This window comes from Panicum virgatum, chromosome 3K (genome assembly GCF_016808335.1).
Source record: "Panicum virgatum strain AP13 chromosome 3K, P.virgatum_v5, whole genome shotgun sequence".
Lineage (NCBI taxonomy): Eukaryota > Viridiplantae > Streptophyta > Magnoliopsida > Poales > Poaceae > Panicum > Panicum virgatum.
Genome location: NC_053138.1, coordinates 18,786,141 through 18,854,964, shown reverse-complemented (window position 1 = coordinate 18,854,964; position 68,824 = coordinate 18,786,141). Strand labels below are relative to the sequence as shown.

Genomic DNA, 68,824 nt, shown 5'->3' with positions numbered 1-68,824 from the left:
TGCATTCAATCTTGATGTTGATTTGTGCGACTAAACTCAGTAACCATTGAGCAACTGTATGTACTATGGTAATGTTGCTTGAGATTATAAATTGTTTGTAGGGGCTACATGCTCTCTTCTTCTTTTTCTTGTTTTTTTATAAGAGGTTACATGCTCTCTTGGGTACATGCTTGCATATGACCTATGCTTTATGATCATGACATTCCTATTCTTGCTGGACTCAAAAGGAGGCTTATGGTGAAGCACCGTCTGATTCTAGTGATGATGAAGAATGGTCTGGGAAAAGCACACCAACAAAAGACAATAAAGAGAGTGAAGCTGATTCTCCTGCAGGAAAAAGCTTGCATCCTGATTCTCTTCATGGTTCAGTTGATAAGAAACATGGAGATCTTAGATCTAATGGCAGCAACAGTGCGACTAGGAAAGGACATTTTGGTCCAGTAATCAATCAGGTACAGTGAAATTTGTTCACGATTCGCCAGGATCAGTTCAACAGAACTTACCATTTTACACAGCTTTACTTCATCGATTAAGTTGATGCTCATCATTTTGCTTGCAGAAGCTACATGAACATTTTAAGACAGATCCATACCCTAGTCGTTCTGTGAAAGAAAGCCTGGCAGAAGAACTAGGGCTAACATTCCAGCAGGTTATTTCCTCATCATCATAGTTTTCTGATTGTATGCTTGTCATGGATATCTTAGCATTGGGTTTAACCCTCACTGTGCATTCCGGTGACAGGTTAGCAAATGGTTTGAAAGTAGGCGTCATTTCACAAGGTTAGCTTCTTCCAGGAAAGGCATCTGTCCAGATAATCATAGACCTGAGAATACAAATAGCCCAGTGGCAGCTAGCACGCAACTTGACAAACCTGAGGGGACGGAGACGGAAAAACCTAATGTATGCAGAAACAAGGATGCTACCATCTCTGGAAAAGTGGGCTCTCCAAAAGTTGGATCAAGAAAGAATCGTGGCAAGAATGCCTCTGGAGGTGATGTTAGAGGGTCAAAAGTTGATTCTGCTGAGGATCAGGTTCCAGGGCTCGACCTTGCAGACAAGGCAAGGCAAAAGGCAATACAGCGGGAAATGACGAAGAAGAAAAATGGCAGATGAAATTTCTAGCCGAAGTCAACAGCCAGAATATGAACTCCCGAAATTTCAAGTCAGGTCGTGATTTTGCTGCAGCACTATGGGCCTTGGAACTTTGGCTTTCTACGGCTTTACATTGGTGGCCATCTTAAAAAACATAGACGATTGCCTGTCAGCTAGCTCTCACTAGATCATGCCAGTCAACTAACAACCACAGCATTCAGTTTTTTGGGGACAATTGGTTCCTGTTCTTCAGCCAATGAGAGCTTCCCTCTGATTTCTGGGGCTCTCGGTAGGGGTCCGTTATCCATCAGATTTATTTGTACTGATTTGTCATTGTAGTAAGGGTTCCGTTGCAAACCCCAAGGTTCCGGAGCTACAGCAGGGTGCTACTGTGATAGGATGGAGAAGATGTGCTGCTGTCATCGCTGTGCCGTGTTGTACCAAACCCTTTTTTTTATAGGATGTAGTATCAAACCTTGGTGTAATCACTGTGTTCGGCAGGCTGGAGCTGGAATGGTGTGATAGAAAAATACTGTTGGGCTGGCTGGAGGCTGGAGCTGGAGCTGGTGGCTGGAGTGGTGTGAGAGTAAAATACTGTTGGCCTGGAGCTGGAGCTGGGACTGTTTCGTTGTTGGTTTTGTACTTGTTTGGCTCCCCTGATAGAACAAGATCGTTGCGCTTTTCATGTAAAACAAATTTCCGGTAACGTCGATCCCGGTCCCGGTCCTTGTTGATGTAGTTTGTTCTCGAGTAGTAGGATGTTACACTTTCTTTGTCGTGCTTTTCCCCTTGCCCCTTTTATTTGCAATCGATTTTCACTTGCAGCGTAAGCTATGTTCGGCTGTTCGCTCCGACGTCTTCTTCCGTTGAACGATGAGCAATATACACTACTGCGCGGGGCATGAGGCAGCACGTGAACTTCGTGTAATAGTTGTAGGACCTGTTTAGATTGCAAGACCTGTAAATGCGACCCCCACCCACGCTGCTGGTATAACCGAGTGGTTTGATCGTGTAAAACCTGTTTCAGGTGATCGGTGCCTAGTAATAGTATTGAGCAGCTAGTAACTTAAACGTTCTCCCTCGGCGGGCTACTGTTGTTTCTTCAACGGACGGTGCCGAGTCCTATTCCACAAACCCCCACCAGTACAGTACCATCCCAAGGCCCGGTCAATTTTGCAACGGAAGAAACACCCCCAATCTCAACGAAAACCCGTCTCTTCTCGACACCGAATCGCTGCATCTCTTAACGCCGGTCGGGCAGCCCTTCACTTCACGCGTTCCGGCGTGCGCCCATCAATGCCCTCCCTGAAGTTCCTCCAAGCACCCGAGACGACGGACTCGCTGCGCAGTTACTACGGGCTGCCGTGCGGATCATCAGATCATCAGCCGACCTGTCGAGCAACGGGCACCGCGTGCAGGTGCAGCGCGTCGCTTTTACTGAGAGCAAGCGCATCGGATCCTTCCGCTGCGTGTCCGATTCGGCGACGAGATGCGGTGTCGCAGTGCGCCGGCGTCCCATGAGCGGCGGCGGTTGGGCGTTGCGAGATCGGGCTCGTAGGGTCGCGGCTAGGAGACGAGCCCGTAGCCATCACCGAGAGGTAGGGCTCCGTCGCGCGCGCATCGGAGGAGCATCGGACCGGTCCGGCGGTCCTCCTGCCTGCGCGTGGTCCGGCCCGGGAATGGGAACGAATCCAAGCGAGTCAGCAGATCCACGGCCGCCGAGCGTGACGTGCGGGCTGCATGGGAGGACCCGAGAAAGCGAAGGATCACAGCAGCAGGTACAGTCTGCAGACTGCGACGCGCCCCTTCTCTGAACTGGTTTGGATGCTACTTCGCTCAACGTTAGTGCTCCCGTCCGGCCGTCCCAAAGAACTGAACGGCCGTGGAAAAACTTTCAGCGACCGGAGAGGAGGAAATACTGGCCATCAGATGAGTCTAGCACTAGCTATGAGCACTGAGCACGAGCTGACGGGCTAGATGTGGGCTGGGGTTGGGAGCTAGCGCCAGCTACTGGGAGTTGAAGTCCGGCCAGGTAGGCTAACCGACACTGTGCAGCTGCTGTCAGAGCGAGGAGCGGGGAGTGAGGCAGTGAGCACACCATCATGGTCAGGGTTAGATGTGGGGATAGTTGGATTTGGTTCCACGATTTGCTTTCTTTCCGGTCTAAAAGATCCTGCTCATATTAGGTATTGCGTGCCTTCAATTTTACCACTACTTGTGTCTTCAAAAAATTTACCGCTACTTCTGGAAACTGCAGCTGCTTAGACAAATCGTAGCCGGCGGCTGGGTACCATTATAAATGTTTGCTCATCGTGAAATATCATTGAAAGATGCAAATGCTACCTAAAAGATCGGCTGCTCAGCACGGGGACGAGGAGCATCAACGGCAGCGGCGCCAAGAAGAGGAAGTGGTTGGAGGAGGTGGCGGCGACACAAGAGAGTGGCCAACTCTAGCCGACGGGGAGAGAAGGTTATTTTGGTCTAAGTTAACACAGCTACATGGAAGATCTAACGTATTGGTAGTTTCGAGCAACGTTTATATTTTTCGATGGTATTTCTCAAGTGCAAACATTTTTAATGATATTTTACGGAAGTCACGATCTTTCGACGCTACTGAACCAATTTTTCCTTCTGGTGAAAGAGCACCTAGGATGCTGTTTGATTTCGACCTCGAGACTGCCCGTGGCCGAAATACTAGCACTGTAGCAGTGCCCCGGCTGCCGGTAGGCCACCGGTGCTAGCAGCTCTAGCTAGCGCACGTCGAGACGAGGGAGGCCCGCGTAGTCGTGTCTTCGCCTGGACTGGAGAAGAAAACCTTGGCGGAACCGACCACGCGCCGTGACCACTCGCTGTGGCCACGAACGGGCGGCAGACAGGAGAGGCAGCGGCGACGCGGTGCGACGCAGCAGCGTTTGACCCGGCCGGTGACTCGTCGCGCCGCGGCAATGATTAACCCCCGCGAAAGCGAAAGCGAGCGCGAGGCCGGCCCCTCCGGTGTCCGGTGCCGGTGGCGACCGCACGCCGGAGCGGATGGAACACCCCGGGCCCCGCACCTGATTCGGCGATCTCTCCCGCCGCGGCCCCTCCCGCGCGAGCCGCTAGTAGGCTGGGCTGGGTGTGCACCGTGACGTGGCCGCACGAAGCCGACCGGCCCCGCCGGGGGCATTCGACCTGGCCGCCTGATTTCTTACGCTCGGGCACGCCGTGGCGGTCTCGACTTCGAGCGCGCAAGACCCGGCCGGCGGCGACGGAAGTCGGAAACCGCCGGCTCGGGGTTCCCGGCGAAACCACGCCGCGGGCATGGAGTGGAGCCCATGGAATTTTCGTGCGCGTGTACGAGAAGGGGAGAAGAGAGGGTTGACCGGCTCGATCTCTCCGAGATCGCGTAAGCGCAAGCGAGCACCGACCCCCCACCGGGGACGAGCGGCCGACACGACCGCACGCCGGACGCGCCTCTCAACCAGCTTACGCCGGTCGTAGTCGTGGCGAGCACCATCATTTCCGTGCCCCCTCTCTCCCTCCTCTCTTTCCTCCCTTCTTTCTGGCCGCCACGCGATTGGCGTGCGCCCCTTTTCTCATTCTGCGCGCAGGGTCCGCCCAGAGGCCGGGGCACGGTCCGCCCAGGTGCGTCGAACCGGCCGGCGGAGCAGGCGCGCCCGTTCCCGCCTGCGCGCTCTCGAGACCGCGGAGGCTTGGTGTGGAAGAACAGGATGCGGATGCCCCCCGCTTTCCGGGCGCGTCTTTCCATCGTGCGCCGGGGAATTCGTCCGAGCATAGCATCGCCGTTCCTTCCCGTTTCGTTCGCCCGGTCTCTCCCCCTTTCCCGTGCTGGTCGTGGATGCGTCAAGATTTGTTCAGTATTTTACACTGCTGCTGCTGCTAGAAGAAGATTCTGTGCGTCAACGATACCGTGCAGCTGGCCGCGAAACGTGGCAGGAGTTTACATACATACTACTGTACAAGCAAATGAAGCAAGTACTATTGTTACCTCTGAACTAGAGTACCTCCTCTTGCTGTGTCAAGATTCGCGTAGTTATCCGTAACTACGCCCTAAAAAATTAAACAGCCGGACCCTTGGAGTCCGACTCCATCTCAACCGACCAACGGTCTCGGACCTGCTTCCCGCTCGGGGACAGGTCCGGTGTCACCACGTGTCCCGAAGAAGAGAGCGCTGAGGCAAAACAGCCGAGGGCCCCGGACCTCCCACGGAGTCCCGGAGCCCCATATACTAACCGGACCCCTCAGCGGGGAGGGAACAGATACCCCGCCTATGGGGGTCCGGAGCTGCCACATGTCCGCAGGCGCAGGCACGTGCGCGGCCACCTAGCTTCCTCAGGAAGACTTGCCCACATACCGCACACAATGCGGGAGACGTTAAGTGCGCTTTGCCACAACAGAGCCCGAGGAGACTTTTGCCAGGCTGTACTGCTGATCGTGCGTTACCAAGGCGCACAGCACAGCTGCTGGCACCACCCACGCCACGCGCGTCAGTCTGCTACGCCAGTTAGACACGACACCTCGGCAACGGAGTATCATAATGCCTACGCGGTAGACCCAACAGTCTACGCCGCAACCTACACTGCCTCAATGGACGCCTCGCCGATGGGACAAGTGAAGACTCCCTTCGGTCAGAGAGTCTACAGTGCAATGAAATATATCCGGGAAGAGATTCTCAACCACTGTAGCACCATTAGTGTCTTTTTTATAGTAAAATATACATCTTTGTTGGGCCCACCTGTCGGGGTCCAACGCCTGTGTACGCGTCCTCCTTGCGCTATAAAAGGGGAACTCCCGCTAGAGAATAACTCAAAGTCTCAAAAGGGGGTTTAGAGGCAGATGATAGACTCATCCACGAACACTAGACCAACAGAACTCTCAGTGGGCGTAGGGTATTACGCTCCGGCGGCCTGAACCACTCTAAATCCTCTTGTGTTCTTGTGTTATTGCTTCATGAGTAGATCTGAGGAATAGATTGCACTTTCCCGAGTAACCACCCTCTGGGATTAGACGGGTGCACTACGCCACCCGACTGTGGCCCTCCTCTTAGAGCTGCGACATCTGGCGCCATCCGTGGGGAATGCCCAAGCGTTGGCCAGATCTTCGCTTACCTCCTGGCTTCTGAGGTTGAGCTCATCCTTTGCAACGACGACGAGAAGATGAAGAGTGGCACGACGTCACCTACGCCGCATGCCCTGGCACCGAGGCAGCAATGTCCTCGGTGCAGTGGCGCGCGGCAGCGGCGCCTGCTATGTGTCGCCACGGTGGCGCACAAGGGCGACGCCTGCTGCGCATCACCCTGCGGTGGCACGGCGTCGGCTCAAGGTTTCCTCTCAAAATGGAGCCTGGAGCCGACAGCTGTGGCTCGGAAAGGATGTCTGTCGCCTTCTCCCTCGCCTGGCTCAAACCTCCCTTGGAGCTGCTGCAGACAGGCGTCGACCTCCGCCACAAGGCACGGGGGCCCTGTGCCAGCACCAAAGCGAGGGGGCCATGCGCCAGCACCAAGGTGGAGCCGGCGAACGACCGCCCTTCTCCACGCTCCGTGCTCGTCCAAACGAGCACCCGCCCCTCCGCTGCGCCAGGGGGTCAAGCTGACTTCAGCTCACTATGAGCGGCCATCGGGCTGACTTCCGACGGCAACTGGCAACGGCAGGGCCACTCCCATTCAATGCCAAAGAAGTTGTTCTCATGCTATCTGAGCATGAAACAGTTCTTGTGCTGAAGAGGGCCCTGCAAGCACCCGAGCTGATGCTGGATGATGCTGTATAGGCACGTCCAAGGCGCCTTCGCCCCCAACGACTGAGAAAAACCTCCAATGTGGCAGTTCCACTCCGGCCAGGATCGTGCATGCCTTACGGGACGACGGCTGAAGGTTACCACCAGATAGGATTGAGTGTGTTTCTCTTTTGTAATGATGTGGTGCCTACGTGTGGTCCAGAGCGGTAAAGGTCCGCCCTTATAAACCCGACCTCTGGCTTCATCGCACAAACAGGCGACACCAGCAGTGGTCCAGAGCGGTAGAGGTCCACCCTCGTAATCCCAACCTCTGATGTACACCACGAATCAAGTAATGAAGGAGATTTGCTTTCTCAGTCCCACCTTTACATTAACTTAATAGAACTTGTCCGTTCAGCTTGCATGTTTTTTCTTCTCCCATGCAGAGTCTTCTCTCTTTTCGCTAACGATCCAAATTGAGTTGCTGGCTTGTGGTCAGGTCGGGACACCCCTTCTAGCTGAAGGCGGTCCAAACTTCTAGGGACCTGCTCCGGGGAAGTGGCGCTTGTATCCTGGGGTGGAAAAGTACTGTGTAGCCGCTTAGCCTGGTAATGTACCCTAAGCCTGCGCACTTCACCGCCCTGTTACGAGTGCTTTAATATCCGAGGCTGCCGTACCTAGGGTTCCAGACTCCTTTCTAGTATAAGGCATGGTTTCCTATGCGCTACCGCGAGGTCCGGTAACGTATCTCGTTGGATCAATGGCGATCACTCAAAGTCCACCCCGCTCCGGCGGAGACCGCTCGCCACGAGACAGGTCCGGGGAAGTGCCTACTCCCTGGACGGTTCGAAGTCCGAGCAGCCGCTTAGCTTGGTTCCGTACCCTAAGCCTGCACCTTCACCGTCCTACGGAGCGCTCTGGTACCTGAACCTGGCAACAAGTGCTACGGCCTTTAGGGGGTCCGGAGCACCCGCTCGCGACATGAGCACGTCAGCACGGCCAAGTTGTGCCAGAACACATCACGATAATGGCCCCACCTGCGGGTTCGTACCTTCCCCGAGGTGGGCCCGGGGGTCACTGTCGGTACCTCTGGACTAGAGTACCCCCTCTTGCTGTGTTAAAATTCGCGTAGTTATCTGTAACTACGCCCTAAAGAGCTGAACAGCCGGACCCCTGGGGTCCGACTCCATCTCAACCGGACCAACGGTCCTGGACGCGCTTCCCGCTCGGGGACGGGTCCGGTGTCACCACGTGTCCCGGAGAAGGGAGCGCTGAGCCAAAACAGCCGGGGGCCCCGGACCTCCCACGGGGTCCCGGACCCCATATACTAACCGGACCCCTCAGCGGGGAGGGAACGGATACCCCGCCTATGGGGGTCCGGAGCCGCCACATGTCCACATGCGCAGGCACGTGCGCGGCCACCTAGCTTCCTCGGGAAGACTCGCCCACCTACCGCATTCAATGCGGGAGACGTTAAGTGCGCTCTGCCACAGCAGAGCCCGAGGAGACTTTTGTCAGGCTGTACTGCTGATCGCGCGTTACCAAGGCGCACAGTACAGCCGCTGGCACCACCCACGCCACGCGCGTCAGTCTGCTATGTCAGTTAGACATGACAGCTCGGCAACGAAGTATCATAACGCCTACACGGTAGACCCAACAATCTACGCCGCAACCTACACTGCCTCAACGGGCGCCTCGCCGATGGGACAAGTGAAGACTCCCTTCGATCAGAGAGTCTACAGTGCAATGAAGCGTATCCGGGAAGAGATTCACAACACTGTAGCACCATTAGTGTCTTTTTTATAGTAAAATATACATCCTTGTTGAGTCCACCTGTCGGGGTCCCACGCCTGTGTACGCATCCTCCTTGCACTATAAAAGAGGTATGCCCGCTAGAGAATAACTCAAATCTCAAAATGGGGCTTAGAGGCACAGAATAGACTCATCCACGAACTCTAGACCAAAAGAACTCTCAGTGGACGTAGGATATTACGCTCCGGCGGCCTGAACCACTATAAATCTTCGTGTGTTCTTGTGTTCTTGCTTCATGAGTAGATCTGAGGAATAGGTTGCATTTTCCTGAGTAACCGCCCTTTGGGATTAGACGGGTGCACTACGCCACCCGGCTGTGGTCTTAGAGCTGCGACAACTACGAAAACATGGGGTGCAGATTCAGACTTCAGATCGAGCAGTGTCACTGTCGCAGCTCGAACGTTGTGGCATGGCAGATGGCACGAGCACACAGCACCCCGTTAGCGGACGTACTTGGTGTTTACGCTGCTGTTATTACGGAGCGCTGTACTACGGTACGGGGCTGTCCCTCCCTAGCCGCACTAATACGGAAATAAAAGACCGGGGCTTAATTCAGGGAGAGGGGTGTGTCCTGGGAAGGCCATCAATACGGCCGTTACCAGCTGCGGCATCGGACACGCTAGGTAGGGGGTAGGATTCTCCTTCCAGAGACGAGAGCGAGCGCCTGCCGTGGCTGCTTGCCACGGCCCACGGCGCAGAAAAAAACCTGCCGTGGATTCACATTCACCTGACGGTTCTCACCTGGATAAAAAAAATCCGGCACTATTCGAAATCTGAGGTTGCGATGCCGTGCGAAGCTGTGAATCCTCAAGGTTTTTTTAACCCCACCTGCCCTTTTCGCTTGAGATTACAGGCTAAAGTTAGTGTCACGAGCGATCATTTGGGTGGGGGGAGCGACAGGTCAAGGAGAAGGCGTGGTTCAAGTTTTTACCAACTAGTACTACTACTATCAACGACCCCGACCCGGCTCCGTTCCGTTCAAGCACAAGCTCGAAAGGCATTGACTCGGCGCCTGCCTTTCAGCTAAGTCCCGTGACGCCGCCGCGGAAAACCCCTCGCGCACCACCACGCCGGCAGGCCGGCCGCCTTTCTCACCGCTCCGTCCCCACTTTCTAACGCTCGTTCATGCACCTACGGGCTATTACGAGCGCTAGTGCCGCCAGTTTTCTTTTTCTTTTTTTTACTGCTCCTGCCTCCTGAGTCCTGGTACGGCGAAGGGCGACGAGTTGCCTCGGCGGCCTTCTCTCGCAGAGTGTCCGGCGCGGTCACGCGCCGCCCGGGGGATACGGCGGAGGCCACCCAGGGCAAGTACGAGGGGCTCCATTTGCACCTGTTTGGCACGGCTCCGGGTGGAAGTGGTGTTGGAGCCGCTCTTGAAGCCGTGCCAAACGGGGCCTAATAGATATGCTTGCGGATGCCAGATAGGAGTAGAGTAGAGGAGGGGTACCCTGTCAACTGAGAAACTGTACCTAGCGAGAGAGAAACTGCGAAACCACCATACCGCGCACCCAAAAAAAAACAGAGGAGACTGCACATAGAATAGTGCGGAAAAAAGGCACTTGGTCAAGAGAGAGAAACTGAAACTGAAAGCCAGCAAGAAAATAAATAAAATCTGTGGAGAGAGAGAGGAGGGAGACGACGAGGGCCTGCATCCTAGAGAGAGAAAAAGAGAGAAGAGAAGCACCCACCCAGGCCCACGCCAACTATACATCACCTCTAACCTCCCCTCCTCTTCTTATTCCCACTCCCTCTCGCCTCCGCACAGACCCGTCAGACACCCCGTCCCTCCCTCCTCGCCGTGGAACCAACGCCCAGCGCGCGCGCGCGCGAGCACGAGAACCCCCACCGCGTATGGAAGTTGCTGCGGCGAAGCAACTCCTCCCCATGGCGCGGGGCCCCAACTCCCCGTCCTCGTCCACCTCCTCCTCCTCCCCGTCCTCCGCCGCCTCCCCGTCGCCGCGCCAGCCGCAGTCCCAGCCCGTCCCGCCGTCGCCCAAGCCCGTGCCGCGCATCATCGACACCACGCCCTTCCCGACCACCTTCGTGCAGGCCGACACCACCAACTTCAAGCAGGTCGTGCAGAGGCTCACCGGCTCCGACACGCCGCCGTCGGCCCAGAACAAGCCCGCCAAGACCCACCACCACCACCACCACCACCACCACCACGGCGCCAGCGGCCTCGCCGGCGGGCCCAAGAAGCCGGCCTTCAAGCTCTACGAGCGCCGGATCGGCAAGAACAACCTCAAGATGATCGCGCCGCTGGCGATGGCCGCGGCCGCGGCCGCGGGGGCGTCGCCGCGGAAGCCGGGCCCCGAGGTGCTGTCGCCCAGCGTGCTCAACTTCCCGTCCCTGGCGCTCGGGAGCCCCGTCACGCCGCTGGTGTCGGACCCCTTCAACCGGTCGCCGGCGTCCGCGTCGCCGGGCGAGGAGGAGGCCGCCGAGCGCGCGGCCATCGCGCGCAAGGGCTTCTTCCTGCACCCGTCCCCGAGGGCCGCCGAGCCGCCGCGGCTGCTGCCGCTGTTCCCCGTCACGTCCCCCAGGATGGCGCCCTCCGCCGCCGCCGCCGCGGCGCCGTCGTCGCAGTGACCGGGCACCGCGCTGCCGGAGAATTCCTAGTATTTGCGTGAGAAACTTGCTGTTTAACTACTCCTTGCGTGATGTAATTTTTGCTCATACTAGTCCTGAACCGATCGCCAAGAAACGGAAAGAAGAATCACACTCTTGAGCTTCTCATCTTGGTGCCCCGCTGTTTCCACCTGTGCCTAATTTAATCTCTTCTTCCGCCATTGACGCTCTCCATTTCCTTCGGTTACTTGGGGAATGATCCTTCTTTTCCCCCCAGAGGAGAAGCGACGCACGCCTGATCTCGCCTCACTAGTTCGAGCACAGAGCACAAGGCCAATTCTGGGTGGAGTTCCATCGAATTATTGCGGTTTTTAGATGCATCCCTGATCTAGCTGTCTGACTCTGACAGGGACGAAGATTCTGAAATTGTTGCATCAAACAGAGCTGGAAAAGACAAGGGTTGTGTTTAGATGGAGGGAAAAGTAGATGCGAAAAGTCACATCGGACACTGTAGCATACTGTATCAATTTTTGTTTGTTTGTGGTAATTGTTGTCCTAACATGACCTAACTAGACTCAAAAGATTCGTCTCGTCGTGTACATCAAAACTATGCAATTAGTTTTTTTATTTATCTACATTTAATGCTCTATGTATGCATCATTTGTTATATTTAATGTTTCGATGTGATGTCGATGTGATGGAAAGTTGGAATTGGGGGGAGTTTTTTGGAAACTAAACACAGGCATGGAACAATCTGTAAAATCTGCGTTCATGTCTTCGGTTAACAATCTTTTCGTCATTAGAAAAAAAGAGAGAGTGAGAAGGAATTGGTCGGTCAACAAGGCATTAATCTGCGGCCGGAAATCGCATTTCCACCTAGCAGCAGCATCGGCCAACAGTGGTTGGACGGTCCGGTTGACCATCTCGCCTTGGGAGGTGTGGTGCGCCGGCGGCTCGCGACCCATGCCCCCGCCACTCCAACCACCTGGCACGCACGCTTTACTGGGCAGCGGTCGCCGGCGCGGTGTGTGTGGACTGCAGGCTGCAGCTTCACTCTCCCATTAGCCTCTCCGCACTCGTCACTCTCCAAATTCATTTTCTAAAAAAATATTTTATTTTGTTCATCGAGATTCTCTACTCTACATTTAGTTTCTCTGTGCTCGTTCACTCTATTTTTCTACTCCATACCAACTACCAAGACGTGGGGCCCATGTGTCATAATTTTTTTCTTTCCTACCCCCTCTCCCCCAGCCTCTCTCTCTATCTCCCTCTCTCCCTCTCTCCCTCCGCCACCGCGCCCCTCCTCCCCCGGCCACCGCCGCCGGCCACCCCCTCCTCCGCCGGTGCAGCGGAGCTAGGGATCCGTCCCCGGCGGTGGGCCTCGTGGCAGCTAGGCCGTGGCGGCGCGCGCCGCCGGGCCCGGGGGGGCTCCTCCCTGCTCCCGGCGGCGGCCCGCCCCACTGCACCGCCCTCCTCCCGGCCACCTACTCCCTCCTCGCGCCTCCTTCCAGCGTGGACGCGTCGCCGTCTTCCCTCCCCGCGTCGGCCCCTGCGCGCCGGCCTCCGGCCTCCTCCCCCTCCCTGGCATGCGCGCGGCGGTGGCCTCCTCCCCCTGCCCCGGTCCATGCGCGCCGGCCACAGCAGCGAAGCTCGAGCCCGCCTTGCCGGCCGCGGATCCCTCCTCTCGTGCGCGCCGGTCGCCGGCGGCGAGGGCGGACTCGGCCTCGAGCCTGGGCGGGTGGGCGGCGGAGGTGCAGGGGCCCGTCCTCGACGACGGAGGCGCGGATCCACGGCGGGGCCGCGCGGATCCGCGGCGGGGCGGCCACGGCGCGACCCCTGCTCGAGCTCCGCCCCCGCGGCGGGGAGCACGCGCGGCGGGGCTCTTCCTCTGCTCCCCTCCACGCAGCTAGTCGCGGCGTTGGCGCGGACTCGGCGACGGCGGCCTCGCCTCCCTCGCCGGCCGCGGCCCTCCTCCCCGGCCTCCTCCCCTGCTGGGCGCCGCCCCTCCCCTGTCCTCCTCCCTTCCTCCTCTGAGTGCGCGGAGGCCAGGCGCCTGGAGCTCGCCGGCGGCACCACCTCCCGGGGATCCATGGCGGGCCGGCGAGCCGTCCTACTCCCTCGGTGGCGCGCGGCGAGGCGGCAGCGGCAGCGCTCGGCGAGCCGTCCTCCCCCCTCGGCAGCGCGGGCGGACGCGGCGCTGCAGGGAGCTGCGGCGGGATGCGCGCGGGGTGGTTGGCCGCGGCCGACGTGGAGCATAGCGCATGTCCACAAGCTTCTCTGGGAATTGCGGATGAAAGGCCCTGCGGTACAATAGCGCAGCTCTTACAGAGCCCCGCTGCGGGCTTTTTTTTCTCTAAGCGGCTCTGTAAGCTGCGTTGCGTTTTTTTACAGAGGCCGCTGCGGGCAGCCTAAGTACAGTAGTGATAGTGTAGCTCTGAATTTCGTTTTTTTTCATTATCAATTCTCCTCCTTTTTCATTTTTATACTTTTTTTCTTGAGATGCAGAGCTCTGAATTTCTGATGCACCAGTAAAATGTTGTGCATGTTGCCGCACAATAATGCCAAAGGGAAGCGAGATGGAGAGCGCCACGAAAACACGGAGAGGGAGAGACGGCGACCGTTCCTCCGAGACGGACGGCCCCGGGGCCCACACGGTGGACCGTTCAGACAAGCTGTCCGGAGTAGAATGGACGCCACGGAGGAGAGGCAGGAACACGTCCATCCAGTCCACCACGCTTTCCCTCTCGCACCTCCTTTCTGGCTCCCCACACACCACACCCCCTCCTCTCCAGTCTCCACCCCCACGTCTCTTTCCAGCGACCCGTGACCGCGAGCGGAGCCGTCCCTCCCTCCTGCCATGGGGGCCCCGACCCGCGTGCAGTCTGCGATCTTCCCGGACGTGGACCTACGGCGAGCCGGCGGACCGGCCCCTGCCGCCGGCGTGCCTCATCGGTTTGGCTCCTTCACGGCCGGCCACCTAGACCGCCAGCGCCGCCGCCTCGCTCGTCTCGTCTCGTCTCGTCTCCCGGTTTCAGAGCTTCGGGCCATTATTCCTTCCTAATTGGGCGTCGTTTTCACAGGGAATAGACGAGAAACTTTCCCTTCCAACTTCACGTCCGTGCCGGTTTAATTAGTCAATGCGGTAAACTGCAAGCGGTGGAAGTTTCTGCGATAATCTTTTGGAGGGACGCTCGAGAGCTGCTCCGACCCGGTCCTGTTGACTTGCGTGTACACTGTACTGACACTCTAGGGAGCTCGCCTGAAGGGCTAGGTTGCCTTTACATTCATACGATGAATTGGTGGCGAAGAGGGAGTCGATCACGTTACCTGAGAGGGCTGTTGGAAACGTCCCAGCGCGACTGTTCCTTTCGTGAGCCGGTCATTCAGGAAGCTGCCACTAAGCTGAGGTTAAAGGCTAAGCTAGGTGGGATGTCTTGCCATCAACTCAATTCAAAACCAACGCTGATTTCGTAGGAGCAAAGAAAGCTGTATTACGCTGCTCGTCGCTCCCGTCCATCATCTGTCGTCCTGACTCCTTTTTTTGCATGACACCTGCCTGTGCAGTTGCTCCGTTCCGTGTACACTTCTGCGGCCTCACGGCCACGCCCTCTCCCTGTCATCAGCAGGAATTGCGCGGAGAAAGCAGACGAGCCCGCGAGCGCATGTAGCCGTCGCTCGCCCGAGGCTGAATTCGTCAGGAAAATGGCTGCTGGATTCTTCTTCTTCTTCTTCGACAGCGACCTCGGCGACGATCGACCATACAGTAGATCGTCTGGATCAGTCAAGTTGGGCGAGTGAGTCCAAAAGGATCGGAGAGGCGTTTTTTCTTCCTTGTGCGTGCTTGCATTGGTTAGCGGCCGGAACTCTCTGAACGTTCATTCCTTGTAGCGAACTGAAAGGTCAGCAAAGGCTGCACGCGCGCCATAGACCAACGTCAGAACCAAAGATAAGGCCGGGAGGAACCGTTACAATTATGATCTGATCGTGACATGTACACAATGCTGGAGCTTTGGATACTGGCGACGCCGAGGCAATGATCTTGAAGGCTGCCTTGGTGTGGCGCCATTGACTTTGGGGTACCATAACCAGCAGAGGGTTCACCAGCAACTTGCTCTGCTGGCATATACTCCTACATCAAAAACAATGCATTACCTGCCGTCCGATCGGAAAATATCAGGCGCCAGATTTTACAATCACCATACTGCAAGGTCAAGCTGAAGCTACTAGCTGTGTTTAGTTGCCGTCTGTAAAGTTTTTGAAATGATATCTTTCTACATTTGAAGTACTAAATGTAGAGTAATCACAAAATAAATTACAGAACTCGTTTGTAAATTGCGAGACGAATCTAATGAGCCTAATTGATCCATCATTAGAGATTGTTTACTGTAGCATTATTGTAGTAATTTAGCGTCTAATTGCGTCCTAATTAGGTTCATTAGATTCGTCTCGCGATTTACAGGCAAACTGTACAATGTATTTTTTATTTCGTCTAGATTTAAGTCTCCATGCAGGCGCCGGAAATTTTTTTTGGAATTTTAATTTTTGTAACTAAACACGGCGACGGTCGTAGGGCTTGAAGAGTTCAGTGATGCGTCAGGTGCACTGTACTTGTCTGAATTATTGAACTGGTGCGATTCAGAGTCAACCGAGCACAGCCGCGCGAGAGATTGTTTCAAAGTTCAGAGTTCAGACCCCAGACGTACGGTGGCGTGCGTCTGCGTCGGCATTGAAATAATCAGAGTCAACTGAAGATGGCGAAGATTGTATCAAACTCCGCGTTTAAAAATGTGCTGCTATAGCTTCTTCTTGTTTCGACAGCGGCGTGTCCGAAGAACGCAGGCATTACATTTGGTTTACCTTGTCGCGGCATTTTTATTTGCCGCAGAAAATCGGCAGGCAATTACTATGTCGAATCGCCCAATGGTCTCCGACCGTGGTAAGTTTTTTTTTTTTTTTAGAGTTAGGGTGACTGGTGCCTCGCTATCGGTCTAGTCTTCCTCGGGGAAATGGAGGCATTCCAATGCAAAGTTTCCTATCGGGCCAGCAGGACTGAGAAAACCGTAGACGTCGTGTGTCGCTTTGCCTTTCGAGATCAGGGGCGTGAATTGCAAGAACACGCTACGCTTTTGTTTTAGTTTTAGACCGTGAGTGGTCAATACGTTCACAGCGATTCTCGTCGTATCAAACTGGCAAAGCTGCTCGGACGTCCCCATCGGAAAAGAGAGAACAGCTCGCGTTCTGAAAGTCTCAACTCCAACCCCAAGACTGATTTAATATAGAAACCGGTGGTTAAATCTCTCAGCTTCCTCTCCTACACAATGGATATTGGAGAGTAGGATTTGTCTATTCGGAACTAGTGCTGTCGTAGTTTGTCGACTGCAGACCGGTTCTTCTTTAGTTGGAAACTACCAGCCGGCATGCAGTTCGTCACCAGTTTACTCCGCTAGGATTAAATCTCTGAACTCTACTGAACTCTACTGACTTGTCCAATAGAATTACACAGCTAGGATTAGAGCTGCTGAAATTTATGTAAAGTTACATGGAAGGTGGAGGGAGCTTACCTTCCCGCCACAGTCTCTTGGTGTCGCCTCCAGTTCCAAACGAAGTTGCAGGGAAGGTGGTGGCAGCTGTTGTAGGGGACTAGGGGGTCCCGGCCACCGCACTGGTCGTCTCCTACTGCGAGCTGTCCGGCCGGCCGGCCGGTCGCAGAGCAGCACTGGAAGTCTAAAATGTCGGTTAGCTTGGGCCCTTGGATTACGCGCCTTTAAGAAGGGAATCGTGCGCTAACTTTGGCGCGCATTGAGGATCGGATCAGATTAGCAAGTGCTCGAGAGATTGATTGGCTTGTTCTCGGTGTCTCAGGGGAACCGGCGACACCTGTTAGAGGCAGCAGCTTCAGGTGAAGCTTCCTTAGTTTTGGATGCGCACTGGGATACGGAGTACCGACCGGTGCCTGTGCCTCCAGATCCACGAGGATTTCCGCTCACATGATTAGCTAGCTGGAGTGCTGGACTGAGGTGCTTGCTTCGCTCGGTGTTCAGACTTCAGAGCCTGGATCATGTAATGAATAAAAAGACTGAGGAAATGATTTGGCATACGCATGCAAATTCAGAGCCGTGTACGCTGAACACTGAACAAACCAGCCTGAAGACTGAACACTTTAGAGTTAGAGCTGGATCATGTGACGAGAAAACTGAATAAGTTTTTTTTTTGAAAAGCGAAAACTGAATAACTTGGTTTGACATGCACATGCAAAACCAGTCTAAACCCACGCATTTTTTTGACATTCTAAACCCACCCATGAGGAGAAGGATATGAGCACATCAGATCAATCGGCCGGGCGAAGCGGTTTTTTTCATTTTTATATTTTTTAAAAATTAAAATTTCAAAAATATATGTCCGTTTTCAAATATTTCAAAAATATACTCCGGTCGCCCTCCCATAGGGCGACAGGCCCAATGTGTAATTTTTTTTTCAAATTTGCAACGAAGTCTCTGGAGAAAAAAAAGGGGGCCTGTCGCCCCCCCAACGGGCGACAGGGGCCTGTCGCCCACCCCTCGGGCGACAGGCCCCCCTTTTTTTTTTCTCGAACTTTTATTTTTGCAGGGACCTATTTTGAGCTATTCGAACGTGTATTCGTCATCATCGTCGGCAAGATCTCGGCCGCTAACTCCTACCGCACGTAACTTGTCCTTCACTAAATCACGAAAAAAAATCGCAAGAACTTCCCTTATTTCACGAGCATTATGGAACCCACAAACATAATAAGTTCACATAAATAATATCTATAAAAACAAATGACAAGTAACCTACCACAATCATAAACATCGGATACAAATAAGCGGTCCACAACTATCTCATTACAAATAAACATCATATACATCTAACCACCCCTAGGGCGTCGGACCCTCTTAGCCCTCTGCTGGGCACGGACATGTCCCTCGGAGTAGGTGAGAACATCCGGAGACCTCACCTGTCGCTCAGGACGCGCAAGGGGCTGCGGTGTCTGCTGCTGAGAGATCCCAAGTGGTGCTCCTCCTAGCTGTGAATACCCCAAGACATCGGGGTCACCTTGCGCGGCAGGCTCTTCTGGACTCAAGCTGTCGAAGTCGTCTAAGGTGAATGTCTCGTTATCTGGTCGAAAGGAGGAAGAAGAAGGTCCGGCGCCCGCATCGGGATAGAATCCTACGCAAAAAATATGGATGTTAGCGTACGCTCGTATATTTCGTAATGACATGTAGAAATCGAAATACGAAACATAAATTAACCTGTGCACGCCGGTATCTGTGGCCCCGGTACCATCCCTGGATACGGTCCGCCAACTGGTGCTGTCACTCTAAACATTCCAGTATGGCCGAACGCAGTAGCTGGATCGTATCCTGTATGTGATATTAGTAAATATGTAGGAACACTTGATGTAATTTTAAAGAGATATGTACGTTACCTGTACTTGGGAAGAACTGCGACGTCGGCCCGTGTATGGTCGACGGACACGGGAACGACGACGACGCCTGAGACGACCCGTGGCTGTCTTCGTACTGCACACGGCTTCCGAAGTTGTGCGTTACCTGACGCAACTGATCACGCTGCCTCGACCATGCCTCTATCTGCTCAAACTGGGTCATTGGGGATCCGGCACGTACCCTCGTCAGGTAAGTCGAGCAGTCCGTCTCCATCATGTTGCAAAGGCGAAACTGCATCAATTCAGTAAAGTTACAAAGACATGAATTATCTTATGAATATGATTATATATATATGCAAATATGATCAAGAGACTCACCGCGCCAGCTAGTGCCTCCACGTGGTGCCGGGCATAGCCATCCTAAGGCCTCGCCTGGTGTGGCTGCGGGTGAGTGTCAACAAAAACCAGACGAGCCCGAGTCCAGGGTAAGTACCAGGTGAGGTAAGCCCTAAAGGAGCTATCTGTGTGTGGTCCTGTTGGATGGACCAAGTGCTCGTCTGCCTGTTCCCATTGGTCCACCCACGGCTGGATCTTGGTGAGCCAATCATCAGAGCACGGCAAGCCACTCCTTGACAACCTACAAAGTGGACCACGAAGAATCGTTAGATTCGACACGAATGTATGAGCCAAGTTCATTCATAATTACCTGTGGTCCTGGCGACTGACACGCTCCAACGCGGTGGGCACCGGAAACTCCTGGCGCTGCCCAAACTGTCTCCTGACTCTCCAGGGGCAATATGCCTCAACCGCGATGTCATAAACCAGGACGGCGGAAGTAAGCCACAGGCTCGCATTCGCGGAGCAGTGCGAAGACAGGCCTGCTGGTGCACGGGTAGCCACAGCCTCTGGGCTGTAAGGCTCCCAGACAACGTCCTCGGGCGTTAGCATGTCGAGCTCCGAAACAAACTCAGGATATGCGCGTTTAACCCGCGCATGTGCCCAGGACCTCTGCATTCCGAATAAGTAAAATTAAAAGTGCGCTAATACATCATGTAACAATGAATAACAAAATTAGGTTTGTTGCGAACATACCTGACGCCAGATCCAGATAGTTCCCTTAGTGGGCCTCTCGTCCTCCTCGTCGCCGTACATGCCCCCGTGGTAAGGCTCGTGGCTGACCAAGGGGCGACCAACGGCTAGCCTCTCGTACGACCAAAGCTGTAGTAGTAGTGGGCACCCTGACAGGATAGCGTTCCCATGTGTCTTCATGCACCCATCGCAGAGTCCACGGTAAGTGGCTGCAAGTACCGCCTCACCCCAGCTGTAGGGCGGTACGTCCTCGTCCCCATCCGCAATCTCCCGTGCATACGAAAGGAGAATCCTATCGACCGAGTTGCCATGAGTGTTGTTGAACATGATGTAACCAAACAACCAAAGTAGGTACGCCTCCAGCGATCTGGTCACACTGTACTCGTCGGCATCCGCAGCCAAAAGGGCAGGCTGCATAAACAATTAAGATAAATAGTTTCAACTATCAATGGAACATGTGAATTGTAACAATTAAATTTATATTTGGAATGAATACGTACTGTAAACTGTAGGAACCAGGTCTTCGAAGGACCTGCTGCTCGCGGGTGCGGGTTGATCGGACCTGCTTCATCCACGCGGTCAACCAGGGCAAAACGGGCCTCCAGCTCATCCTTCCATGAGGCCGCCACCACACGCGGACCTACAGCCTCCCCGACGATAGGGAGGCCGAGGAGGTAGGCCACGTCCTGCAGCGTAGGAGTCATCTCCCCACACGGGAGGTGGAACGTGTGTGTCTCCGGCCTCCATCTGTCAACGAGCGCCGTCAGGAGGGATCGGTCGAGCTGAATAGGCCCAACCTCGACAAGACGGCTCAGAGTCAGTAGGCGGCCTCACGTAACCTGCAAAAAAACAAAAAATGTCGAAACAAAGGAATACCGGCGAATACATAAGTCATAAACAATAATATTTCATTGCATACCGGTCACACCAATCGTGGTGTATAGAGATCGCCTCGCCGGGTGGACGAGGACGTAGCACCTCTAGGGCTCGGTGCTCAACAGCTGCAAAGTAAGACCTGTGGCTCGAGTCGATCACTGGGTCTAGCAAGGAGTCCATCTCCATACTTGCATTCAAAAATATATGAGAACACATAGGTAAATATATATTTCATACAAACTAGACACATAAATACAATAATACTTCATTACATACCTGCCATATTTCATTACTATATATTACAAATAATGAAATACAATTATGGATCATGACACCGAATGCCTTCCACGAGCAATTCTCGCCGATGCTCGTCTGAACGTAGGAGGTGCTCCATCTCTGGGATTTCCGGAAGGACCGACGTCAGCAGCATCGTGAAGTGCATTCTGAGGACACTTCTTGTAGTTGTGACTCAATGATCCACATTGGCTGCAACGTTTTTGTGCCTTGCTTGCTTCCGACTCGTCCATACTATTCCGAATACGACGTGTCTGACGGCGGCCTTTGCCTTTCTTAGTGGCTGGATCAGGAATAAACATCTTATTCTCATTATCCTGAGTGAAAGGCCCCACAATTCCAATCCCGTATACCTCATGTCCCCATGTGGATACAGCTGCTTCCTTGCTGAAGTACGGTGAAACAAATAGTCCTGGCTGTAACGTAGACTCTGCACATGCCGCAATGAGATGGGAGCATGGCATATGCAATAACTTAGGCTTCATGCTGGAGCAGAATGCTTTGCCATCAACTGTAATCAAACTCTCCTGTACCACTCTATCTCTACGGATACCACGACCACTTCTATCCTTACATAGAACCTCAAATCTATGCTCCATTGTACCTGTGGATATGACGCGGTGCAGTTTTGCCTTTTCAATCTTCTCTTGCATATATTGTGTCACTCTTTTGCAAAACTGAATTTGGGGGTTGCTGATGTTTATGCTTGCAGCCGTGTAACGCTCTCTGAAATACTTCATGCACCCATACATGATGAACTCAACAATTCCCACAAGTGGAAAGGCACGACAAGAACGCATAACCATATTGAAACACTCTGCATGGTTCGTTGTCTGAATACCATACCGTATTCCGTTGGTATCATAAAGGAATGACCATTTCTCCTTAGGTGCACCTCGAATCCAGTGTGAAAATGGCTTCTCAATTGAATCCCTAGCCTCTGCAGCCTGACTCGTGCCTGCTCCTGATGCCCTTACCTTCATTAGCTCTGTAGTCAACTGATCAAGCATCTGCCATAATGCATTGAATTTTCTCTGTTGATTTTGGGTGCACAACCTCTTAAACAGGTTCTTAAGATCCTTGTTCTTGAAGTGTTCATAGAAGTTTGCACCCATATGCCTAATGCACCACCTGTTTTGGACATCAGGCCATAATGGAGGCGTTGTCGCAGTTCCACGTTGCAATTTCAGTATTGATTGCAGGATACCTGCATGCCTATCACTAATAAGGCACACATCTGGACGTGCAGCAACAACATGATTCTTCACTCGTTCAAGGAACCAATACCAACTGTCTATGTTCTCATTCTCACAAAAACAAATGCGAGCGGAACAATTTGGTTGTTGCAATCTACACCGATTGCGGTGAGTATCTGACCTTTATACCTTCCAGTCAAAAATGTGCCATCAATGCAGATCACCGGAAGACAAAACTGAAATGCTCTAACAGAAGCACCTATGCAAAAGAAGGCTCGTTGCATAATTCTTTGTCCCCTAGTCACGGCTGGTAAAAGGTATGTGTCATAAAAGCTTCCAGGATTTCTAGCAGCAACCTGGGATAACATACGAGGTAGGTTATCATATGATGCCTCGTATGTGCCGAACCGCATCTCGAACACCCTTTGTTTAGCCCGCCATGCCTTCAAATAACTGATGGTGTACTGGTAAGTCTGCTCAATGTGTCGAATAATCATTTTTGGCTCATAATTTAGGTTGTCCATAATAAACCCATACATTTGCTTTGCAACAAAGTCGCATGATATATTGCGATGCGAGGGAATAACTTCTGACAGCAAACAAGTGTGCTCTGTGACAATGGAACATTTCCAGTTTGACTTCCATTTTCCCTTGAATGCATGTACTCGCCATGGACATCCAGCATTCACACACTTCACCTCATATTCTTTACTGCCAGACTTCACGACTCTGAATTCTCGTTTCAATGAGATTGCCCATAGTCTCACAGCATCTTTTACGGCTTCAATGTTTGGATATGTTGCACCTTGCACTACCTCATTCCCTCTGTACTCTCACTTCTGATTTCGTACATCTTCTGCGATATGACTGCCAAAACCATGCTCTTTCCACTCTTTTGGCAATGAGTACTGCTCGTCATCAGATGAGTCCTCATATTCTTCCATCTCTATTGCGGTTTGGTCTTCTGCCTCCATCTCGTCCACAATGCTATGTATCCTCTCTCCCTCATCAGCAAGGTCATGTGATCCCATGTTTTGGTTCTCTGTCTCTTCTGACTCATCTTGCTCAATATAATTGGTCTCTCTTCGAATACTCGGACTTCCTTGATCTGCACAATGTTGGATTTCATTTTGTGTCTTCTCCCGGATTTGAACAAGAATGGCCAGAGGCCACCTACGCTCTAGAGCTGCTTGCATGTACTTCTGCAGTCATCAGTGCTGTGTATCATCATTAATTCCCATAATTCACTTTCTACCTCCCAATTAACAAGAGACTGGACAGTGATCACATGTGTCAACGGATCAACATGAAACCCACGCTGCAGCCACTTACATATGGAACCAAAACTCCTTTCCAGAGGTTTATCTATGCCGCTAGATGTGCGCTTAAAGGCAGAAAGATCTACTCCATTTGGCCCATACATAACATTGTATTCACCATAAAATACTTGAAACTGCATTTTGCTCGACATATCTGTATATCACATAATACTTATCGAGTTATACTCTTTACTTCACTACCTTATTCAATAATCCGTAAAAACTAAGTATGGAATTCAACTACAACGTATAAGTATTCATAACTACGTGATGACTCTCGAATTCTATACTGCATATGCCAAATTCTATTCTAAATCATAATTAATTTATAAACATGTCTCTAATAGCACTGCAATTGTAATAATAAATGCGTAGAACTAATTTTCTAAACTAATTTACTACTACGTAACTACAAACTAAAGTATCATTGAACTCCTACTTAAATGGATCTACTATAGCACTAATTAAATTAAATTACTCATATTTAAATACGTAGTACTTAAATATAACAATATTTAAACTAAATGTACTAACCTGCAGATCACAAGTGTTGAATCCGGCAGGGCTTCGCCGCTTTCGTTCTCCTCACTCCTCTCTTTTTTTCTGGATTTTTGGTGGAATTTTCGGGCTCAAATGAGGAGGGAAGGGGAGGGCTGGGGCTTTTATAAGGGGGGACCCCGGTCGCCCGCGGGGGGGGGGGGGGGGGGGGGGGACAGGCCCCCTGCCGCGACTGTGGGCCGGGCCCAGCGGCGGTCGCCCGTGGGCCGGGCGACAGGCCCCTGTCGCCCCCCCAACGGGCGACAGGGCTTGTTTTTTTTTCTCCAGGGACTTCGTTGCAAATTTGAAAAAAAAAATTACACATTGGGCCTGTCGCCCTATGGGAGGGCGACCGGGGTATATTTTTGAAATATTTCAAAACGAACATATATTTTTGAAATTTTATTTTTTTTAAATATAAAAAAGAAAAAACCGCCCGGGCCAACGTGGCCGCCCAGCATAGCGGTCCACGAGGCCTGCTACGGCCCCAGCACAGATACTAGGCCCGGCCCGGTCTGTACAAAATCATTAATTTGAGGGTCCAATTTTTCTTGTGGTTTTTATCAAAGAACAAGAATTTGACTAGAGACAATCCTAATAAGATGAAGAATTTAGAGGTGCTGTCTTGCTTGTTCCGCGATGAGCTATAAAGTAACCGACATCTCTTTTTCGAGTGTGTAGTAGCTAAAAGAATGCAGTATGTTACCACAAGTTCTTGGCAGGAATATAGATGATGGTTTTGAATCAATAGGAATATGTTGGCTTAGCAATAAAATATTTCTTATGACTGATATTATTAATGCTGCCCTTTGGGGTCTCTGGAAGAATGACACGTGTTTTTGTAATGCTTCTTGGCATAATGTGCTGGAGTTGCTGATGAAAGTGGTGGTACTAGCTCAGATTTGGCGAATTATGTGTCCAGAGATCAGGACGGATGTCCTAAAAAACTAGATCACTGATCACATATCTAAAGAGGATTTGAAGCTTGCCAGAGAGGCTTGCCTGGCAGGTAGTAAGATGAGTGAGGAGCTGCTGGAATTTCTATCTGAAAATGCGACATCGAAGAGCCCGGTGATGATCCCGGCAAGCCCGAAGAAGTGTTTCATGAGTGACGAAGATCTCGCAACAACCCCAGTAGAGGAACGTGGATGGACACCAAGTTTACCTGGTTGAAGGATGGAGATGGAAACAAGAAGCTTCTCCAGGATCTTCACCATGTTTCTGATGTTCTCTTACTTCAGTCCGGCGGGTGTTTTAGAACAAGGAAGCAGTACTTGGTAATTCTGTTTTTTCTGTGTTTCTCCCTTGTGAGCTTCGAACAACTTTGGTGGTGTCTGCTGCTGTTTCTGGTGTTTTATGCTGCAATTGGGCAGACGGGAGCTTCGTCCCTTGAAAAGTCGGTAGCGACCTGTCGAGCAGGCCGGCTAGGCCCGGTCTCGCAGCCCAATCGGCTGCCGTGGCAACATCTTTCTTTATCGCTTTGTATAGGTGGGCTGGCGTGCCCCGCCCACGGGCCGCCACGGCCGACGGCGGTGCGCGGGCTCGCTGAACTCGATCCGGTGATCCACCAACCGCCGAGTCGCCGCCGCTACGCGCGCGCGACGGGGGGCCACAGGCCAGCGCCCCGAGCGTCGGCACGGGCCATGCGGCGCCGCCCCTCGCGGTCGCGGCAGGCGAGCCCAGCTCGTCCCGTCGCGTAATATTTTTTTTTATAACGTCGCGTAGTTGTTGGGGCCGACGCCAAGCCGAGAGCGTGAGGTCACCTGACCCCGGCCGGCCGCTGGCTCCCAGCCGTGCCAACGCGACGCGCCACTGCCACTTGCCGCCGGGAGGGCCCGCGACGTCCACGCACCACCAACGGGGAGAGGAGACCGGAGGAAGGAGGGACGCATAGCAATGAATGAGAAATTAAAAAATAAAAATAAAAATATCAGCAGCAGCAGGTCCCCGGTCGACCTCGCAGTCGCACGCACACGGCACGCCCTACCGGCCGTGATGATGGGACCACCGGAGCCGTCTGATCCGGTACCGACCGCCACGGCGGCACCGAGCTACTTTGGCCTGGCCCGGCCTGATGATATTGCGGAATATTCAAAGCGGCGGGCGGGCCCCACTCGGGCACCCCCACCGTACAACTTGCGCGCATACCGCCGTACTTGTTTGCGTCCACGGGCGGGGCCAATCAGGATTGCGATGGGGTGGGGTGGGGTGGGGGCGCCCGTTTCCGCGCAGGCGCCCGCGCGTGCGTCATCATGCTCGGCGACCGCCCCCGATCGGACGGAGCGAGGATGCGCATCTCCTCCGCACCTGACCCGCGCCGCCCGCCCGCGCGGTGACGACGACTGACCAAGCGTAGTGGTGGTCTGGTGGACTGGTGGGGTTGGGTGGGTGGGCGGGCGTGAGGAGGAAGGCTCCTCCATCTGGCAGGCGGCGGGCGGGGTGGGAGTGGGACTATCAAATCAAACCGCTGGGCTCCGTCTCCGTCTCTGTCCCCGTCGCGCCGCGGCCTCTCCTCCGGTCGTCCTCCCCGTCCCCCGTGCCGGTGCGTGCATCTCCACGGCTCAATCCGTTCCCACGCTATCGATTCGATACGAATTCCTCACGCCTCCGGCTCTCTCTCCCGCTCCTGCCTGCGCGTGCTCCGTCTCCTAGCCGCGCCCGTGGCGATTGCCGCTTCGATTGGGAGCCGCCGCGATTCCCCCTGTTTGATTTGGACTCGGTTTGCTCCGATTTTTTAACGTGGGCACGGCCGTGGGCACGGCCGCACGGGGCCGTGGTTGCCGCTGCGTCAGAGAAAGCGAGCTGCCTTGTCGCGTCGCGGAAGCGAGCTTTCGGCGGGAGCCGCCAGGCCAGCGGCAGGTTTCGCCGCGTCGTCGTCGTCGTCTGCTCGGGGTTGGGGACTTGCGGGCGACGGGCTCTCGCCTTTCCCTTTCCCGTGCGCGCGCGGTAGGAGCGAGCGGCGGTCACCCCGCACTCATTCCCCGGTCGCCATCCCCGGGGCGGTCGCGTGGCCACGTACGGCCCTCCGGTTGGTCCGCACTTTTTCTCCGCCCCACGAACCGAGCCCCCGGTTGCGTCGGGCGAGCGATTAGCATCTTGTTCCTTTTGTTTCGTGGACGAGGAGGGGAGAGCATGGTGAGCAGCAGCAGCTCGCGGCCGCGAGCGAATTCGGAGGTGTTTTTTCGTGCTCGGTTCCATGGATTCATGTGTGCTGCTCTTGCTTGATTCAGAAGGAGGAGGAGGCGGCGGCTGACGCGCGCTGATCGGCGGATGGCGCGTCGGACTGGAGCTGCGGAGCTTGCGGGATTCCGAGCCCCTCTGGAGGCGGATCGAATGCGGAGCCTGCTCGGCGGATTGCGAGGAGCTCTGGTTTCAGCTTCAGACTGGTGTTCTTGTCGCCTGCTTCAGCTAAGCTCCGACTCTACTCAGTCCTTGTTGCAAGTTGCTGTTTGCTCTCCCGTGTCCAGCCTGTTCTGGGCGTCCGTTTGACTTGTGACTCCGAGGAGATGGACGACGAGGACTACTCGTGGGTGCGGCGCACCAGATTCTCGCAGTCCATCGTCAGGTCCAGCTCCGGCAGGGAGCAGTACGGCGCCGACCTGAAGCTCAACGGATTGGGCACGGGGCGCAGGCTTCATCGCCAGGATCTGCAGCACTTGGCGAAGGGATCCGTGCTCTCCAACTCGGCGAGGCTGCCGATTCCCAAAGCCAAATCGGCAGGCCCTCAGTCGGAACGGAAGCTGAAGCATGCGTCTTCAGAAGGCCAATTGAACCGAGACAGGAGCAGCGATCGCTCGTTGCGGCAAGCATCGCCGGAGCAGAACCGGAAGGGGGTCGGGATGAGCTTGGACATTCCACAGCGGCATGCGTTCCGGCCATCAGACGATGAGAGCCCAGACGCGCTGGATTTCTCCTTCCACTCGGATGAGCAAAGCCAGCAGCTTCAGAGAGTGTGCTCCAGCCCTGCTCCTTTCTACGCGCAGGATGCAGCAACACCGCCAGCTGATGATCCCAGAGCGCGAAGTGCATCCATGAAGGGCGCTGGAGAGGTATCCAAGCCGATGCCAAAGCCGAAGCGCAGGGCAAAATCCCCTATCCCCAAGCGCGCCATCTCTGACGTGTTCAAGGAGGCCAAGGCTGCCACCAAGCGATTCTCCAGCCCGCAACGGCAGAGGAAGCCCACGTCTCCAAGGTCACCTGATGACAGCCCTCCGTTTGGCTTTGCTTCGCTGAGAACACCGAGCAAACTGAAGATTAATAGGAGGACCTCCTCATGGCCGAGGAGGAACCTTGATGATGGACCGGCAAAGGTTGCTGCATCGGATATCCTTGAGAAATGGACGGTTGACCGCTCGGAGTTGCTCATCGGCCATAGATTTGCATCCGGCGCATATAGCCGATTGTTCCATGGGATCTACAAGGAGCAACCTGTTGCAGTGAAGTTTATCAGGCAGCCTGATGATGGTGAGGATGACGAGTTGTCTGCTCGGCTTGAGAAGCAGTTCACTGCAGAGGTTACCATTCTGGCAAGGCTCCAACATCGAAATGTCATCAAGGTAACTACATGAACTTTCTTGTAACATTTTGTTCTGGTCTTACCCTTGCATCGGCTTGGCAGTGAATTGTTTCTTTTGCACATGCTGTCGTGACAATTTCTACATTTTTTTTGTATTTATTCTTTTCTACCTATTCATGAATCGACAATCCAATATGCACATATATACTAGGACTTGCCCTTTTTTGCAGAAACATATGCCTTGTCCCTATTTTATGGTTGTTGAGTAGTATGTGTTGCGCCTGAAATCATTAAGCATCAGCATTCATTACAGAGTTTTTGCACATATTTAGGACCGCAATCATTCGAGCCATAACTAATTTTTGTTCTACAAACATGGTTTTTTTCCTGTTCTGATTTTTCCTGTTCTGATGACACCTGAATTAGCTTTGTAATGAATTAATGCATTCTTCTGTCGTAAATGTAATCACAATAATTGCTAAAATTTGTTGTGTACTTACGCTTTTCTACCTATTCATGGAACAATCCAATATAAATATATAAATAGGACTTGCTGCCTTTTTCGTTAAAAGATAGTACTTGCCTATTTTATGGCTGTTGAGTCAGTATGAAGCACGCCTCAAATATTTAACAGGCACAACATGCATCACCATTACATTGTATGGGCACATCACTAGGACAGCTTCTAATGTCAGCCACAACTATTTTCTGTTTCTTCTTTCTTTTTTCTACACATATGAATTTTCCTACCAAAATATCCTGATGTTTCTGCAAGCATCTTCCCCTAGCCATAAAAGCATATAGAGGAATATTCTGGTCAATGCATTGATTTCAACTTGTTTGGCCAGCTACTCCAGAATCAAGGTTCGGTTATCATATTTGTCAATCATATGGCATAGGGAGTCACAGATGTTTTGATTTGCACGCATCATCAAAAATAATTTTATGAAAAGGAATCCAAAACATTTTAATTGGTATATATCAGAATTATCTTACAAAGGCTACGCATTGGATAGAAGCAATATTTCAGCACATTACTTCTCCAGATGTCTTTGGACATACTAGTATTTTACAGCAAAAGCTGTTTTCTGATTCATTCCCGTTGTTTTGAATAGCTTGTTGGTGCGTGCAATTGTCCACCGGTCTTCTGTGTCATCACCGAGTTCCTGTCTGGGGGTTCTTTGAGGGCTTTCTTACGCAAGTTGGAGCGTAAGACTCTTCCCATGGAGAAGGTCATTTTGATTGCCTTGGATATTGCTCGTGGTCTGGAATACATTCACCTGCAAGGAATTGTTCACCGTGACGTGAAACCCGAGAACATTCTATTTGATGGAGAATTCTGCGCTAAGGTCGTCGATTTTGGAGTGGCCTGTGAAGAAGCACACTGCAATTTGTTAGGGGATGATCCGGGTACTTATAGATGGATGGCACCGGAGATGTACAAGCACAAGCCATATGGCCGGAAGGTTGATGTTTATAGCTTTGGACTTGTCTTGTGGGAATTGGTCACTGGCTCACTCCCTTATGAAGATATGACACCACTCCAAGCAGCTTTTGCAGTTGTCAGTAAGGTGTGTGCTCTTCTAACTCAAATTCCCTATACTGGTTTAATCAATTTATTTTTCCATAAGTGCAGAGTTCCGCTATAAATAGTAAGAACAAAAATATTCTCTTATTTAATAAAATGAAATGAAATGCATTTCTTCGGGGAAAAAAGTGCTTAGATATGACCATTTTTTTTGGGGGGGGGGCTACTTTGGCTGACTTTCATACCCGATATGTCTAGTGCTCTTGTTCTGATGAGCTGTTGGAAAATGAAAATGACAAGCATGAGTTCTCATTTCAGAACTTGAGACCGGCTATTCCTTCTAGCTGCCCGGCAGCAGTAAAATTCCTGATTGAGCAGTGCTGGTCCTGGCAACCAGAGAGGAGGCCTGAGTTTCGACAGATTGTTTCAATCCTTGAAAACCTCAAGACAGTACTTGAAAGAGATGGAACGCTCAACAAAATCCCAAGCTTCATCTGCCAGCCCCAGGAATGCAACGATCAGAACAAGAAGAAAGTTTCCAGCTGGATCCAGAGGCTATCATACACTCAACCTGATTTTTCCGGACCTCCACCCCCGAAGTTACTGTAATTATGCGTCTTCTTGTCAATTTTTAGTAGCGTGTTGTCTGGTAGATAGCAACTCTGTAAATTTATTTTTTCTCTCTTTTTTTTTTTGTTGAGAGATCAGAAGTTTTCAATGGGTGTTGTCCTGATGATACTTGAGAGCATATGGTAGAAAACTTGGCATGTTCGTGGGAGAAGATAAGTGATATTAAACAAACACTGAAGCCTTGCAAAAAAACGGGCGTGTCTCTAGTTAAATATCGGCTACTTTTGTTTCAGTTATCAGTCAGTTTTTTCATCCACCGGATGTGTACCCCCCCCCCCCCCCCCCCCCCCCCCCCCCCCCCCCCCCCACACACACACACCCACCCACCCACACAGAGAGTCCACGCCGCTTTATGGTCTTGTTAGGCTGAGCAGATAAGCGCTGGTTGGGCTGCTCTGGCTGGCCCAGCGGTTCGGCGGTCAGGTGCAGCTGAACGGCTGGAGGCAAGCCGCCCCGTCGGCTTTTGTTCCGACATCTGGTACGAAACTACAAAAATTCCAGTCGGCACAGTAGCTCCCAGCAAGAACAGTGATTCCAGCCAGCGCTTTTAAGTTCAACCGAACGGGCTCCCAGGAAAAAATGCTTGAATTTTCTAAAAGGGGTTTTCAATCGGAGTATGAGTGAATGGTTATAAATAGCTGAAAACAAGTCTCTTTAGCCGCTCCAAGAAAGACATGTCACATCTAAAACAGACATCCACTCTCTTGCGTTCATATGGTTAAAACTTAAAAAGGGAAGTCCTCAAAGGAGACGGAAGGAGACAGAAAGTGAAACTGACTCAACTGAACAAACACCCTGCCTGCCAAGAAACCAGCCCATGATACTTGGATGCCCATGAGGCCATGACCAATGATGCATGTATGACAGAGCAAAATTCTACTAAAGATTGGCCGACTATTATGACAGCACACAATTTTGTTTTGTTTGGTTCATATAATTGGGCCATGCTAAGGCCGGATGGAATGAATAGCGTGAGAAGACGCTAACGTCCTTTGGTCTGGACGCCTGGACCGGGGAAAGATCCGGCCTCTTTTCAGGCTGAAAAATGGCAACAAGGACTGCCTTACGCCCCCAGTCCGCTTCATTGTTGATGTATGAACGCGTTTGATTCAGATCTTAAGCCAAAATTTTAGAAATCTGGTTAGGGTGCAAAAACTCTTCAATTCCGACTTCTCTTCAGCTTCTTTTTCTTCACAGTGGCACATGGCATTCAGGGTGAAGCACCCTGAATCCCTGATATAGTGGATGTACACTGAAAACTCACAGGCAATGTGCCCCGAAATGAACATATAGAGTTTTCAGTCGTTGCCTGTCTCATGACCGCGTTACCACTCCTATCTACATCCACATCACCGTCTCAGATGACGGGGCAAGCTGACAAAACACGCACACAGTAAGATACAGTGCTCGTTTCCTCATCACGGGATGATCCGTCGTCGTCGTCAGGGCGGGAATCGACAGCGATCATCAGTTCATCATCACACGACCTCCACCGCTGTGCGGCCGCCGAAGTCGAGCGTGAGCATGGACGCCCTGAACCTGGGAGGCTTCTCTGGCGAGCCGACGGCCGCCGCCGCCACCGTCGCTCCCCCGGGCACCCCCGGCGCGGCCCGCTCCGGCGTGCCCAGCCACTTGGCCTCCATGTACCGGTGCTTCCTCCAGGGCGCCATGTGCATGCCGCTCTCGCGCGCGCACTGCCTCGCGGCGTCGCACATGACCCGGACCACGGCCCGCAGCCTCTCCGAGCGGCCGACGAACACCTCCGGCAGCGCGGCCACCAGCGCCCTGTACTCGGCGCCGCCGCGCGCCATCTCGAACTCGGCGCGGAATCCCGGCTCGATCACCACCCGCACCGCCTTGCCGCTCCTCGTCGGCACCACCACGTCCACGTAGCTGTGCTCCCCTGCTCACACAGGCAGATCGGCTGCTCAGGCTCAGAAAAAGAAAAAAAACAAGCACGTATAGGCGAATCACTCATGGCTGGTGATGGCTCATGTGGCCATGTGCATCATCATGTGAGTTTTGCACGGTCTTGATCTAGCACATTTCAGACAACGATTTCTTCTAGTGACCGGACAAGAAAGAACAGGTGGGCCGTTAGTTCCACTTGTTCGTTTTCCAGCCTTTTTTGTGTTCCGCAAGCGTGAGAAAAAAAAAATTGCAGAGTGATCGTCGTTACCTGATGGGATTTCCGGGGTGCGACACCATCTGGTCCTGCAGATGGCGCTGTTGTACCCGGCGTCGCGCAGGCGCTCGGCCACGAACCGCAGCGCGCAGCCCCGGCAGGCCCCTGCTCCCGCGGCCGCGCGGCTCGCGCAGGAGCAGACGCCGCCGGGCGTGGCGCGCATCTCCCTGACGGCCTCTTCCGCGTCCGCCTGGATCCGTCTCTCCGCGGAGCTCCTCTTGGCGAGCGCTTCCTACACGTCCGCATCAATCAACGCACGCGTTTGTCACGACTAGACACTACGGCGCGCACGAGTCCAGATGCAGCAAGAACGCACAAATCAATTGGCTTGGGAAAAAAAAGACATGATCTTGTTCTTCATTAGTTAGATCATACTAGATGATTGTGATTCTGCTAACAGCTTGTCAATGAGGCAAGCAGGTCGGATTCAAACTGTCAGGTTCGTTCAACACTATAGCAGCCAAACACAAAAAAAGACGGACACTAATTTGTTTCCGGATCGCCGAGAAAGGGAAAGTGACTTACATGCAAAAGCGAGCGCTGCTCTTGCCAGAACGCGCTGCTCTCGGCGCTTCCTCCTCCACCGCCGGCGGCCCCCTCATCGTCGCTGCCATCGCCGCCGCCGGCGGCCTCCTCGGTCGCCCACTTCTCCCTCTCGGCCTCCTCGTAGAAGCCCAGCACCATGTTGGACAGGCTCATCTCGTTGCCCGCGGCGGCGGCGGCCTCCGCGACAACCATTTCCGCCGAAGCTTTCCGTGCGCTGCGCTGGGCTGGCACCTTGATCGCCACAAAGCTGACCTCACCGCTTCCTCTCTGTGGCCGCATTCGGTTGCTTCCCGCCGGTTTTTATATCCGGGGATGTGGGGGACGTGGCGAGTCGGCACTGGCAGGCGCGGTAGTTGTGGACCCCGCGTGGAACGGATAGGTTGGGATTCCAGAGACGGGGACAGCCCAGGTTGGTTGGAATGGGTCGCACAGCACGGATCCACGTCAGGCGATCGCCCTGATCGCCTGCGGACTGCTGGTTTGGTGGACAGGATGGGTGGGTGTGTCTATTAGTCTACGCCCAGCAGTCCAGCACAGGGACTCATGGTATGGAGCCACGAGAAAACATGGCAAAAGCTTTGTGCGTTAGCTGTATCGTCAGTAAAAAAAATCTTAACGGGTCATCCCCTAGCACACAAATTAGAGACAATTGGGTTATCTTTTCCGTTGAAGAATTACCGTGCCTATTCTTGACGGATTGTCACCGCTGTGGGTGCTACTGGAGTTCACTTGAACGTTTGAAGTTCTGAACCGCTGCTATGCGGGCGTCAAGCCGCGATGGCAATTCGTCGTCTTTGGATGGATGAGCAGCTAGCCCCCCGCAACCACCGCGATGGCAACCCGGCGGAGCGAATCCGTCGCCCACGTCCACCCCCCCGCGTCCCACGGGCCGGCCTCAATCATCTCGCCGGCTGCGGGCCCCGCGCGCACGCTGTCCGTGCTTAGCCTCTCCCTCTCCCTCCACCTGCCGGCCCGCTCCCGTGGTGTGCTCGCCCACCTGCCCGACCCGGCCACGCGACGCTGCCGCCGCCGAGCGCTCCAGAAGACGCGACGCCGTGCCCGCCGCCGCGACCGCGAGCGACGCGGCGCCACGGCAGAGCCGACGAGTCCCGACGCTTCCACGGTGTTCCCTCTCCCCCACGCACCGGGGCGGGCCCTATGGCGCGGCGCGGCCAAGGATGATGGGCTCGGCGTCTCCGGGGTCTCGGGCCGGCGCTGTCGCCTTCGCCTTCGGGTGAGATCACGCTCACGGCGCAGCAGTCGGCGCGCACAAATCCGTCGCCCACGTCAACCCCCCGCTCCTACGCGAGCCGACACGCGCGGCCAATACGTGGTGCACGGTCACGCCGACCGACGCGGGTCGACGCGCTGGCACATGCCTGGCTGGCTTTGCTGCTAGCTCCGGCTGATCAGGTCACGACGGTTGGCTTCTGGCTCGTATCGTTTCCCTTCCAAAACGGGGGCCGGGATCCATCGCCGTCCCTTGCACGTTTCTCACGTAGGGATCCAGAGTCTGGGCCTGTGGTGCTTTGCTTTCGTGGGATGCGAGGGTTGGTCGCGTATGAACGCATGGAACTGAGATCCCGGATTGCTGATTTGTTCTATTGTCTCCAACCCACCCTGTTTCTTTATTTATTTCTTTTCAGTTTTTAGGATGAGTGGTGGCGAAGTTAGAGTAAATTGAGGCAAGTGCATTTGCCTCGTGGGTGCATAGAGTTGAGTCATGGGGGTGTAAATATGGTGAAAAATTGGGCACAATCACTATTTTTCTTCTTTTTTGGGAGCGCATTAGGGTTTAGGGACATATAATTATCTAGTATATTTTTTTTGATATCAATGTATAATTATCTACTCATTTCTTCCTGGCACTTTTTTGTACGAGAGCGAATGAAGCGTGGCGGGCCGTGAAACGACACCATTCGAGCCAACCAAGACCATATTTTCTGAGGAAATGGTAACCGGAGAGTGGGCTGGCATCCTTTCTTTCTTTCAGGGACCGCAACACGCGAGGTATCATATGGGCTGGGCTGGCATCGCAACCAAGAAAGAACACCCGGTGTCACACATGAAGGAGTTCAAAAGAATGACTGATGCAACATAAATCTCATTGATGTGTGCGGTGTACATTTATACATGTTCAGAGGCTGTTAGCCACGTCTAACCAACTAACAACCAAGAGCTAAGTCAGCTAAATACAAGGCACGAACAAGTCAATTCAGTTACATGCAAAATCAATTACCAACACCCCCCTGCAGTCTGTACATCGGATCTCGGACGAACACACAGACTGGATCGAAATTGCTCAAAGACCTTGGTGGAGAGCCCCTTTGTCATTACATCAGCAAATTGTTGATCTGTTGGAACATGTAGAACTCTGAACTCCCCGAGAGCAACTCGTTCTCTGACAAAGTGAATGTCCAGTTCAATGTGCTTTGTGCGCTTATGATGAACGGGATTGGTGGCCATGTAAACTGCTGAGATGTTATCACAATATACAATTGTCGCCTTGTCAATGCTGCATCCGAGCTCAAGAAGGAGTTGGCGAAGCCACACACATTCAGCTACTGCATTTGCGACCCCCCTGTACTCAGCTTCGGCGCTTGATCGAGAGACCGTAGGTTGGCGCTTTGAGGACCAAGAGATCAATGAATCACCAAGATAGACACAAAACCCAGATGTTGATCATCGGGTATCCGGGCAGCCGGCCCAATCGGCGTCCGAGTAGGCACGAACCTCAACAGATGGAGAGGCATGAAGTTCAATTCCAAAGGAAGTAGTACCACGGACATACCTCAGAACACGCTTCAGCAAAGCCAAGTGAGAAAGACGAGGGTCGTGCATATGCAAGCACACCTGTTGCACAGCATGAGCAAGGTCTGGTCGAGTCATCGTGAGATATTGTAGTCCACCAGCGAGACTACGAAACTCAGAGGCATCAGGTACTGGATCGCCATCAGCAGCAGCAACTTTCGGCGATGTGTCGATCGGTGTAGAAGCCGGTTTGCACTGAAGCATTCCGGCACGATCCAAGAGGTCTTCAGCATATTTTTCTTGTGAGAGAAAAAAGCCTGAAGCTGATCGTTGAACCTGAATGCCAAGGAAATAGTGAACCGGGCCGAGATCTTTGATGGCAAGTGCAGATTGCAGTTTGGTGATGATGGACTGAAGTAGCACGTCAGTGGACGCCGTCAAAATGATATCGTCGACATAGAGAAGTAAATATGCCATTGCCGAGCCGTGTCGTAGGACGAAGAGGGAGACGTCGGAGCGTGTCGGCCTGAATCCGATGGTGCGGGCGACATCTGTGAACCGATGAAACCAGGCCCGAGGCGCCTGTTTCAAGCCGTACAGAGAACGCTCGAGCTTGCAGACGAGACCAGGATGTTCTTGGTCGATGAAGCCGGCAGGTTGATAGCAGTAAACTTGTTCGTCGAGGAAGCCGTGCAAGAACGCATTCTTGACGTCAAGTTGATGCACCGGCCATGATCGGGACACAGCAAGAGTGAGGATGGTGCGGATGGAAGCCGGCTTGACGACGGGGCTGAAGGTTTCAGTGTAGTCGATGCCGGGCTTTTGAGTGAATCCACGTACCACCCAACGGGCTTTATAGCGTTCCAGAGACCCATCAGCACGGAGCTTATGGCGGAACACCCATTTGCCTGTCACGATGGTGCGTCCGGGCGGCCGTTCAACCAGGCGCCATGTGTTGTTTGCCTGCAGAGCATCAATCTCCTCCTGCATAGCTGCCCTCCAATTTGGGTCACGGAGGGCTGCACGAACTGATGTAGGAATTGGTGACATGGGGTCAGTTGTAACGATGTTGGCATATCGTGGGTTCGGTTTGAACACGCCGGCACGTGCGCGAGTGAGCATTGGGTGCTGAGACTGGACGGGTGATGCTTCAGGGGGCGATGAGGCAGATGTCATTGGCGAAAGCGAGGAGCTTGCTGGCGAAGTGGATGCAGACCGAACGGGTGGAGGATGTGGCTGCCTGGCGATCTGATCGTGGCAGTCCGCGTCCGTCGGCATCGTTGATGCGGGCGTGCGACTCGGCTGCTCCTGCGCAAAGGGAAAGCAATCTTCCTCGAAATAAACATGCCGAGAAGTAAGAACACAGCCGGATGATAGATCAAGGCAACGATATCCCTTGTGATCCGGCGAGTAACCAAGAAGGACGCACTTGATGGAACGGGGAGCAAGCTTGTGGGGTGCGATAGCTGTAATGTTAGGATAACATAGGCAACCAAATGTTCGCAAGTGCTGGTAATCTGGTTGGACGCCGTAGAGTTTCTGGAAAGGAGATATGGCAATGGTTGCTTTGCAGGGTCTACGGTTTAGAAGATAGGCTGCTGTGGCAAGAGCTTCTGCCCAAAATCGATACGGCATGGATGCCTGGAGAAGAAGCGTGCGAGTGCAATCATTGAGGGTTCGTAGAATGCGCTCGGCCTTGCCGTTTTGTGGTGAAGTATATGGGCATGACAACCTGAAGAGAATGCCACGAGAGGTGAAGAAGTTGCGCAGGACTTGATTATCAAACTCTTTGCCATTGTCGGACTGAAAACAGCAAACGGCACGCTGGAATTGAGTCTGAACAAAGGCACAGAAAGAAATGATAATTGAAGCAACTTCAGACTTTTGACGTAAAGGATAAACCCAAACAAAGTGAGTGTAATCATCGAGTATCGCTAAGTAATACTGAAAACCAGAAACACTCGAGACGGGTGACGTCCAAACGTCGCAGTGGAGAAGCTGGAATGGCCCTGTTGTCACTGAACTGGACAAAGAAAAAGGAAGCCGTGTGTGTTTACCCAGGCGGCAAGCATGACAGTGGCTGGATGGCTGCTTATTACATTGAAAATCAAATGATGTAAGAAGCTGAGATAAGTTTTTATTGCTGGGGTGGCCCAATCGACGATGCCAACGAGCAGCAGCTTGAGTGAAGAGGGCCTGTGCAGCCGGAGCAGTGAGAGGGTAAAGATCCCCATCACTGTTACATCGGAGAATTTCCATCTTGGTGCGCAGATCCTTGATGGAGAAGCCGAAAGGATCAAATTCAACCGAAACAGAGTTGTCACGGGTTAGATGGCGCACAGATAAAAGATTCTTAACAAGATTAGGTGCAATCAGAATATTGTGAAGATGCAAAGGACGTGTACTAGTTGGAACTGAAGAAGAAGCCATGTGAGAGACAGGAATGGACATGCCATTGCCAACGAGAATACGAGAAGAAGAAGGAGCAGTTGAGATGGTGGGAAAAGTACCGTGGTTGGACATGTGCGTTGATGCACCAGTGTCCATGACCCAGTCGCCAGCGGGGGAGGTCTGGAGCGCCATGTTGTTGAGAGCAGCGATCAGTGCAGCTTGATCCCAAGAGGGAGCCTGTGGCTGCTGCATGGGCGCAACGCCGTAGTAGGCCTGTGCCAATGGAACGCCGGGACGCGGCCCCAGGACTCCAGTGCCTGGAGGCGGGAGCGGTGGACGCGCCATGGTAGGCCAAGCCTGGAATGTTCCAGACCACGGGTTGACTTGCGGCCACTGTGGTTGGACGGTGGAGGCGTTCCCGGGACGGCCATTGTTGGAGGAGGAGCCGCCCCCGGAGTTCTTCTTCTTGTACCTCTGCTTCTTGCCGGAGCCGCCCGCGCCACCAGCAGATGTTGGAGAGGCAGCGACGCCGGGCTGGGCGCCACCAGCAGATGTTGGAGAGGCGGCGACGCCGGGCTGGGCTGCGAGGGCGAGCGGCGCACCGGACGCGATGGATGCACCGGACGTGGCGGATGCAGCGCCACCGGAGCCGTGCATGTGGGCGAAGAAGGCGGCGGCCTGAGCCCGCTTGGCCGCGGTGTCGACGCGATTTTCTTCAAGGCGAAGTTGAGATCGCACCTTCAGGAACGACGGCAGCCTTTTGTGACTGGTGATACTGGGAATCACATTGTGGAGCCGTTCATTGAGACCACGCAGCAAGGTGATGACGAGTTCCTGGTTCGACACAGGCGAGCCGAGATCGCGGAGTTGATCTGCGAGCTGCTTCACCTTGGAGCAGTAGGCCATCACGGACATGTCACCTTGGTAGACATTGTGGAAGTCGGCGCCGACGTAGACTGATCGTGTCGCCTTGTTGTCGCGGAAGAGGCCGCGGATGGCACGCCAGAGAGAGTACGCCGTGTCCCGGCTGGTCTGCATGGTGCGAAGGATGTCGTTGGAGATGGTGCAGTACAGCCAGGAGACGATGGAGTAGTCGTTCTGGACCCAGTCGGAGCTGCCCTCGGCGTCGGAGCTGTTGACGTGGTCGAGCAGTCCAAACTTGGCGAAGACGGCGAGGAAGCAGAGACGCCATGGACCGTAGTTGGCCTCATCAAAATCGAGTACCATGGGAACGTGGGTTTTGATGTTGATCAGTTGAACCTGGGAGGCCGGAGCAGGGTTGGTGACGACTAGAGGGATGTCAAGATCCGAGGAGGACGAAGATCCGCCAGGAGAGGAGGATCCATCGGAGGAGGCCATGAGGGACGAGGAGAGGAGCAAAAGAGTGCAGCGGAAAAAACGGATCGGAGTAACTAAGCTGATACCATGAAGGAGTTCAAAAGAATGACTGATGCAACATAAATCTCATTGATGTGTGCGGTGTACATTTATACATGTTCAGAGGCTGTTAGCCACGTCTAACCAACTAACAACCAAGAGCTAAGTCAGCTAAATACAAGGCACGAACAAGTCAATTCAGTTACATGCAAAATCAATTACCAACAACACAGCCCACACAACAGCGGCTGCAAATCAAATCTGGCTCCGTGAGATTTGAATCCAACAAAGGTGCGGCACGTGCTCCGTTGGTCATAGACAGAGCATATAAACCAAGCAAACAATTTGCTTCGTTACCGACCTGGGGGGAGGGACGTCTGTCTAAAAGTTTTGCGCAAGATGGCTCCGAAAATGGGCTAGAGAGGCAGACAAAGGGGACTCAAAAATGCTTCGAGTTCGATAAGAAGAAGACTTATCATGTGAGAAGCAAATCAAGAGGCTCACTGGCTCTGTCAGATGGCATGGCATGTCTGCATATGCAAAGGCATGTGCACCTGACGCTGTCACGTAGTAGCCCATAACTTTGCGCTCGTCAAATTTTGTAGGTTGCTGCATCATTGCCACGATTGGGAAAGTTCAGCTTTCCTCAGAATAGAAAGCCTACCGGGCGGTTGATGATTGCCTGTGTTCCAACTTTCACGTCACGGCCCTGGTCAGTGTGCAGATAAATGTATTGGAATCATGAAGAGGAAAAGGATGCATTTATTTTACCCGCAAAAAGAGTGATAAATTTATTTGCCCGAAACTTCGACGCTGAGTAGGTTAAAATGCATGAATGCTTCTTTAGTTCCTGTCTGAGTCGGATTTTTATCTGCAAAATTCTTATGAAATTCATGCATTCTTCGATTAGGAACCGACAGTGCAAATTTCTGAATTCCCAAATTTTTTCAGACGTACTGAGAGTGCAGGAAGAAAATTCAGAAATTATAGTAATACACTTACTGAATATTCCTATTTATCCAGAAATCAAATTTCTCGGACCAACATTTTCACCCACTGCTGTCCAAGCCGGCCCGATGATCACGACTCATCACGAGCTGGATTCAGTCAAGAGTTGCCGCGAGGGGTATATGTGGAAGTTGGAAAAATTCGGGGTGCGCCCGTGCATCCCAGCACCGTCAGCTGGATCCGCCCGCCCTGCGGTGGCGGCATGAGCGGCGGGGCGTCTCTGGGGCTCAGGCCGTCGGGGAGCTATGGATCGCTGCCGCAGCAGCCGAAGCAGCAGCTAGGCGGCTGCCATTCGTCGCCATCGCCCGCGCCGTCGGCGTCCCCGCCGCTCGCCGCGCGGAAGCTCGCCAAGATGTCGCTCGGCGGGGCGGGCGGCGGCGGCGGCCCGCGCGTGTTCGCACGGATCTGCAAGCTCGCCGGCCGCCGCCAGCGGATGCTGCTCCTACTCCTCGTCGCCGTCGCCGTGGCCTTCTGCTTCCTCTTCTCATCACTTGTCAGTAAAGGTGGTGGTTGGCTCGCCTCGTGCTCCACTTCTAATCCGTGAGGCTGTTTCAGTCACTAGATCAGACATTTTGAAAATGTATTGTTATTTCTGTCATGCGATTGTGTAGTCCACGGCTCGGGGGGGCTCCAATGGAGTTTCCGGGGGCAGGGGGGGCTCGAGCTCCCCCGCCCCCCCGCTGGATCCGCCCCTGCTTGAAAGTAATATTATTTTATTCTAACACTCACATTAATTTTTCTTTGTACCTTATATGGATTGCAAGCTTCAGGATGTTAGCGAGTGTTAATGCACATTCTTTATTCCCCATCAATTTTGACCCTAGCTGACTGATATATGATGCAAATGGGATTATAGTATTATACTCTAGCAATCCAGGTTACTCCGATCAGTGTCAATGTTTATGTAATAGTTGAGCTGGGCGATTAGCCACTGTGAGATTTAACAATAATATTTGGAGTGCGACTGAAGTTTTGAGTTCTTTGGTTATGACTACGGATCAGCCAATTTTCTAGAACTGAAGTAGACACATGTTGGGAAATATTGTGTTTGATCTAGTTGATGTGCCGTAGTCATTTCTAAAGTTTATACCTGATGATGATGCTGTCAAAATCTGCCTTTGCGGTGCCAGCTTTGTAGATGGGTTCATCTTACTAGAATTGTTTGTTTTAAATCATTTGGTCAACTACATGGGTGTGTTTGTGACTGGTGATTTCCTATTTCAATATGCATCTCATTTGACTTCTGCTGACAATTTGGCAGTTTGACATTTAACAATTCATTAGAATACTTTGGTCCATTTTGTCAAGCATTCAATCTGCATCTTTTTTATTGCTAGACCTTACAATAACAAAAAGTTGGTTTGGTTCTCCTGAGTCTTATTTAGGACTTAAGATTGTATCCCCCTCCTGGAGCAGTGGGGAGCTAAAGGTTTCGAAATCTGTTATCAAGGTCCTACCACCCAAACTATTCTATGTGATGCCAAGTTAACATTTGACAAACTTTAGAGGAAGGATTTCTAAATATACATTGTGACAACTCATATATGCACACTTTCTTCTTGCCTTTGCCTCCAGTTTTGATTAGCCTATTCCATCACCAATTCACCATTACAATTTATTGAGAAAATAAGGAAAGAGTTTCACTGCCATTTATTTGGTGTAATGTAATGTTTTCCTAGCATTATGTCAAGCAACTATTATTGAGCTTGCAGCCACAGTTAAACCACATTTTTCACAAGCATCTGTCCATGCTGGATTCTACTGTGTATATGTTGTGCAACTATAATTGTATAGTGTGACTTCATCTTTCATGACCAATACTGTGTGCTATATATTGGAGAGAATAAAGATATATTCCTCCAAACCCTAGAAGGGTGGGTATATATAGTTCCTATACATGGGCCTCTAGATGGGCCTCTATGCATGGGCTCATATATACACCAACACCCCCCGGCAGTCTGAACTACCGTCGCAGCGGTGTTCAAGACTGGACAACAAGAAAGCCAACCCCCCCCCCCCCCCCCCCGCAGTCTGAACTACCGTCGCAGCGGTGTTCAAGACTGGACAAGAAGAAAGTACAAAGAGCAAATACCCCCCCGCAGCCACAACTAGCCACCTGCTACGTTGAGGCTGGAGCGAAACTCCGAGAAGGTCGAGGAGGGTAGTCCCTTGGTGAAGATGTCGGCAAACTGGGAGGTGGTCGGGACATGGAGTACTCGAACATCGCCGACGGCGACCCTGTCGCGCATGGTGTAAGTCGATCTCCACGTGCTTTGTCCGCTGATGCTGAACGGGGTTGGTGGAGAGGTACACGGCGTTGACGTTGTCGCAGTAGATGAGCGTGCTCTTGGCGAGCGGGCTGTGGAGCTCCGCCGAGAGCTGTCGGAGCCAGGACGCCTCCGCCACGCCGCTAGCGACAGCCCGGTACTCCGCCTCGGCACTGGAGCGGGAGACAACCGGCTGCCGCTTGGACGACCAGGAGACAAGGTTGCCGCCCAGGAAGACGGCTTAGCCGGAAGTGGGGCGGCGAGTGTCCGGGCAGCCAGCCCAGTCAGCGTCGGTGTAGACCACCAGCTCAGAGGTGGGAGAGCGGTGAAGGACCAAGTCGAAGCCAACAGTGCCACGGACGTAGCGGATGAGACGCTTCAGTGCAGCAAGGTGAGACTCCCGGGGATCATGCATGTGAAGACAGACCTGCTGAACGGCATAGGTGAGATCCGGCCGGGTGAAGGTGAGGTACTGCAAGGCACCAGCGAGACTCCGGTAGCCAGTCGGATCGGCCACGGGATCACCCAGATCAGCAGACAGCTTCGCCTGAGTATCGACAGGAGTGGAGCATGGCTTGCAATCAGTCATCCCAGCCCGCTCCAGAATGTCGAGTGCATACTGCCGCTGGTGAAGGAACAGGCCAGACGGGCGAGGCTCAACAGTGACGCCCAAGAAGTGGTGGAGCTGACCAAGATCCTTCATAGCAAACTCTTGCTGCAGAGAGGAGATAATGTGTTCAAGCAACGGCTGACTGGAGGCTGTGAGCACAATATCATCGACGTAGAGCAGTAGGTAGGCAGTCTCATCCCCACGGTGGTAGATGAAGAGAGACGTGTCAGACTTGGCCTCGGTGAACCCCAATGTCAGCAAGAACGTGGCGAACCGAGAATACCAAGCCCGAGGAGCCTGCTTCAGACCATAGAGAGACTTGTTGAGCCGGCAGACCATATCCGGACGATTCGAGTCCACAAATCCCGTTGGCTGAGAGCAGTAGACAGTCTCTGACAGAGTGCCGTGAAGAAACGCATTCTTCACATCCAGCTGGTGCACTGGCCAAGAACGAGAGAGCGCAAGCGAGAGGACCGTGCGCACCGTAGCGGGCTTCACCACTGGACTGAAGGTTTCATCGTAGTCCACACCAGGCCGCTGGGTGAAACCCCGGAGAACCCAGCGAGCCTTGTAGCGCTCCAGTGTGCCGTCAGCCCGACGCTTATGCGTCTAGATCCACTTGCCAGTCACCACATTGCAACCAGACGGACGCGGCACGAGGTCTCATGTCTGGTTGGCAAGAAGAGCCGCGTACTCCTCTTCCATTGCGCGACGCCAGTGAGGATCCGCCAAGGCGTCGCGGACAGAGGAGGGTACCGGAGAGACCCGCGGCTCTCCCTCGGTAGCGGAGAGAGTCGCGGCCTGAGACGCCATCCGCCGAGTCACCGTGGGATGGATATGCCGAGGATCCCGATGGATGACTGGCGGGTGGTACACCGCCGGCTCGGCTCGAGAGCGAGTCGGAGGAGGCGGCGGCGGCGACGACTCCGGTGTAGGCGTCGCAGGAGCCTCCGGAGCCGGAGGCGGCGCCGGTGTCGGCGCCGAACGACGCCAGTACACCTTTAGCAGGAGACACCGGGTCCGCGCGCGGCACGACCGGAGGTCCGGGGGCCGCGCGTGGCGCGACCGCGGGCACCGGGGCCGCGCTCGGCACAGCAGGGATCACCGGAAGCGGTGTCGGTGTGCCGGGAAAACCTGCAGGGAAGGGATAGACAGGTAACGGTGGCTGAACCACCGGGTCAGTTACCATATTTGGAGAGAATAAAGATATATTCCTCCAAACCCTAGAAGGGTGGGTATATATAGTTCCTATACATGAGCCTCTAGATAGGCCTCTATACATGGGCTCACATATACCAACACTATACATTATTATTTTCAATAATAACCGGACTGAATAAATCTGTTGTACTACCTTTAGCTGTAAGTATTTGTTTTTCTTGTCTTCTTTTTGCACCATCTTATGCGTGTTGCACTGTTGCAATATACTGAACCGGAAAATTTTCCTTTTGCCTTGTTTAGATGAAGATGCATCACCTGGTGTTGAGACGATGCTTGTATTTTCTGATCATGTCCGGAGCTTTGTGAACCCTGTTTGGACATCATCGGGCAGACCAGTAGCCCAGAGAGATTCACTGACTGCGAATGATCTGAGTACAGGAGCACATATGGAAAGACAGTCTGACAGTAGTAAAAAACAAGTTCAGGATCTCATGCAGAGTTTTCCACCAGCTGTTGTTCTGAATCACCATCCTTGTGAAAATTTCTTTTTGTCTCCTCCACCTATTGATAGAAAACGTACTGGACCACGGCGTAAGTTTATATTCTGACTATTCCAACTCAACGCTGCACTAGTTCTGAATCTAAACTGATGTATTTTAAACTTGTATAGCCTGTCCCGTTTGTTATTTGCCTGTTGAGCAAGCACTGGCACTGAGACCAGCTCAGCCATCCGCATCGCCTGTCCTTCAAAGCTTAAATTATATGTCTGAAGAGAATTTGGTTTCCAAAGATTCAAATGGTGGTTCTTTGTTTGGAGGTTATCCATCCCTGGAGGAACGAGATAAATCTGACGACATAAAAGAGTTGATGACAGTACATTGTGGGTATGTCCATACATCTCATATGCTTTAAAGGTCATGTGATGACTGTATACAATGACCATTATGGTTTTCTTTTGTAGCTAACCTACTGTTTATCATCAGATTTGTAAGAGGGAAGATACCTGGTCTTAATACTGGGTTCGACATAGATGAAGCTGATCGTTCTGAGATGCAGCAGTGCCAGAGGACTGTTGTTGCCTCTGCTATTTTTGGTAACTACTACTCTGTACTCCAATTCTTGTCTCCAACCTTCTTGCACACTTGCTTACATGTATTTTCTCAGGAAACTGATATACTGCAACAACCAGAAAACATCAGTGAATTTTCAAAGGATACTGTTTGCTTCTTTATGTTTCTGGATGAAGAAACAGAAGCTGCACTAAAGAACTCCACTACTATTGACCATACCAAAAGAATCGGGCTATGGCGTATAGTTGTTGTCCGGAACCTACCATATTCAGATGCAAGGCGCAATGGAAAGGTAGCACAATTGGTGATTTTGATTTTTCCCCATCAAACCTGTGTTGTACGCATCGTACCATTTTGTTTTTTGTTTCTTTCCGCGAAGTGAATATGGAAGACTGTGGATTCCGTATATTATAATTTTTATCCCATTCTCAATGTTCTCCTGACTTGAAATTTATTATTGTGAATCAGCATCAACAATTTTGTTGGGTTTGCTTTTATCATTTATGGTCCCCATGATCTTTTCCTTGTACAGGTTCCAAAATTACTACTTCATCGGCTTTTTCCTAATGTGCGATATTCAATTTGGATTGATGGGAAACTTAAGCTAGTGAGGGATCCTTATCAGGTATTAGAAAGGTAAATATTTTAACTGCACTATTTACTTTTCACATAGCTCAGGGAACATTTGGATATGGTGTTAGAAAGTAAGTTCTCTAGTTGCTTTGTTCGAGAGAGAAAAAAGTTCTATAGTTGCTAGTGCCACTAATGCTCCATTTGTTTGCCCATATGTTACAGATTCTTGTGGAGGAAGAATGTTAGCTTTGCTATTTCCAGGCATTACAGACGCTTTGATGTCTTTGACGAAGCTGAGGCCAACAAGGCTGGTGGAAAATATGACAATGCTTCAATTGATTACCAGATAGAGTTCTATAAAAGAGAGGGATTAACCCATTATTCATCAGCTAAACTTCCTATGACGAGTGGTAATTGCTTCCCCCCCCTGATTCCTGACCTATTAGTATTTACATTATGTCTGCTTGATATCAGTAATACTCTGATTAACAGATGTCCCTGAGGGCTGTGTGATAGTTAGGGAACACATCCCCATAACAAACCTGTTTTCATGCCTTTGGTTCAATGAAGTCGACCGCTTCACCTCCAGAGATCAGCTAAGCTTCAGCATGGTTAGGGATAAAATAAGGTCGCGAGTTAATTGGACTGCAGACATGTTCCTGGATTGTGAAAGGCGTGATTTTGTTGTTCAGGTATTTTCAGTTCCTTTTTGTTTGGTTTATTGCCACTGTTTTTCTGTACACTGTTTTGCTGTGATATACATTATCGATAGATCATAGAACTTGGATTTTTGGTTTAGGGATAAATGAAATGGGGGAAACAACACATTCTTTCTGACCAGAAAGCCTAACGTTCCATTTTGCCCACTACCGATCACTTTTTTTACACCACTCTTACTTTACAGTCATACCACCGAGAACTGTTGGAACAGCGGCAGGCTAGCTTAAGAAGTAGGCCTCTCCTGCGGCCACCTATGGGGCAGATACAGCCAAGAAAGATGCTTCCAGACAATGCATCGAAGGAACCTGGGAAGGCTTCATCAGCCAAGAAGTTACCAGGGAAGCGTACACGTGATGAGAGATCAAGCTCGAAACGAGGTCATCGAACTAAAGTAATTGGTGGGAAGGAGGCAATTCAACTATAAATCTCCTGGCAGTTTTGCTCCTATACAATTGCGTATCTGACGAACAGCATTCCAACATGTTTTACTATTTAACTTGTATCCACACTCCCCGCCCAAAGGCTCGGAAATTTTGTCAGGAAGTGTTGATAGAGAACTGAAATTCTTTGTTGTAAATAAACATTTTTTTAGATCAGAGATGGATGCAACTAGCAGCTGATTCAGCTCAATTCATTTTGGAGGTAGTCTTGGGGCTGGTTTCAAATAGTAAATGTATTCCTGATGATCGGTATCATTTTTCAAGTGGCGAATTTTAGTTCACAGATCAAAGGTGAATTGAACAGCAAAGCATGTTTTTACTAGGGGCTATGTTAACCCTCGATTCTGGGATCAGGTGTGATGTGAGAAAAGCTACACATATCATTCTCATTCGCTCGTTGAACGAGTGTTTGTCTGTTGCACTTGCGTTGTAAGAGCCAATTCTAATTTGAGCTCCTGGGTCCCTGTCAGGTGCTCAATGTACACAGACATTGCAGAGTGATCATTAAAACTGTATTTCAAGAACCACGATCAACTTTACAGACACATTACGACTGTTAATGCGATTCATCAGAACCAGAACAATTCTAGCTTGCCGGCCCGTTCTTGATCCTTCTGCCACGATTGCTCTCGCGTGCGTTCTTGGCCCGGAAGCCCGATTGGCCCTCCGCACGCCTCCCTCTCTGCTGCCTTATGCCTTGTTCGGCAACACCAGATTAGTTCCGGACCAAGTTTTGATCCGGATCGAGTGAATCCTGGCTTGTCACTAGATCCTGTTCTGGTCTCTAACTGGTTTAAATCCACCCCCATAAAATTATTGTTCGGCACACAAGGATCCATTCCGGTTGGCTTCTTGCAGCAAGCACCATATAATGCAAACTGTCACATTCCTTGGCACATTCTGGAGTGAACGCAAGATGGGGCAAGCATATTCTAGAGCAATCACAAAATATATAATACACACTAGCACATTCTGGAGCAAGCACTATCAAAGCACTAGTCAACAAATGATTCAAGCATTAGTTGACAGAATGAAAACCTTTGACTGGTGAGGGCAGGGGTCGAACTTGGTGAGCGATAGTGAAGAGGAAGATTTGGAGACTTTAGAGATCGATGCGCTAAAGTGTTTATGTGGTGATCTGATGAAGGAAGTGTATGAGGAGGATAGTTTCCACCTAAGTAGTGCGGAAAAAACTAACTCCAGAAATTACAAGTCCCGCGCTAAGTCGTGTTTGAAAAAGACTTGTAAGATTGTGATGTCTAATTATTCTAAGAGTAGTATGAAATGAAGGGGATTTTTTTGGAATAGCAGAGGTCTTAGTGACTTGGCTAAATCTAAATTCTTAGCGGATACATCCAAGGAGCAAAATTTAGATTTTATTGCTCTTTTGGAAACATGCAAAAATGATTTCTCACAGTCGACACTAGATAATTTTAGTGCTGGGAGAAAATTTTTATGGCATTGGACTGCACCTCATGGGAGATCTGGTGGAATTCTGTTGGGGGTAAATCTTGATGTTTTTGATATTGGTAGCATAGAGGAGGGAGAGTTTAAACTTAGAAATAAGAAGGATGATTTTAAATGGGTGCTTGTGGCCGTTTATGGGGCAGCCCAACCAGAATATAAAGAGATCTTCCTAACTGAATTAGTACATACGTGCAGCAAAGAAAATCTTCCTCTGTGCGTTGGTGGTGATTTTAATATCATCCAAAATGAGAGTGAGAAAAATAATAAGAGATATGACGATAAGTGGTCTTTCTTGTTCAATGCCATTATTGATGGTCTTGATTTGAGAGAGATTGAAATGTCAGGAAGAAAATTTAGTTGGGCTAATTCTTTGCCGACACCAACTTATGAAAAGTTGGATAGGAAGCTTATCAGCACTGAATGGGAGCAAAGATACACTCTTGCAACGGTGGACGCTTTGAGTAGGGAGTTTTCAAATCACACTCCACTGTTGCTGAATTCGGGAGAGGAAAACAAGAGTAAAAGTCAAACCCAACCTCAATTTAAATTTGAGCTTGGTTGGCTGCTTCGTGATGATTTTTTTGAGTTAGTCTCGGAAGTGTGGAAAAAGGAGAATAAAGGGGGTACACCCTTATAGCGATGGCAAAATAAAATTAGAAGATTGAGGCAATATTTAAGGGGATGGGCTAAGAACATAAAAGGAGCTTAAAGAAAGGAAAAACAAGAATTACTACGGAAGGCTGATGAGCTTGATAAAAAGGCCGAGGTCCAGCTGCTAAGCCAGCATGAAATCGACCTAAAGCAAAGCATAAAGGAACGATTGGCCCACTTCCTTAGACAGGAAGAGCTTAAATGGTTCCAAAGAGCTAAAACGACGGAGATATTGCAAGGAGATGATAATATAAAGTAATTTCAGCTTGTGGCTAATGGCAAGCGACGAAAAACTAGAATTTTTCGACTGGAGCAAGATGAAGGAATAATTGAAGGAGATGAAAACCTTGAGAATTATATAACAAAATACTATAAGGGTCTCTTCGGACAACATCAAGAAAATAATTTTTCTTTGGTGGAGTCAATTACGGAAGATACCCCTCAGGTAACTGAGCAGGAGAATGAGATCTTGATTGCAGATTTCATGGAAAGAGAAGTTAGCGATGCCATCTTTCAAATGAAACAAAACAAAACTCCAGGGCCAGATGGGTTTCCTGGTGTTCTGGAGTCTCATAAAGGATGACCTAATGCCCATATTCCGATATTTTCACTCTGGGGATCTCCCTCTTTTTAGCCTTAATTTTGTGATAATAACTTTGATCCCAGAACAAAAGGAGGTAAAGAAAATTCAGCAGTATCGACCTATTTGCATGCTAAATGTGAGCTTCAAGATCTTTACTAAAGTGATGGCTAATAGATTATCCCTGGTAGCGAGTAAATTAATTCAGCAATCTCAGACGGCTTTCTTGCCGGGTTGCTACATCTTAGAAGGAGTGGTCGTCCTGCACGAGATGATCCATGAACTCCAAAGGAAAAAGTAGAGCTGCATTATCCTTAAAATTAATTTTGAGAAGGCTTATCATAAGGTTAACTGGCCTTTCTTGCAGCAACTGTTGCGATGAAAGGTTTCTCGGAGAGGTGGTGTGCATGGGTAGATAAATTTGTCACTGGAGAGAGTGTGAGCGTTAAGGTGAATGATGACATGGGGCACTTTTCCAAACTAAAAAAGGTTTGCGACAAGGAGACCCTCTTTCTCCTGTACTCTTCAATTTGGTGGCAGATATGTTGGCTGTCCTAATTGAAAGGTCTACAAAGCTTGATCACTTCAGAGGCTTAGTACCTCACCTTGTGGAAGGAGGGCTCTCAATCGTCCAATATGCGGATGACACAATCCTCTTTATGGAAGATGATTTAGATAAGGCTAAGAACCCAAAGACAGTACTATATGCTTTCAAAAAATTATCTGGGCTAAAAAACAACTTCCATAAAAGTGAGTTGTTTTATTTCGGGGAGGCAAAATAAAAGGTCGATGCATATGTAGCTTTGTTTGGGTGCAAGGAAGGTGTGATACCTTTCAGGTACTTAGGCATTCCTATGAGCCACCGTAAGCTTTCAAATAAAGATTGGGGGATTATTGAAGAAAGATTTCAGAAAAAAACTTAGCAGCTGGAAGGGCAAGATGTTGTCGGCAGGAGGAAGATTAGTGCTAATCAATTCGATGCTTTCTAGCTTACCAATGTTTATGATGTCTTTTTTTAGAATACCTAAAGGTGTTCTAAGGAAATTATATTATTACAAGTCTAGATTTTTTTGGCAATGTGACGAATATAAGAAAGAATATAGATTGGCCAAATGGTGCATTCTCTATAAGACAAAGAGTGTTGGTGCATTCTTTCTCTGTATGCTTATTGAGCAAGTGGCTGTTTAAACTCTTAAATGAGGAAGGCCTGTGGCAAGATCTGCTTAGGAAGAAATACCTCAAAAATAAAACTTTGTCCCAGGTGGAAAAGAGGACGGGTGACTCGCAATTTTGGAGTGGGCTGATGGAAGTTAAAAAGGATTTTTTGGAAAGGGGGCGGTCTGCTGTGCATGAGGGCAACCAGATTAGGGTTTGGGAGGACTTGTGGATTGGAAATAAGCCTTTAATGAAACAATTCCCATCCCTGTACAACATAGTAAGGAAAAAACATGTCACTGTAGCCAAAGTACTAAGTACAACTCCTATAGGGATTTCTTTTAGAAGAGCTTTAACTGGGAGTAACTTGGATTTGTGGCATAAACTGGTAGGAGACGTAGCATGTGTACAGCTTGATAACCACAAGGATGCTTTCTCCTGGTGCTTGAGCAAAACATTTACAGTAAGCTCTATGTACAAGGACCTAATGAAAGGGGCTGGGTTGCCAGCCGAGTGCTTTGCTTGGAAAGTGAAGCTTCCTCTCAAGATAAAAGTCTTTCTTTGGTATCTAAAACAAGGAGTCATTCTAACTAAAGATAACCTTCTTAAGATAAAATGGAAAAGAAGTGTGCAATGCTGTTTTTGTAGTAATAATGAAACCATTCATCACTTATTTTTTGATTGCCATCTGGCACGCTTAATGTGGAATATAGTCAGTATGTCTTTTGGCTTTCAACCACCTTGCAGAATTGCAAATCTCTTTGGTTCTTGGCTTAAGAGTTTCCCCTTTAAGTTGAGAAACCAGGTGTTAATTGGTACTGCAGCCTTGTGTTGGGCATTGTGGTTGCATCGAAATGACGTGGTATTTCAAAGATCAAAAGCTAATTCTTGTATGCAGGTGATCTTCAGAGGGATGCACTGGATACAGTGTTGGGCGCTCCTTTCTAAAGAGGAAGAGAAACTCCGACTGAAGAGGCTGCCAGAGGTTGGAGATCACAACTATGGACAGTCTGAATAAAGCTGGGTGGAATATCTTCAGGAGAATTGATAACTAGAATATGTTTAGATCTTATTATTGTCTCTTTGGGGTGATCTAAATCCCTTGTATCGTGCCATTTTATGTAGTGTGCAGCTTATATGCTCCAGGGTAGACTCTTGTTGGTTGTACGCAATCAAAACGTTGATTGCGGAGACCGGTTTTTTATCCTTAATCTAAAAAAATAAGATATAAAGCTAGAAAGAGCACGTTCTGGCAACACAGAACTAGGTCTCGACGAGGTGACAATATGCTAGAGAAGTCACTGATCCAAAATTTCAAACGTTGTAACGTTGAACTCCTCAGCCGAAACAAGCTCCATTTAGCCCACTATATAGGTGACATGGATCAGGTATAACTTAGACCTTGAAACCTCTTCTCGTCAGATGTGTATATGCTAGAGAAGTCACTGATCCAAAATTTCAAACGTTGTAACGTTGAACTCCTCAGCCGAAACAAGCTCCATTTAGCCCACTATATAGGTGACATGGATCAGGTATAACTTAGACCTTGAAACCTCTTCTCGTCAGATGTGTTCTTGAGCTGCACCAAGAATAGAGAGGAACCCAAAACTTAAATAGCACTAACTGATTGTAAGTTTTTAACACTGAAACTGAAATCTAGCACTAAGCGGACATAAGTCAATATGGAAAGCAAGGATCAATAGCAACAAATAATTTACAAATATGACGATACCTCACAGTTATTCCAGTCTATAACAGTCATTATTAGACAGTAAAATCAAAAGCAATACTTTTGCTGGTACAGTTCACAATGTTTTACCCACCGTCTATTGTGCATACTAGCCTGAATCTGATAGTCTTAACTTTCAGGGATTTAGTTGCCCTCTTTGCAGCTGAAGACTAGCTACATTTTGTTGCACGTCAGCTGTACAGATCATAAATGGTGATGGCTCAGTGGCACGTTAGGCAAAGGCATTTTGCAATGATGCATCATTGACTGCCCAATTCACAGCAAGGACAATAGGTAGTGTCGGTTATAACGCTTACTATTGGGCGGGGATTCATTTGAACTGAACAAAAAAAATCAACAGGAAAAGATAATCATGGCTAGGTCCAGACCAACACTAGGTGGATCAGAGCTGTGATCCACTTTGATCCCAGGCAGGAACATTAGGACCTAGCACTAGATGTCTCACAGCAAAGAAGAGCTTCTGCAGAACAAACCGAGCTATCCACTAGAAGCATATGAATTATCTTGCATGCTTCATGCTTTTGCAAACTATAGTGTGTAACTTAAGAATATAATTATTAACTCACCATAAAAATTTCACCATAATTGGACAAAAAAATATGAAGATATGAATTAATTACAGAAATTATATATTTAAAATTAAAAATATAATTTTTCTAAATTGTATCATACAATATGTTCAATGTATAGATCTACTCTTGTGGAGTCCAACAAAATTTAATTTTCCATTTTATAATATTTTTATGATTTACTATAATTTTTTAAAGATTCATGAGTTCAGGGAGGCAAAATACCCGATTTTTATGTTCAAGGTGGAAATGTAAACTCGGAGAGGTAAATAGGACTTTTTCCATTGTCTAGGAGTCGATGAGGTATCATGTTTGAGACATGATGGGCATGGACGTATGCTCAAATCTATCTCATGCTTGTTGGGCTACAGTTTGGTGTAGCGGACCGGAGAAGGCCTACTAAAAAATTGTTCCGGAACAAAAAAAAATGGATCTTGTGCGATGGTTTAACTTTCAGTAGCCTGGGCTACTCCTAACATTTGTGGGCGGGTCACCCGTGTGACCTCAGCAAACTTGTCACGCTAGCCCCTTTCACCTTAGATTTTATGTTTTGGGACTAAACTAGCCCCAACAAATCGGCCCATATGTGTATTCCAGTCAAATTTGTTCTGAAACAATATCTTTTTTTTGTTTCGGAATAATTTTTTAATTGTTCCTGCGATACAAAAAATTTGTTCGGGACAAAAGAAATTATTCCGAAATAAAAAATATTAGACCTTGTGTGATGGTTTGACTACCAATCACCCGAGCGACTCCTATTATTTGTGGCAAATCTGTTACACTAGCACCATCCATCCCAGGTTTTATGTTTTCGGACTAAACTAGCCCAACAAATCGGCCCACATGTGTAATCCGGTCAAATTTGTTCCAGAACAATTTTTTTTGTTCCAGAGCAATTTTTTAATTGTTCCAGCAATACATAATTTTGTTCATGAAAAAATTGTTTCAGAACAAAAAAATAGTTATTGGGTCTTGTGTGATGGTTTGACTGCCCCGAGCGACTCCTGATATCTGCTGTCTAAGCTTCTATCTTCCCAATCTGAACCAGCGTCCCAGAGCAGCAATGCATTCATTATGCTACCTCTAGGCTCCTAGTATTACTGAACCATAGCGACTGAAGTACCTGATGGTTTAATTCTTTTACAAGCTTTGTGTTCGACCCACAATTTTAACAGGGACACCTCCAATGGCAAAACCTGAAAGCTTTCGGGGCTCCTGGCTGGTAAACCATGTGCAGTCTCAACATCATCTAAAATTCTGAATCTAAAAAATGGTACAATGGCACAATTGAGGATCACTGCACAAAGTTTTATACTCGAAAAAGATCTCTAACAAAATGAGAAATACGAACAAACATACATAGGCTTTTACTGACTATCGTCAGAGTTCCCAAATACACAGCAGAATTCAGGGAATAACAGAGGTTGACCATCGCTAATTACTTGGAGACTCGTCGGATACCGATCAGGCAAACATTTAACACGAGATAAAAAAAGGGATAAGTCTATTTTATAACCTCGAACTAGTCAAAAAGTCCGTTTTTCAACCTCCAACTACGAAACCGGGTAACATAGGACCTCGAACTGACAAAACCGTCCGAATCACCCCCTCGATCACTGTAGCAAACTGTTTTGGGGGCGGTTTTGCTACAGTCCGTTTTGGGGGCAGTTTTGGGGGCCAATAAAAAATACCTTATTAAACTAAATAAAAAATTATGAATTATCATATTTTTATTTCATTTTTATCAAAGGTTTAGCTAACCCAAAAATTCAAGGAATTTTGAATTCTACCCATTTTTAAAATTTTATAATTCAAATTTCATTATGTTTAATGATCGAGGGGGTGATTCGGACGGTTTTGCCAGTTCGAGGGCCTATGTTACCCGGTTTCGTAGTTGGAGGTTGAAAAACGGACTTCTTGACTAGTTCGAGGTTGTAAAATAGACTTATCCCTAAAAAAAATAGACACAAAGATGGATCGGTCCTGATTCCTGAGATGATTATTTCAGCTCTACCTGGCCTAGAGGAAGGAAATCAGATACTCAGAGTACCAAAGCGGGCAACTTACTATTCGGCAACCTGTAACGTTTGGACCTGTGTGTGATCATCCTGATCCCTCCACCATCCTCGCCACAGCGCTCCACCTCCACACCGATGAGCACAACAAATCTCTCACATCCCCAGTGGATGAAGCCCGAGCCACCTTCACACGGATCTTCCTCCGGCGTTTCAAAGAACCTGGCAATGCAAAACTTGCCAGACCCTAGGTGCACCGCGTAGGCCAATCCTCTGACCCAATCCTGAGGGGGTTTGAGATTGTCCTCCCAGATGTGGCGCAGCATTGGCGGCTTGAGCTCTGAGGCAGCGGACAGGTCTGACGTGCACAACAGGTTGTTGTCATCATATGATGAGAGGCCGAACCAGAGATCATACTCTGGGATGTACTCGGCACGGCCGGAGAATGGCAACACCCAGTCACCGATCTTGCTCCACGCTCGACTCACTATATCAAAGGAATAGGTTCCGATGTCCTTGGCAGAAACAAGGATGTCTGAATGTCGGACCACCGTGTAGGATCTGATGTAGCTGTTAGGCAGCTCGTAGCCTGGCTCAAATACATACGGCAGCGGCGGTAGAGAGTGCCAGTGCCAGTCCAGTGTGCTGAACAGATTGCTAGAAGCAGGGCCGTGAGTGAAGGCCTCAAAGCATTTGGCGTCAGATGGCCGAGGGAATGTGTCCATGGCGTAGAGACTGTCCCCAACTATGAGGGAGATAGGCATCCTCTTTTTCTGGTTCAGGGTGGGCATCACCCGGATGATATGCGAGTCCGTGCTGTTCAGGAGCGTGTTGCGGTGTTGCCCATCTGGTCGGTGCCGATGATCTGGTCCTTGCCGCTGCGGGTGCTGCTGAAGAGCATGAACTCCATCCTTCCAAGCTCGAAGTACGACAAGGGGGACTGGAAGGTGATCAGAGGACGGGGCAGCCGAGCATCCTCGACTGTAGCTGTGGTGTTTGGTGATCTGCTGGCTGCCGTGCACTCTGCGTCTGCGGTGCCTCTTGGTCTGTTTGGTGGTGGCCTCGTTGGATAAAAGATGCCAGACATGTTGATGCGGTGCAGTGCAAAGGTGCTATGCAGCTGACTGATGCTGTCTCTCAATAGATAGCTGATGCTGTCCCGCAATACATACAGAAACCTCCGGTTCATCATCAGTGCCAATCCAAGCCTCTGGAAGACACTCCTTGTTCTCTCTATGAGAGAGGAATCCGAAGTTTCCCTTACTCTCTTGTGAACATATCTCCAAATTATGAAGTTACTAATATTCCTCCAATCATAGAATTGTCAATCCAAAAAAACACTCCTCCCTCTCTCACTGAGAGGAACCAAAAGTTGCTCCCACTCTTTTGCCAAATTTTTTTCCCAATTATGAAGTTACCAATATTCCTCCAAACATAGAATTGCTGATATCCTGCTTTGTTCACGGGAAGGGAAAAAATTAACCAAAATTTTCAAGTTGGGTTCACATAATATGAATGTATAGCATTCAGTCGACGAACTACCTTTGATCAGCGATGGCACCGGGCGTTATTCTACATCTCCGGCGACGGAAGCATTAGAACTAAAGGGTTACAGTTACCATAACCCAACCTCATAGGAACGCTGAAGAGGTAACCAGGGTGAGTGCGCGGCGGCGGGGGCTGGGGTGGGGGGTCGACGAGATGAGAAGGCTGGAGGGAGGACCGCCGCCCGAGACGTGGAATGAGGGCGAGGTGCAGGAGCGGCCTCGCCGGAGATACGGCACGCGAGGCACGGTGATGGTTAGGGAGGGGGAGACGGGAGAAGACCGCAACTGTTGGCCGGAGAATGAGGTCGCCGCGAGATGGTGAGGACGGCGGCGGGAGGCGGGGATGGGGTGTCGGGCGGCGGCGGGAGTAGTGCACGGGCGTTAGGGTTAAGGGAAGTATAAATAAATAAATAAATAATTTAAATAGAACTATAAAGGATGGAATAATATATACTCGTTTGGCTTGGTTTGGCAAATTTTGGATGGAATCTGATTGCGGTGTGATGTGATTTCATTAGTTTGTGTCGGATTTACTTAAGGGTGGCAGTGGGTCATGATTCTAGTGGTCTCTTCACAGTCCAACATGACTTTTAAATTTTTTAGCTCAAAATTGTATCAGATTAGGGTCCGGTTCTTAGATTTTTAGACCAAAATCTAGGATCCTTTAGCACCCCTAGATTTACCAGTTCCGGTGGATTGTTGCGGTCCGTTTTCAATCCAGATATGAATTGGAATGGTTGATCCATCATTCTACAGCAGCCTTATAATATTATTACCACCGGTCTTAAATATTTTGATGCTTCGGTTTAAATTTTATTAGGCTTTAAAAATAGGGGCCATCATACCCATCAAGAACTTTCAAAATTCTTTCACTGTGCATATAAAGTTTTTTCAAGGGATCAAGAATTTTATTACTTAAAATCATATTCTTTGCAGATCATGAATACATAGAACGCATTAGGATTTAAAATGGTCAAACTCCATAAATTTTAACAATAGATTTGAATTATATGCATGCTTAGTAGAAAAAAGTTGTATTAATTGATTCATACTGCACATAGTTTTAATGTAGCGATTGATGATATATTGTAAGGGTAATTGATACTCCAAACCATACTTTTGAAGGCTTTTCCAAATCCTACTAAGCTCCTGTTTGTTTTCGCTTAGCTTATAATCGAAGCGTGGCCGAGAGAACCGAAGATTTTCTCGCTTGTCGTAATTTAAATCTCTGAAGCGGATTACCACAGAAGCAAGAATAAGCGAGGGATTTGGTGGAATTATCACTTATTTCCACCGATAAGCCGATTATAATCAGAAACAAACAGGGCCTAAGCCTCGTATAAAAGCAACAAAGAATTATTTCAGAAATATATTTGGCACTGACGTGGTGACAGTATAAAGGATCCACATGGCACATAGAGTTGCAAATCATAGTATCCTAGGTGTTGTTGCGGGATTTCTTGAATAAAATTTTAAGGCAAAATTTGAAAGTAGAAACACTAAGGTAATTGCATAACAACATTTACTGAAAATCGATGGAAGATATAAATAGATGATCCTAGTGAATAATGATGTGTCGTCTGATATAATGAGTTCCTATATGATGTGAGCATATGCTTGCATGTTGAGAGAAATAGATGATATGAATTTTACTTGCATGTCATTTTTTATCGGATCTAGTAAAAATTGATAAGTTAATAGAAGAAACATTAATAGAATATTTAATCACATTATAGAAGAATAGGTGATGAAAAATTACATACGCCTTTACGTTAATAGATTAAAAATTAAAAGTATTGCACATAGTAGAGATGCCATGGACATTTTTTGTTTATAGAATCTGTAAAAATCAATGAGCTAATAGAAGAAACACCAATGGAATATTTGATCACATTATAGAAAAATAGGTGATGAAAAAATAGCGTCTGTATATGACTTTATATTATAATAGATTAAAGATTAAAAGTATTGTATGAATAGATTGCAAGTTAATAGGACACTTAGTGGGAATGATGTGGACACTTTGCATGAAGAGGGAAATAGTTAGTGAGTGCCATCTATATAGGATAGATAGATTTATCAACTCAAAATCCGAAGTGCAAGAAGATCAAGCAATCTTAATCGGTACTCTGCTGCACCAACAATTTATAAGAGCAACTAATAAAAGAATCAACTCGGTTGACTGAATGAATGAGTAAACAACTTTTACTGTATCAAGGTTTCCACATAAAGATCCACTATAACATGTCGACAAAAAGGCAAATCCCTTCGATTCTCAGTTAACCCAAAAAAAAAATGAAAATTGACGGGAGATGCTGTGACCCGCGGAAAAACATCACCATTTCAGTTTTCAGCATATATGAAGCACATGCTGACAACCTCAAAGCAACATTTGAATCGCATGGTCTCAACATTGATCATTCAACCGATGATCCTAGAATGACTCAATCGGCCAAAAGGGCACAGACCTAAATTGCCAAAACTACAAGACATCAACAGAGCAGCCAACATTTGACTATAGACGAGGACAAAAGGTTCCGTATGCTTTTCTTTCAGAAACACCACCACCACTAGGGATTCACAAATCAATCAGTTCATTATCCTTCAAAACTTCAAGGATCCTTTTCACTGTCTCCTTGAGCGTCCTTGTTTGCTGTGCTCGTACTCTCGCCTGTGAGATGAATAATGTCATCAAATTAACGGTACTGGTCATTTGTATGTCTTAAATGCACACACAAGTAAATTCCAGGAAAGCATTTGTATTTTAAATCAAATATTAATATAAAAAAAGTGCACAAAGGTTCTACTTATGGCATTAGAGTGATTGGCTTTGTTCCCAAAGAATACTACAGCTTTTCTGTACATAGGGAATCATATGGTGTTTGCCAAATCCAAACTATCCTTATTCAACTAAAATGGCCCAGACGTCTTCATCTGGCACATGATCCGGCTCAGATTTTTGAACCTGAATATGGCACTGATGGTCAAAATATACTATTAGGCCAGACTTGTAGAGATTGTATTGACAGGTATTTGTGAAGCCAGGCATTGTGAAAGAGGGTGCCACGTATCACTTTAAAGACCAGTCCAGCATATCATCAAGAACAATCCCTTAATGCATGGTCCGAAATTCAGCTCAAATTTTAACATCAGGCCTATACAGACGAGGAATCTGTCGGGAGATGATTAGGGACTTACAACACCACTTTAATATAATTAGAAACAAGTCTGTTTAAGAAGCTGGTGCTGTGTGAGTTGAGTAAAGAATTACAACATCAGTTCAATATTAGAGAGACTATTTATTTAAGCACTACTGCAAAATAAGCAACATATGTTGTGTCAGTTTCTGGTACATATTAGCGATTCATTGATATCTTGCATGCATCAAACCCAAACTATTAACTTCATAGCAACTTGCATGGATTCAATAGCTTGAACATTCATGCGATGTCTGGCTATGAGACCTAGAATAGGACAACCATGTTTGTTTACCTCTGGTGTTCCTTTGAACACTGATAAACTCAGCAGCAACATCATGTCCTTGATAGGATGCAAGCACTGTCCTAATGTCAGAAGGTCTAGCCATAGCAACATCTGTAAATTGTGTTCGCTTGGTTAACATTTAATCATGTTGATAACTTGGTATCAGCATATACAAGGTAGATTAGAACACTTACACGAAATGGAATGAGATCCAGCAGTTGGGTGTCATTATTATTTCAAGTTTAAAAGGTTTGATTTCAACACAATTTTCAGGTTGCCAGCAAGTCTCAAGAGCATGGGTGCTGAGATAAATAACTTGTTTAGGGTTTCTGTTCAACTTTGACAAATCCTTGCAAAACATGAAAAACAGTAAGAGGAGACATAAAAACAGTGGAAATGGACAGTCACAGCTCAGCATCATGTGGGCAGATTAGATACTTGACCAGTCTTCTAAAGACCAATTCATACCCTAACATAACAATAGCACGTTTATTAGTCAGAAAGGCCTGGTGGTACAGCTACAATAGAAAGTACTATAAACTCCTGAGTTTATTTAGATGCTTCCACAAGTGTGTGCTCCTGATAACTTATCATATAAAAATATAATAGAATGAACATGGGCTAATAATAAACGCACACATTAGTCTTTCAAAAAAAAAAAAAAAGGAAGACATGGATGTATCATTCAGGAGCAAGTGTATCAACTAACGTCAATGAATGTGTCCTAATTCCCAATGCTGAGAAATTAGGTAAATCCCTACAATCTGCATACCGATAATGTTTTCCATCCAGGTACTTAGTTGCCGGTCTTGATAACCTGTGTGAAATGGTACCCCTTGAGTTCGCCTATCAAACACAGGTTCAACATACTGCACAAGTGCACATCAATAAAATATCCATAGAGGTTAGGGCATTACATAGTGGTCCAAATGCAAAGGAAGTTAAGATCAACTAACCATAGGTGGCTGATCAGAATATACAACAACTTCATAGAATTTTGCCATATGTTCCAAAAATGCATCAACTCCTGGCCTCTTAAAAAAGTTCTCCATCCTCTCACGCTTTACAGAAAAAAAGGGAGGAAAGAACATTATTAGCACATTCTTGTATACACAAAGTAAGAAAACACGGAATGGCTGAAGAGAAATGTGAAAAAGGTATGGAAAGGGTAAGCGCATGGAAATAAGCAGAATATAATCAAGTTTAGTGTTCATCTCACTATGTTCACAAGGCGTCAGAAAATCTCACAAGCATATTGTTTGCTTGCACAAGCCCTAGTCCTCATGGCTAATAAGTTTTGCAGTTTTTCTGATGTATAAACAGTTAAGTACTATATTTATACGCCTTATGTTTCACACTGAAACACCATAAATTATGTTATTTGTAAAAGAATGCGCTGGATGAAAACTGTCGCCTGGAGCACAAGGTACCTGCTAGTCTGATACCTTATTAGGTTATGTTAAAACACACAGGCAATACTACTTTTTCATATTATAATCATCTAATATAGCCTATTAGTACATATGTAATAAGGAAAATAAACTGCACTGTCCCGTTCAAACTGCCATCAGTCATTACCCATTCCCAAGACTAAGCTAATTCCACCAACAACAAATGTCTTTAAATTCAGTACTACATGTTTTGTCTTTCATACATTATTAGTGCATGCTAAGGTGGTACATACAATGAAATAAATAGCAGAACAGGGCATGAAACCATAATATACCTGCCAATCAGAGTAGACAAGAGTTTCATTCAGATCAAGGACTAATGTGAAGACATGCTGCTCTTGCGGAAGTAGATATGGTAGCAGTTTGTCTGATGTGGGTTCAGTAAAGCCCTGGAGAAGAAAATAATAAGAGGAATTACAAACACTTGCTAGATTAAGCATATACAGAAGGGGTCATAGTTTGCTACCAACCTTGACATGGTCTTCAATTGTGCCCCTAACATCCAAGTACAGCTCAATTGCTGCAACAGGAACTGCAGCACGAGAACGTACAAAGATAAGTAAGAATAAGAAGGCACAAAAAATGAAAACAACATAACCAAAATAGCTAAGCTCGAAACAAGTAGCAATTTAGCAAGAAAAGATGTTAGAATTTAGAGAAATTAATCAGCATATGCAATTACGTTAACCAATGTTGAATTCATTATTACTTTACAAGGGTTCATGTATATTACTTTCCAATATATGTGCATTTAACCATGGTTTTCATGGCGTCGCCTAAGTGTCGCCTAGGCGACAAGGCGCTCCCCTTGTTTTGGGCTAAGGTGTCGCCTTAGCTGTAACACCCTGCCCGGATACTCCGGCCGTAGGCCCGGAAACTCCGGACCAAAACGGTTGGGACGTGTTTAAATCCAAGTCTTAGACTTTCCACTCTCACTCGGCTCTCTCTTGTTTCCTTCTTCTTCCTCCCCGAGCTGGGTTCGTTCCCCACCACCCACCCATCGATCTCCACCTTCAGCCGCCGGATCGTCGATTCCTTCCACGAGCATCTTCCTCTCCTCGTTCTCCACCTTTCCCCAAGCCCGTTTGATCCATTCCTCGGCCGGAATCGGCTCTCCATGGACGTCCTCCATTGTTGACCCCTTGAAGCTCCGCCTCACGCGTCGAGCCCACTGTTCGGCCTTCCTTCGCACGAATCGAGCAAGGGGTAAGCTTCACCGCATCCTTCTCAACCTTCCCGACCTCTTTTTCCCACACTTTTCCTTGCCGGCGCACTGGGAATGTCATGGGCGCCGCTGCACCCCGTGACATGTATGCTATTTTTGCCCTTTTGTTAGGTCTGCCCGGAGACTTCGGGTATAAGCCCGGATACTCCGGATTTGGAACACTCCGGGGGAAACTCCGGGTATAAGCCCGGATACTCCGGACTTGGAACACTCTGGGGGAAACTCCGGGTATAGGCCCAGAAACTCCGGACTTGGGAGTCCGGATACTCTGAGCAGGTGTCCGGATACTCCGGATTTTTGGGTATTTTTAGGTGAATAAGAGCAATTGGGGTAGATCCTTAGTAGTTGTGCTCGGTCAATGGTTATTTGTAATTATAAAATCATACTTGCATTAACTCATATCATATGCATACGTATAGCAGCCGCAACGGAGGAGGTGGTGTACGAGGTGGTTGCGGAGCCACAGGAGCCGCAGGGGCAAGCCCCGCAGCAGGAAGAGCGGCGTGAGAACCAGGCCCAAGGCCCAGTTGACCCCGGTACTGAGCAGCAGTCGCAAGGCAAGCCCCGGTGCATGTCCTATTATTTTAAATTTCGACACCTATATATGTATCTATACTTGTGCATTAAGTTTAGGAATTGGTTGAAACCCTAGTTGCATGATCCCTAGGTTTCTCGGGCCTTATACTAGCATGAATAGGTCGTTAGTACCGCTATGATTAATAGTGCTCGATAGAAGTCGAGTGATAATTCTGTCACTCGCAAGATATAGGATGTCCTTATGTTACTTTATATGAGTTCTTATGCTCAAGGTGGAAAGTATGGGATGGGAGACCCGATGGGAAATTGTGTAGCCCCATCTGTGTTGATTAAGGACCGTTCTGTTGTCGGCTGTGCTGATCGGGGATTGAACTGTACTAACCGCATGCCGGGAGTAGGAGGTAGTTGAAACCGGTAAGTCGAGTACTGCCTTGCTTCGAAAGTACAGAACTTCTACCCACCCCTTAGGGAGAGTCGAGTGGCCGCGGAGAATCGGGATGCATATGTTTACTTTTGGTGGTCTCTCGTAGGGTTCGGCTGACTATATGCAGGTGGGGCGGTTCTGTAGTTCGAGGCAGGGAGGGGAAAGGTTAGTGCGTGGGGTCCGACAGGGTTTTTGCGTGCCGTGTTGGTTAGGTCCACCTTGCAAGGTTAAATCGAATCGATTCGTCGTGTCTCGCGGTTATGAGAGCCTTGATCTCTTGGTCACATCGTAGAAAGGAAATGGAATATAATAAGAAGAGATACAATGAGGGCTGTTGTTATTTAATTAATATTCTGCTCACCATTGATTGATGTAGAAGTTGCAAATCATAGATAATTAGTGGAGCTATTGATATAAATGGAAGCTAAAACTTAGAAAACAAGGACTCACTTCTAGTGCTATTTCTGCAAAAACCAACCACCAGCTAGAAAGTCTCGCATGTCTAGGTATGTGGCTAAGTTATACCACTGGTCGGGTAAGTCTTGCTGAGTATTAGTTGCTCAGAGTTTGTTGTTACCAAATTATTTCAGGAGCCCATGACATCGATTTCTGCCCCTGTTGTGCCAAGTTCATCTGCCGCAATGCAGAGGGGTGGCAGGTCATGGAGAGAGACCCTTAGGCTGGAGCGTCGATTGGGTTGCACACTCGAGGGCAGAGTTGTAGCCCCCAGTTTTTGCGTGGACCGGTCTGACCGGTTGAGTGAACCAGTCTGACCGGTTGGACAATGGCAGTGAATGTGGCATTAGTGTAGATGTAGGCTCTTTTCCTTTGAACTTTGGCTGCATCCCTTCTAAAGTTGTAAACTGTGTAAATTATGTATATGTATTTGAACCAGGTTTGTAAAATTTTGGTATTTGATCTTGTTTGTAAAAAGTTATGTTTATTCCTGTTTGTCACGTGGTTATATTTTCAAGTATTCGTCGTGCTTGTACCATCTGCGCCCACCTTCGCGTGAGACTACCGATGTTGTTTCGATCGGGCCGTGGGTTGAGAAAGGACCGTTAAATTAAGCCATTAAGCTAATGCGCCCGATGTGTTCAAATGACGGCCATTACGCTTAATTTAGAGTTTTAATTTGGCAGTTCCGTCACAGCTGGTATCAGAGCCGAAACGCACAGGGGTGGTACGAGTACGACTAATTTTAAGATTTCTTAAGTTAACAGTGAATTTCTGGCTTAAAATAAATCGGGTGGAATAGTTATTCGCTATTGCCCTATATAGTAATTGGTTAAGTTATCTTTCTATTTGGAGTTTCTACGTAAGAAGGTAGCGTAGGGCGATCATGCATCATGTCATTCATTGTTTTAAAAAAATCTGCATCTTAAGGGTCGGGGCGTTGTGAACACGACATGAGTATCCGGATACTCCGGATATAGTTCCGGATAGTCCGGGACTTGTGTCCGGACATTCCGGATAAAAATCCGGACATTCCGGATTTGGCTCTGCAAAACTTCCGGCCTTTTGGTTTAATTTTTGCTTTCTACATTCTTCCATGGTTGATTATTTTGTAATCAAGAATCATGTAACTAATCCAATCATGGTGGAATGCAGAATGGCGGGCCCATCGAACGCTCCTGATTTGGCCCAGGCCATTGCGGCCATGCTCACCGGACGAGGCGAGCAGACGGCACTCCTTAGGGAGATTGTGGAGCAGGGCAGAGCGCAGCGGCATGAACATCATCACCTGCCACCTGTTCCTAGATACCCGGAGTTTTTGGCTACCCAGCCACCGCTCTTCCATAGGGCGGATGAGCCACTGGAAGCAGATAGCTGGCTCCAGTCCATCGAGTCCAAGTTCACCCTGCACCTGTACAATGATGGGGACAAGACATGATTTGCAGCCCAGCAGCTCAGGGGCCCCGCACGCACTTGGTAGGACAATCACGTGGCCATGTTCCCCGAGGGCACTCGGTTCACCTGGGCCCAGTTTAAAGAAGCATTTAGGGCACATCACATCCCAGTAGGGGTGATCAGAAGAAAACTCACGGAATTCTTGGCCCTGAAACAGGGTAACAACAGTGTCCTACAGTATGCCCAGGCCTTCAACAATTTATCGCAGTATGTGGGCTATCACGTGGACACAGATGAGAAGAAGCAAGCTTGTTTCAGGCAGGGGCTTAGCAGCAAGCTCCAGGATCGCCTGACCATGGTTAAATTTGACACTTTCAGTGAGTTTGTCAATGGGGCTATCATTCAGGAAGATGCCCACTTGGCTCACAAGGCAGAGAAGAAGAAGAAGGCGCCGGCAGCGGGATCTTCGAGCAGCGCTCCTCAGAGATTCCGTCTAGTACAGTCGGGCCCACAGAGAGCCCCTTTTCAGCAGCAGCCACAGCAGCAGTGGGGGTATCGGCCACCCCAGTACACACAGCCTCAGGGGGCGGTCAGACCTCCTGTTCCTCAGCAGAGCGAGTAGAAGGTCTGGGTGCAGCAACCGGGGGTACGCCCCAATTTGTTTCCGTGTTACAACTGTGGGCAGCCGGGGCACTTTGCACGGAACTGCCCGATGCCACCAAAGCAGGGCCAGCAGTCCGGTCAGCAGAGCCAAAAGCAGAACGTGGCTTATTTCAAGCGGGGGCAAGTGCACTACACCACTCTCGAGGGTATTCCTGAGAGAGCTCTAGTGATGGCGGGTACATTCTCAGTAAACAATCAACCCGTTACAGTATTGTTTGATTCAGGAGCATCTCATACTTTTATTAGCAAAGAATGTGCGGTTAGATTGGGATTGAAGATAGAGAGCATGCCCAAGCCGTACCATATTCACTCACCTGAGGGAAAATTGATCACTAATCAGTTTGTCAAGCAAGTACCCCTGCATTTGCATGGAAAAGTTTTTCCTACAGCCCTGATAATGTTACCAACACAAAGGATAGATATTATATTGGGCATGAACTGGATGGAGGGTCAGGAAGTTATTCTGGACACGACCTCACAATCTGTGCACATCAAATCTTCTATTCATGGTAGTATGACCTTGAACTTGAGGGATCACATATCAGTGACTCCTACGGTGAATCAGGTCGAGGGCAAGAATTTGGCTGACATACCAGTGGTATGTGAGTATCCGGATGTATTCCTGGAGGATCTGCCAGGCATGCCACATGACCTTAATTTGGAGTTTGCCATTGAGTTGCAACCGGGCACGGCACCCATCTCTAGAAGACCCTATCGTATGCCACCCAATGAGCTAGCCGAGCTAAAGAAACAATTGCAGGAGTTGCTTGATAAGGGATATATCCGTCCTAGCACTTCACCTTGGGGCTGTCCAACACTCTTTGTTAAAAAAAAAGATTAAAGCCTCAGGTTGTGTGTGTGGACTACATACTTTTGAATGCTGTCACAATCAAGAATAAATACCCACTCCCACGAATTGACATCCTGTTTGATCAGCTATTCGGGGCTCGGGTATTTTCAAAAATTGATCTCCGCTCTGGTTATCATCAAATAAAAATTAGAGCTGAGGATATTCCCAAGACGACTTTCTCCACTCGATGTGGACTGTATGAATATCTAGTCATGTCTTTTGGGCTAACAAATGCCCCTGCTCACTTCATGTACCTCATGAACTCGGTATTCATGCCTGAGCTGGATACGTTTGTCGTGGTTTTTATTGACGACATTCTTATATATTCCAAGAATGAAGAAGAACATGCTGAGCACCTTCGCATTGTTCTCCAGCGTCTCAGAGAGCACAAGTTATATGCTAAATTCAGTAAATGTGATTTCTGGCTCAAGGAAATTCAGTTCTTGGGCCATATTATCTCTGAGGTGGGTATTTCTATGGACCCCAGCAAGATTCAAGATGTATTGAATTGGAAGACTCCAGAGTCTGTTTCAGAGACCCGGAGTTTTCTTGGGCTATCAAGTTATTATCGCCGATTTGTACCGGACTTTTCAAAAATTGCTAGACCCATGACTGAATTACTCAAGAAAGGGGTGAGATTTATTTGGGATGACAAATGTGAGCAGGCTTTTTAGACCCTGAGAAAGCTTCTGACGTCTGCCCCTGTCCTGGCTCAGCCGGATATTACTCGGCCCTTTGATGTATATTGTGATGCATCAGGTACGGGTCTCGGCTGTGTACTCATGCAAGACCAGAGGGTAATTGCTTATGCTTCTAGAGCCCTCAGGTGGCATGAGGAGAATTATGCCACGCATGATCTGGAATTGGCAGCAGTGGTGCATGCCTTAAAGATTTGGCGCCATTATCTTCTAGGCAATCTAGTGCATATATACTCAGACA

General features: G+C 49.3%; 7 protein-coding genes across 10 annotated transcripts in view; 4 read left to right on the top strand and 3 right to left on the bottom strand.

The window, feature by feature from the left end:
- Window positions 1-1,868, top strand: part of LOC120698103 (homeobox protein HOX1A-like) — a 7,015-nt gene extending 5,147 nt beyond the window's left edge. For all 3 annotated transcript variants that reach the window (XM_039981590.1, XM_039981591.1, XM_039981592.1), the window contains 3 exons: window positions 228-452; window positions 560-649; window positions 742-1,868. In XM_039981590.1, coding sequence (XP_039837524.1) covers window positions 228-452; window positions 560-649; window positions 742-1,113 — 687 coding nt within the window. In that variant the 3' untranslated portion in view covers window positions 1,114-1,868. The remainder of the gene's footprint in view (window positions 1-227; window positions 453-559; window positions 650-741) is intronic.
- An 8,383-nt stretch (window positions 1,869-10,251) lies between these two features.
- Window positions 10,252-11,398, top strand: LOC120698102 (VQ motif-containing protein 4-like). The gene has a single exon (XM_039981589.1). It carries the CDS (start codon window positions 10,468-10,470, stop codon window positions 11,200-11,202), a length of 735 nt encoding a protein of 244 aa, XP_039837523.1. The 5' UTR covers window positions 10,252-10,467; the 3' UTR covers window positions 11,203-11,398.
- Window positions 11,399-26,853: 15,455 nt separating this feature from the next.
- On the top strand, window positions 26,854-30,780 carry LOC120698101 (serine/threonine/tyrosine-protein kinase HT1-like). Of its 2 annotated transcripts, XM_039981587.1 has the most exons (4): window positions 26,854-27,029; window positions 27,125-28,450; window positions 29,526-29,981; window positions 30,257-30,760. In XM_039981587.1, the coding sequence occupies exons 2-4, from the start codon at window positions 27,401-27,403 to the stop codon at window positions 30,545-30,547; spliced, it is 1,797 nt and encodes a 598-aa protein (XP_039837521.1). In that variant the 5' UTR covers window positions 26,854-27,029; window positions 27,125-27,400; the 3' UTR covers window positions 30,548-30,760. The 2 variants fall into 2 exon arrangements, with proteins under 2 accessions (XP_039837521.1, XP_039837522.1); XM_039981588.1 differs by having other exon boundaries at window positions 26,858-28,450; window positions 30,257-30,780.
- Window positions 30,781-31,709: 929 nt separating this feature from the next.
- LOC120698100 lies at window positions 31,710-33,565 on the bottom strand. The gene is made up of 3 exons (XM_039981586.1): window positions 33,279-33,565; window positions 32,748-32,985; window positions 31,710-32,471 (listed from the first exon to the last, which is right to left on the bottom strand). The coding sequence occupies exons 1-3, from the start codon at window positions 33,489-33,491 to the stop codon at window positions 32,047-32,049; spliced, it is 876 nt and encodes a 291-aa protein (XP_039837520.1). The 5' UTR covers window positions 33,492-33,565; the 3' UTR covers window positions 31,710-32,046.
- Window positions 33,566-37,765: 4,200 nt separating this feature from the next.
- LOC120701286 lies at window positions 37,766-39,362 on the bottom strand. Its single transcript, XM_039985400.1, has 2 exons — window positions 38,561-39,362; window positions 37,766-38,324 (listed from the first exon to the last, which is right to left on the bottom strand). The coding sequence occupies exons 1-2, from the start codon at window positions 39,354-39,356 to the stop codon at window positions 38,290-38,292; spliced, it is 831 nt and encodes a 276-aa protein (XP_039841334.1). The 5' UTR covers window positions 39,357-39,362; the 3' UTR covers window positions 37,766-38,289.
- A 1,574-nt stretch (window positions 39,363-40,936) lies between these two features.
- On the top strand, window positions 40,937-47,970 carry LOC120698099 (probable hexosyltransferase MUCI70). The gene is made up of 8 exons (XM_039981585.1): window positions 40,937-41,329; window positions 45,165-45,455; window positions 45,535-45,748; window positions 45,848-46,226; window positions 46,467-46,570; window positions 46,730-46,917; window positions 47,000-47,199; window positions 47,412-47,970. Exons 1-8 carry the CDS (start codon window positions 41,029-41,031, stop codon window positions 47,649-47,651), a joined length of 1,917 nt encoding a protein of 638 aa, XP_039837519.1. The 5' UTR covers window positions 40,937-41,028; the 3' UTR covers window positions 47,652-47,970.
- A 7,148-nt stretch (window positions 47,971-55,118) lies between these two features.
- On the bottom strand, window positions 55,119-56,966 carry LOC120698098. Its single transcript, XM_039981584.1, has 2 exons — window positions 55,800-56,966; window positions 55,119-55,334 (listed from the first exon to the last, which is right to left on the bottom strand). The coding sequence occupies exon 1, from the start codon at window positions 56,643-56,645 to the stop codon at window positions 55,881-55,883; it is 765 nt and encodes a 254-aa protein (XP_039837518.1). The 5' UTR covers window positions 56,646-56,966; the 3' UTR covers window positions 55,119-55,334; window positions 55,800-55,880.
- Window positions 56,967-68,824: the final 11,858 nt, after the last annotated feature.

What these genes read in the sequence shown, in the direction of transcription:
- LOC120698101 (XM_039981588.1), top strand. Translation starts at nt 27,401, where the DNA reads ATGGACGACGAGGACTACTCGTGGGTGCGGCGCACCAGATTCTCGCAG. An exon ending in AACATCGAAATGTCATCAAG is followed by an intron (nt 28,451 to 29,525) that starts GTAACTACATGA and finishes TGTTTTGAATAG; the next exon opens with CTTGTTGGTGCGTGCAATTG. An exon ending in CTTTTGCAGTTGTCAGTAAG is followed by an intron (nt 29,982 to 30,256) that starts GTGTGTGCTCTT and finishes TTCTCATTTCAG; the next exon opens with AACTTGAGACCGGCTATTCC.
- LOC120701286 (XM_039985400.1), bottom strand. Translation starts at nt 39,356, where the DNA reads ATGTCCGTGATGGCCTACTGCTCCAAGGTGAAGCAGCTCGCAGATCAA. An exon ending in AACGCACATGTCCAACCACG is followed by an intron (nt 38,325 to 38,560) that starts GTACTTTTCCCA and finishes TTCTCCATCAAG; the next exon opens with GATCTGCGCACCAAGATGGA.
- LOC120698098 (XM_039981584.1), bottom strand. Translation starts at nt 56,645, where the DNA reads ATGCCCACCCTGAACCAGAAAAAGAGGATGCCTATCTCCCTCATAGTT.
- LOC120698102 (XM_039981589.1), top strand. Translation starts at nt 10,468, where the DNA reads ATGGAAGTTGCTGCGGCGAAGCAACTCCTCCCCATGGCGCGGGGCCCC.
- LOC120698099 (XM_039981585.1), top strand. Translation starts at nt 41,029, where the DNA reads ATGAGCGGCGGGGCGTCTCTGGGGCTCAGGCCGTCGGGGAGCTATGGA. An exon ending in AAAACGTACTGGACCACGGC is followed by an intron (nt 45,456 to 45,534) that starts GTAAGTTTATAT and finishes AAACTTGTATAG; the next exon opens with CCTGTCCCGTTTGTTATTTG. An exon ending in ATGCAAGGCGCAATGGAAAG is followed by an intron (nt 46,227 to 46,466) that starts GTAGCACAATTG and finishes TTCCTTGTACAG; the next exon opens with GTTCCAAAATTACTACTTCA.
- LOC120698100 (XM_039981586.1), bottom strand. Translation starts at nt 33,491, where the DNA reads ATGGTTGTCGCGGAGGCCGCCGCCGCCGCGGGCAACGAGATGAGCCTG. An exon ending in AGCAGCGCTCGCTTTTGCAT is followed by an intron (nt 32,986 to 33,278) that starts GTAAGTCACTTT and finishes GCGGACGTGTAG; the next exon opens with GAAGCGCTCGCCAAGAGGAG. An exon ending in CACCCCGGAAATCCCATCAG is followed by an intron (nt 32,472 to 32,747) that starts GTAACGACGATC and finishes CTGTGTGAGCAG; the next exon opens with GGGAGCACAGCTACGTGGAC.